Source organism: Macaca fascicularis, chromosome 15 (genome assembly GCF_037993035.2).
Source record: "Macaca fascicularis isolate 582-1 chromosome 15, T2T-MFA8v1.1".
In the NCBI taxonomy this organism is placed as follows: Eukaryota; Metazoa; Chordata; class Mammalia; order Primates; family Cercopithecidae; genus Macaca; species Macaca fascicularis.
Window position 1 is genome coordinate 10,091,762 of NC_088389.1, and position 60,948 is coordinate 10,152,709.

A 60,948-nucleotide genomic window follows, 5' to 3' on the forward strand; every position below is an offset into this window, starting at 1 on the left:
CTGCCATGCCCTATTTGAAAAGAAGTCACTTCCATTTCAGTAAGCCAAGATTGCGCCACTGCACTCCAACCTGGGCAACAGAGTGAGACTCTGTCTCAAGAAAAAAAAAAAATCAAACAACAACAACAACAAAAAAAAACAAAAAAACAGATCACTTCAAAGCCTCCCTGTTCAAACAGTTGATACTTCAACAACAGCATTTAAACCGTGTGGGTCACTTACTTACACATGGATTTTCTTTCACTTCTGTCACCCCTTAGACAGCAAGACCAACCCCTCCTCCTCTCCTCCCACCTCCTCCTCCTCAGCCTACTCAATGCAAGAATGAGGAGAAGAACCTCTATGATGAGGCACTTTATGAATAGTAAACACATTTTCCTTATGATGGCTTTATTTCCTCTAGCTTACTTTACTGTAAGAATACACTATACAATACATATAACACACAAAATGTGCGCTAACCGACTCTCTACGTGATCACTGAGGCTTCCACACAAGAATAGGCTATTAGTAAATTCCTTTTGGCGTAGTCAAAAGCTATTTTCCGAATTTCAACTGTATGGTCGGTTGGTACCCCTAAGCTCTGTATTGTTCACGGGTCAATTGTATTGCTTAAGAGGTGGTCATTGGAACACTCCTTAGGGGCTATTTTTTTTTTTTTTTTTTTGAGACGGCGTCTCGCTCTGTCGCCCAGGCTGGAGTACAGTGGCCGGATCTCAGCTCACTGCAAGCTCCGCCTCCCGGGTTTACGCCAATCTCCTGCCTCAGCCTCCTGAGAAACTGGGACTACAGGTGCCCGGTACCTTGCCCGGCTAGTTTTTTGCATTTTTTTTAGTAGAGACGGGGTTTTACCGTGTTAGCCAGGATGGTCTCGATCTGCTGACCTCGTGATCCGCCCTTCTAGGCCTCCCAAAGTGCTGGGATTACAGACTTGAGCCACCGCGCACGGCCCAAGGGGCTATTTTTTTGTTTAAAAAAGTTTTTGCCACAATGGGCCACTCATTTAAGGCCCTAGGATTCCTCACTTCTGAGCTCCTGCTGCCATAGACCAAGTGCTGGTCATTTCTGTTGCTCAACATACTTGTCACTTCCATCCATCACAGGACCCACTCTGACCTTCCAGGAGCTGCTCCTTCCACTGCCTGTGATCCTGAGGGTCAGCACGTCCAGTCAGGCCAAGTAGCAAGATCAGTCCTCTCCTCTGCTCCAGTTCATGGATGGGCACAGGATGCGAGTGGTGGGGGTAGTCCACACAGTTCCTGCTAATACCACTGGATCATCAGGTGGGGAGAGTCAGCTTGCATAGTGAAACCAAAGAGAGCTGCGAGATGGAGAGTGAGAGTGAGAAACCAAGAGAATGAGACACACACACATGGAGAGAGAGAGAGAGAGACAGAAAGAAAAAAAAAGAAAGAAAGAAAGAAAGGAAGGAAGGAAGGAAGGAAGGAAGGAAGGAAGGAAGAAAGAAAGAAAGAGAAAGAAAGAAAGGAAAAATAAAGAAAGAAGGAGAGTGAGAGAGACAGAGAGAGAGAGACAGAAAAAGTCAGAGAAGCAGGGACACAGAGAGACATGGAAAGATGGAGAAAGAGATGAGGGGAAGAGAGAGACAGAGACACACACAGAGTCTTAAAAAGAGACAGAGAGAGACAGAGCAACCAGGAGAGAGGCACAGAGAGGGAGAAACAGAGACAGACAAAGTAAGAGGCACAGAGAGATGGAAAGAGAGATGGGGAGAGAGATGGAAAGAGAAATGGGGAGAGGGACAGAAAGAGAGAAGCAAAAGCACAACATTCCTTGAATTGCTTCTCCCTGAAGTCACCATTCTATTTCTGTACTTCCAGTTGCCACCAAGAATCTTTCTAAGTCACCTGTCCTCCTTCCTTCGCCATCTTCCTCACGCACTCTTACTAAAGCCTCCTGAAATCTGCCTTCCCAATGACAACTCCTTGAAATGTCACCACTGACTTCCAAACAACCAGCAAATAAAAAAGGTTTTTAAAGCAATTACTTCCACCAGTTTCTCAGTTTAACTAATGTTATGGTGCTGTTTCTGAATACCTCTCTCAAAAATCTTTCTCTTTGTTTTTTATTTCTTTGCATGAATTCACATGAAAATAGAGCACAACATATTATAGTGAATATAGACTATAAATGATGTTTTGTGCATGCCTTATTATTAGTGATAAACACTGTATAAATAATTTATGTTTGCCATTTCTTTCTTACTATGGTTTGAAAGTGTCCCCCAAATTTCAAGTGTTGGAAACTGAATCCCCCATGCAGTAGTGCTGAGGGGAGGGATCTTTAAGGGGTGATCAGGTCATGAGGGTTTCGCCCTCATGTGTGGACTAATGTTGTTATTGGGGGAGTGGGTTCCTTATCACAAGAGTTGGTCTGTTACAAAAATGAGTTTGACCCCCCTTACTCCTTCATGTTCTCTTGTCCTTCCACCTTCCTGTGGGATGACACAGCACAAAGGTCCTTGCCAGATGCCCACCACCCCTTCACCTTGTACTTCCCACTTCCAGGACTGTGAGAAGTGAATCTCTGTTTTTGTAAATTACCCAGTCTCAGGCACTCTGCTAAGAGAAGCAGAAAACAGGCTAAGACAAAATGTTTTAGGATTCTCTTCCCTCACAGTTACAGTGAGAAGTTTATAGCTTTGTTTTGCTTTGTGGAAGATAAAATGCTAAATAATAGGCATCATTTTGAAGGTTTCTCCTTGCATCCAAATATTTGATTCATTTTAAAATTTCTATGACACTGAGTTGTTGACCCTTGCTTCTGATGCCTCAGAGATGTCTGGAAGAAAATCACGGAGGAAGCCTTGAGTGCCATGTAATCCGTCTTATCTAAGTGCCCTCTGGACTTCGAGAAGGCTCTTTCTGTGAAGCAGAGAGCTAACAATGTAGCCCAGCTCAAGACACTTTCCTGGAAAAGTTTTCAGAACACAGCCATTCCTGGGGAGCATCACAGCTTTTAGACTTCACAACAGGCACCAGAGAGCAATCAGAAGACCATCGAATATTTTGCCTGAATTCCTTCCAGCATTTTGTTCCAGGAACCTTGAAACTCCCTCCCCCTGCACTTGGGTCTTAGGTTTCTCTTTCCCAACCCAAAGAGACTAGTGTTTAAACAATCCCCAAGACGATGATGTCTCAGCGTTACACATAATTGAATTGTAAATCTTCTCAATTCAGAAAGAAAAAGTATGGAAATAATTCAGAAGCCCTTGAGTTTTTAGCAAGAAGAATCTACAGTGAGGGAGAGACTCTTTTTATCCTGCGAATTTCCGACGTGCTTCTTCCACACACGATCCTTGCTTGTGTCTCTCTCCAAGCCTGTCTGTGAATAACCCACTCATCCTTCCAAGTTCAACTAAAACGCCATGTGACAGAAACAGTTGGTTCAACATCCATTTCTTCCTCCTCTTCTGCCCAAAGCGCTGCACTAAATGCTTCAATTCCCAGCTGTCTTTGTACACCCATGTGGCCATGTTGGTGCATTCTGGCCCATGTGATATAAGTAGAATTGTTGAGCAGGACATCCAAAAGGACTTAAAAGAAGCCAAACTACTGAGTACGACGTTGTTTTATTTTTTCTTTTTCCTGCTGCTTTGAATGCAGCTGTGATTGCAGGAACAAAGCTGATCTCTTGGGCCATGAGGTGACCTAGAAGATACAACCACCTTCAGTCAAAGTGCCTGAAGGAATGATAGGAGAAACTGGGCTCTCTGATAAGATCACAGATCCAGTGCACAGGGGAGGACTGCCTGCCTTCAGATTCCTTTCATGTGAAAAGACAGACCTTTCTATGTGTGAGCCTCTGTTAGCTTGAATCTTCTGTTTTATGCAGCCAAACTTAAGCCTAACTGCCACATACTGTCTACTTCTATTTTAGGATGCTCTCTCTAATCTTTTAGGTAATTGTGTCCCCCTAGAAACCTATGGAGAGCTGAAGGGGTTTTAGGATCATGGAATTCACCCTCCTCCTTTGGTAAAAGAGGACAAAGGCCAGAGAGCCGTGCGATGGCTGAGGCATGCGATTATAAACCAAAAGGTACCTGAGACCGATCTCAATCCATTTAAAAGTTAATTCTGTCAAGGTTAAGGACATGCTTGGAAGAAAAAAACCCGGAATCACAGAAACAGTCTGTGGTCTGTGCCTTCCTCCCAAGATGATTTTGAGGGCTTCAGTAGTTAAAGGGGAAGGGTGGGCTGGAGGAAAAGGGTGGGCTGGAGGAAAAGGGTGGGCTGGAGGGAAGGGTGGGCTGGATGAAAAGGGTGGGCTAGGTCGGGCGCGGTGGCTCAAGCCTGTAATCCCAGCACTTTGGGAGGCCGAGACGGGCGGATCACGAGGTCAGGAGATCGAGACCATCCTGGCTAACACAGTGAAACCCCGTCTCTACTAAAAAATACAAAAAACTAGCCGGGCGAGGTGGCGGGCGCCTGTAGTCCTAGCTACTCGGGAGGCTGAGGCAGGAGAATGGCGTAAACCCGGGAGGCGGAGCTTGCAGTGAGCTGAGATCCGGCCACTGCGCTCCAGCCTGGGCGACAGAGCAAGACTCTGTCTCAAAAAAAAAAAAAAAAAAAAAAAGAAAAGAAAAGGGTGGGCTAGAGGGAAGGGTGGGCTAGAGGGAAGGGTGGGCTGGAGGGGAAGGGTGGGCTGGAGGAAAAGGGTGGGCTGGAGGGGAAAGAGGGAGCCTGTGGTCATCCTCAGGTTGCAAGAGAAAGAGAGCAGGTGGGGAATGGTCAGTTATGTCTTCATCTCACAGGCGGTAAATCAGTCCTTTACATAAGATAAGGTGAACATAGACCAGCTTCCTGTGGAGATACGTAACGCTTTATCTGTAGCTATCCGCTTAGGAACAAAAGGAAAGGCAGTTTCTTGCATGATTCAGCTTCCAGCTTAATGCTTTTTTCTTTTTGGCTGTGAATTGGGGTCCTGAGGCTTCATTTTGCCCTGCACACTATATTGTATGTGAAAATTGTTGTCCAGGACCTAAAGTTGTTTACTTACTCTAGCTACATCCCTTAGCTCAATTTCCATTTGGAGTGGCTTCTGGAAGGCTGGAATTGAAATCCACCAGTGCCCATTTCAAGGTGTTCCCAACACCGCCTGGAAAAAAGGAGCCCAGATACGCTTCCCTGTGGATGCAGGTCAGTCATCATAATGCACAGAAAGAGCATTGACCTCAGCCTGGAGCCATTGTCCTGAAAGGGGATTCTTCCCAGCTCAGGCCTGAGACTGATCCCTGAGAAGCGGCCGCTCCATCCCTGAACCCTTCCTGCTTGTGTCTCCTCACTTCCTAGTGATCACGGCATTCAGGTTCAGAATGCCACAAGCCCATCCCACTGGAAGTTTCCGAGGTGCCTCCTACCACACAGGACACCCGGCATGGCAGCAGCATCAAGGGACGAGCAGGGAAGAGGCTGCAGTGATTTTGGGGAACAGCCTGAAAATCACCTGGAGCCTGGTGGCAGGTGGTCCCACCTCCTCCCCAATATTGGTTCCCAGAGAAAATGGCAATATGAGCAGCTCATGTCATCATTATTAGCAGAGTCTTTTTATTCTTTCCTTAAATTTTGCCATCAAATTGAGCTCTATAATAGGCCCATTTTCTTTTCTTTTCTTTTCTTTTTCTTTTTTTTTTTTTTTAAGACAGAGTCTTGTTCTGTTGCCCAGGCTGGAGTGCAGTGAGACAATCTCAGCTCATGGCAAGCTCTGCCTCCTGGGTTCACGCCATTCTCCTGCCTCAGCCTCCTGAGTAGCTGGGACTACAGGCGTCCGCCACCATGCCTGGCTAATTTTTTGTATTTTTAGTAGAGACGGGGTTTCACCGTGTTAGCCAGGATGGTCTCGATCTCCTGACCCCGTGATCCTCCCCCCTCGGCCTCCCAAAGTGCTGGGATTACAGGCGTGAGCCACTCCACCACGCCTATAGGCCCATTTTCTGCTTTTAATGCCACCAATACATGAAATTCCAGAGCTGCTTCTGTAAAAAAAGTTTCATTTTCATTATTTTATTATTCATTACATTAATTCTATTCTTTTATTCTCTTTGTTTTTTTTAGAAGAACTTCAGCGAGAGAGGGGCTATCCCTGCTGCCTTGTGGCTGCAGAAGGAGAGAGAAGGAGCCTCTCCAAAAAAGGGTTTCATGAAAGCCCTGAGGCGAGATACTCACTTCAGAGGGTTCAGGACAAGGACACTCACTTTGTTCTGTGCGGTGTGGAGACACGGGTGAGCGTTCCTCAGTGGCACCAACTGGTTCCCTCTCGTCCTCAGCTGCCAGTGCCCTGGGGCATGTCATTTGGACAGAACACTTTTCCATGTCCTGCCATCCATTCCACGGAGGCCGGAGAAAAGGGTCTGGAGGCAGGAACATAAGGCTGATTCACCCTGACTTCGGAGAACCAAATCAAATGGAAACTCTTGAGCTATGACAGGAAATATCCTCTCCATTTACACAGGACATACACCGAGTACATGTCATTGTAATTGTACTTCCTCCTCTTCATTTACATAGGGTGCACACCAAGTAACCAATGGAAACCTCTAGAGGGGATTCCAACCCCACAGACTTCAGTAACGGGCTCCCTGTGCTCAGGCGCTCCCACCCTGTGGAGTGTGCTTTCCTTTTCCGTCAATCTCTGCTTTGCTGCTTCATTCTTTCCTTGCTCCATTTTTGCGTTGTGTCCAAGTCTTTGTTCAAGGCAGCAAGAACCTGGACACCTTCAACCAGTCACATTATCTTAATATCTTGTTTGAAAACTGAATTCTGTTTTTCATCTGTTCACCTAGTTTTCAGAAAATGACAGTGAAATACAACTTGGAACTTACCACAGCTTAATACGAGGGTCATTATGAGCTATACAACAGGTTTGATGTTTAAAAGTTTGCAACATTTTTGTTGCTCTTTCATTTACAAACTACAGTAAATATTTTATTTTTTATGTTTAATTATGAAATATATGACACGTAAGAGTCTATAAAATTTGGGTGGGCACGGTGGCTCATGCCTGTAATGGCAGCACTTTCGGAGGCTGAGGCAGGTGGATCATTTGAGGTCAAGTGTTCAAGACCAGCCTGGCCAACACGGTGAAACCCGTCTCTACTAAAAAAATACAAAAAGTTGGCTGAGCATCATGGCAGGCACCTGTGATCTCAGCTACTCGGGAGGCTGAGGTGGGAGAGTTGTTTGAACCCAGGAGAGAGGAGTTGCAGTGAGCTGAGATCATGCCATTACACTCTAGCCTGGGCTACATGAGCAAAACTCTGCCTCAAAAACCAACCAACAAACAAAACTGAATGCATAATACCAAAGATTAATAATTGCACTGATGTCATCATCCATTAGTATCAACTGTCTTGAAAGGCTACAATATGCCCTTCCTTGATCACCTGGGTCTCCCTTCTTCACCCAGACATAGGACTAATGTGTTAATGTTTGTCTTGCTTTTCATAAGGTTTATCATTTCTGTGTATATTATTAAGCAATGTCATATGTTATGGTTTGTGAACTGTATATGGAATAGCAGTGTATTTTTCAGTAATTTCCTTTGTTTACTCTAATTTTTCATTGTTGATGCTTCTAACTGTAGTTCATTTTCACAGCTGTATCATATTCCACAATATGACTATGCCAGCTTTTTTCCTTGATAGAGGTGTGTTTGGATGGCTTTCAGGTGTTTTCTATTTCTACAATCACAGCCTAAATATTCTTGCCCCGTACGTGTCTCTTGGAGAAGACAGTGCAAGGGCATTTCTGGGGCAGACATGCCTGACAAGGCAAGTGTGAGGCCACAGAGGGGCGTGTTTACTTTTTTATGAAATACAGTCTCTTAGCAGGAGCAACAGCAGTGGATCCTTTGCCAGCAGTTGATCTTTTCCACCTTTTGAATTTTTGTGGCTCTGTTGAATTTGTTTCTTGAATTATTGGATGTATCCACAGTACTTTGTTGACTTAAGTTTTGTAACTTTTTGCACACGGACTTATCTTCCTTGGAATTTTATGTGGGGAGATGTTTTGAGGACAGGGTTGCATTGTTTCAGCAAAGATGTTCACTCACATGGGGTAGAGGTGAAGTGAGCAGCCGCCTGGTGCCACGTCGATTTGACCCATGCTCTCCAGGTCTTCCAGCATGAACTCCTGGAGGACTGTTTCTCGTCGGTTCTCAGGGTCAGGGTTTTCCCTCCACCCAGCAGCAATGCAGGGACAGCTGCTCTCCTCGCTGCTCCTGCTCTGAGGTGGGCTTTCATTTTAAGTCTAAGATGTCAGATTTCTGACCTGATTTTGGAGAGACATACAGTTTTGTTTCTGATGCCTCATCCTCTGTGCAACTGTCTAAAGGGAAAAAAAAATTCCACTTTAGTTCCTGCCAATTCTTTATTGACTGCTGTGGATTCTATCCCTCATTGCCAGCTCAGTAACACACTTACAAAGATGCATTTTGGTAGGTTTTATCCAACATCTCAGTTGTTTTTGTTGGGAAAGCTATTTAGTGTCCCTTATGTTGAAAGTTTAAGTGCCTGGCCACACCATAGGAGAGAGAACTGCTCTTACCCCTTTTCCTCATCTTCGTGCTGGGTCCGGGCCTTCTTTTCCTCTATGATTAAGCTGCCACAATGGGCCGGGTACTGTGGCTCATGCCTGTAATCTTAGCACTTTAGGAGGGCAATGTGGGTGAATCACCCGAGGCCAGAAGTTCAAGACTAACCTTGCCACCATGGTGAAACTCCATCTCTACTAAAAGTACACAAAATTAGCCCGGCATGGTGGTGCATGTCTGTAATCTCAGCTATTCGGGAGGCTGAGGGAGGAGAATTGCTTGAACCAGGACCCGGCAAGTGGAGGTTGCAGTGAGCCAAGATCATGCAACTGCCCTCCAGCGTGGGCTACAGAGTGAGACTCTATCTAAAAAATATATATATCTATATATATATACACACACACACATACGTATATGTATATTTGTATATATATGTATATGTATATTTATATATATATATGTATATGTATATATATACACACACACATATATTTGAAGTATTATCCAATGAGAGCAGGTGTTCTGGAAGACCTCATCTAAATACAGAATCTGAATGCGGGCCCATGTCACACCTGCCATTTTTTTTATCTTTGCAGCTGGGCTTTTCTCCTCTTCTCTGCTGGACTCTGCTATTTCCCACAAGGTGTTCAGAGAGTCTGCCCTGAATCCTACAACCAGGAGATGAGAAGCACAGAGTGACACCAGCAGGAGAACATCAAGATGTGGTGACAGTTGTCCTCCTCCTGCAGAGTCCAGAGCAGTGCACTCCTACTGCTGGTGACCTAGCTAAGCCTGGGGGCCAACATGCCCGATGATAGTCTGGGAGTGCTGCAGTCAGGGTCCCCAAAATGGGCACCCAGCCTGTGCCCTTGCACTCTGCACGAGCGTGACCATTGTCACCTCAGAGCCCCTGGGTACAGATCAATGCATCCTACCAGAGCTGCATGTGAGGAAGGATCACGTGAGTCCCGGGAAAGAGCTGAGGCCCTGCAGGGGGAGGTGGCCAGGACCGAGATATGATGACTGTGTGGAGAATCGTCTGTGGGTGTGAGTGGCACTGTGCGGTCAGAGCCCGGGTTCTGCTGCTCTCCCTCCTCAAAGATCAGGGCCCGAGCAGGGGCTGGCGTATGTGTGGCACCTGGAACTGTAGGGCCACCACCCATGTGTGAAGCCGTCATGGGGACCTGAACACGGTGTCGTGTGCAGATCCCACCCATCCATTGGCCCCAATTCCTGGCCAGCTTCTGCCAAGGTGAGAGGGTGGAATTTGGAATGTGGGTGTAAGCTGAAGCCTGTCCCCCGGTGGCTGACATACAGTGGTGACACTCTCTGTGTGGGGGAAAGAAAGAGAGATCAGACTGTTACTGTGTCTATGGAGAAAGACGAAGACATAAGAAAGTCCATTTTGATCTGTACTGAGAAAAATTCTTCTCCCTTGAGATGCTGTTAATCTGTAACCCTAGACCCAACCCTGTGCTCACAGAAGCATGTGCTCTATTGACTCAAGGTTGAATGGATTTAGGGCTGTGCAGGATGTGCCTTAGTAAAAATGTGTTTGCACCTCCTGGGCTCCAGGCTGCCAGCTGCCTGCCCAGGGTCTGAATGTCCTACGGTGACCTGTTTCCTCACCTGGCCCAGAGGACAGATAGGGAAGGCTTGTTTTGAGGATTAGGCAGGGTAATCCCAGTAAGCCCTCATTAGCTTGCCTATCCTCCAGGTCTTTTTGATTTCTTTTTTCTCTTCTTTGTTAGGAAACTCTGGAGAATTGTCCTCCAGCATGTCTTCAGCTGGGGAGGTGGTAAGACTGGACCATGCCCTTGACTTCAGAGTCCCTTCTAGCTGCCCCCTCCTCCTAGGGTTTTTAAAAGCATATACTTAGCAACATACCCTGTACCTGAGAGAGCTGCAGAGAACCTCCTGCGTGTCCAAACCAGAACACTTTGTTCCCTGACCCCAGGCCCTCATCACACCCCAAAGCCCAAATAATTTCATGTGGCCAGCTTCACACAAGAGTCTGAACTCAGCCGGGCGCGGTGGCTCAAGCCTGTAATCCCAGCACTTTGGGAGGCCGAGACGGGCGGATCACGAGGTCAGGAGATCGAGACCATCCTGGCTAACCCTGTGAAACCCCGTCTCTACTAAAAAATACAAAAAACTAGCCGGGCGAGGTGGCGGGCGCCTGTAGTCCCAGCTACTCAGGAGGCTGAGGCAGGAGAATGGCGTAAACCCGGGAGGTGGGGCTTGCGGTGAGCTGAGATCCGGCCACTGTACTCCAGCCTGGGCGACACAGCGAGACTCCGTCTCAAAAAAAAAAAAAAAAAAAAAAAACAAAAACACAAGAGTCTGAACTCAATGCTGGTTTTCTGGGGTCTACACAGGCCTGTATGATGGGGCTACCTCCAGTCTACCCCTGTGCCTCCCCCAATCCTTTAGGGGCCTCAACTCCAGTGATCCCTAACTGGGAGCAAGGTTCCCCAGGCAGGGAATGCAGCCCTCCCCAGGATGCTGGCCTGGCCATGTCCCAATGGACATCAGTCCTGGAGCAAGAGGTTCAAGACAGGGAGTTTCACCCCCATTTCACCAGGTGTGGTGACCTTTCTGAGTTCCTAGTCTTCAAGATGGGATTTTTACGCTGCCACAGTGGGGGAAATGGAGACACAGGGCTGGTGAACGGTAAAGAAAGAAAACCTCTGTGACTAGGAAATGTGTCCCTTGCCCAGCACAGCCACTCCAGGATAACACCCTTTGGGATGTACCGCTGAGCTATTCCTGGCACGTGGCATGGCACTGTGGTGGAGGTCAGCAGCTTGTGGAGTTGGGGGTGGAGGTGTTGGCAGGAACAGGTAATTTTGGACCCACCATGGGAAGGAAGGGGACATTGCCCCTTTCCCCACACCTTGCACACAGCAGCAATTTTCTTCTCTGATGTGTGTGGGCACCAATGCCTATGTGGGTGTGGGTGCGTCCTCTCCTTTTATTGATGAAGAACCTTCCTGCAGCCATTGGGGTGGGTATGGGCACCACACATGCCTGGGAGCAGGGTGGTGCCTGTGGAGGCTTGGCTACTATATGTCTCACTGCCACCTCCCCAGGGGAAGCAGACCCTGTGCCCTAGTGCCCCTCATACCCAGTCCCTCACATTCTTCACTTGGCATCTCCCTGCCTGATTCTCCCAACTCAGCCCCTGCCAGGTTTCTGCAGGCCCTGTGGGCCCTGGGATGGGATCAAAGGAGGCAGCAACTGTGCTGTCTGCCTCTGCCTGAAGTCAGGGATCTCTGGCCGCTACTGACATCTGGTGGGCAGGGTAGGTGGGGAGGTCAGGGGTCAGCTTTTCCACTCCCCAGCCTGCACTGGCTAAGTCACCAGGTGTAACTGGTCTGGAGGCTGATCTGTGTCCTCCACAGTCCCTTGATGCATTATATTGAAGCCAATCCTTGTGTGAATGACTTCACCTGTTGTTACCGCCCAGATCAAACCAGAACCGGAAGACTGTTGCACTTGGGCCCGGAGTCTGGGACAGAGACTGCCATGACCGCTCTGTTCTCTTCCTTCTGTTGCGCTTGGGCGCAGAGCCTGGGGCTGAGGCTGCCATGGCCACCCTGTTGTCTTCCTTTTGGGGTCCCCAGGAGGCTCCCAGGACTGAATGATTCCCATAAAACACAGTGGCCAGGATGGGAGGGCTGGAGGTCAACACCCCCCCACCCCTGCCACCACAACCAAGAAAACCCCATGGAGGTTGGCCCCGAGATGTGGGTCCCTGTGGGATGCAGGCTCCCACAGATACTTCAGGGGATGAGCACGGGTCCTCCTGGCTGACAGGAGCCTGGTGGGCACTGGGTGTGTGGGACCTGTTTAGGTGGGTTGGACAGCACTGGGTCTAACCAGGGAGCCAGGGACTGGTGTGGCCAAAGAGGGCAGCAATATGTTGCCAGTACCAAAACTACAGTGCCGCCAGCCCAGCTGGTAGGGAGAAGGAGGCCTGGCTAGCAGGACCACCCACCCCTATCCTGGCCCCTAGCCCAGACTGCCTGCCTGTACTGGACATTGCCTGGTCCAGGAGGCCTGGGCATAAGGGTCAGGTGGTGTGTCCCTGGGTTCCAGGCCTTGGTGGTCCCTTGGGAGCTGAGCATCCTCTGGGCAGGAGGAGGGCCCGCGGTCCACTGTTTGCATCGGCCCCTGGGGGTGTGCCCCCACCTCAGCTTCTCAGCGCACAGGGGGACGTAGCCAGGGCTCCTCCCCTGCTCTGTGGCTCCAGCTCTGAGCAGCTCACTGGGTGACTCTGACAGCTTCCTCCCCAAAGCTTGGGTCCTCCTCTGTGGGAATGGGGTGTCCCAGGCCCCCTGCAGGCAGGAGCCCACCCCCAGCGCCTCTGGTGGGCCCTCCTGGGCTTTCTTACCTACTGGCTTGTGAGACCCGGTTGGCCAAACTTGGTGTCCTATTTTTATTTTGGCCTTTTTCTTAGTGTGTGTTTTCTGGAACTACTGCTGTGTAGATCTTCTATTTGACTTTTAGGTAGAGAATCTTGCCCACCCAGAGGTCCCCCACCAGAGAGCCTCCACTTCGGTCCCCCGGGCTGGTCTTGCCTGTGCTCCGCTTGGTGTGAATGTTGAGTGTGATGGATCCACACGGCTGCTTGACCCTGCATCTCCTTCCTTCTTGTTGCTGAGGCCGGTTCTGTTCTCTTTCTCCACCTGAACTGCACTTGAAGCCAAGACGAAGGATGAGAAGTGGTTGCTACGAAGGACCCTCCTGCAGCGAATCCCCTGTGAGTAGGCTGCGCTGGCCCAGCCTGTCCATTCCTTCTGTAAGCTCATTCCAGAGGTCGGCAAGGGGCAGCCTGTCCCTGCCTGTTCTTGTGGCCCGTGAATCAAGAACAGATTTTACATTTCCAAATGGTTGAACAAATAAAAACCTAACACTTCATGACACTGAGAAATTTCCATGTCCATAAGTAAAGTTTGATGGGGGTGCAGTCATGCCCATCTCTTCACAGGCCACCTGCAGAAGGCAGCTGTCGTGCAGCCATGGCAGAGTTGCATCCTGGAGGCAAAGATCAGTTGGCAAAGCTGAAAATACTGTCTCCTGGCTCTTTAGGGAAACAGTTTCCAGTCCCTGGTTTAAGGGCTGTGTGGCAGGACCCCAGGATCTTGGTCAGATTGTTCCTCTCTCAGGGCTTGCTGTGGCCTTTGCTAGTATGTCTGCAAAGTCTGCGTGCTATGGTGCCTCTCATGGGGCGTTGAGCTCTGTCGTGCTAGATTTCAGGGTGTCTGCCTCATGGTCATTTGTCTCACCAACAGAGACCCTGTATCCAGATTCAAACTAGCAGGAGCAGTTGGTCTTTGGCAGCAAGCATACCTTTGAGCTGAGCTGCCACCCACCCTGAGGTGGTCCCATGACACCCACTGTCTGGGTCAAGTTTGGGGCAGGGCTGGTGTCCTGAATTGCCCTGCGATGTGGATCGTAAGAGCCAGTGGGGAGAGGGGGTTGATATTACTCCCCATATAGTGGGGAGTTCCTCACCCCTTGCGATGTGGATCGTAATAGCCAATTACTCCCCCCTGCAATGTGTGTCCATTACTAGCAGTTTCTTTTGTTCAGGATATTAGGAAGAATTTCACAGGTTGTGTGTACACAGCCTGCGACAGGAGAACGAATACCATCCTCTACACCTCCGGATATTAGCAACCATATCACACAATGGGTGTACGCTATTTGGGAGATTTGGGGTAATGTCCTCCAGTGTTTCCCTGAATATTCGGAGACATATCAGAGGGCGGCTGTACACCCACTACTCTCTTGGCAGGAACATTGTACTTTACCTACTGGAAATTAGGAGCAATATCACAGACTGGGTGTCAAGCCACTGTCATACTGGAAGTAATATCATGCTCTCCCCCACAGGTTATGAGGAACAATATTACAGGGGGGTATGTACCTCCTCCGGTAGTGGGAGTAGTATCATCATCTCTTCCTTTAGATGACAGGAACAATATCACAAGGTGGGTGTACACCCCGTGAGTTTTTGGAAGCAATGTCATTCTGTCTTCTTCTAGGTTTTACGATTCACATCACAGGCGGGGTGTACACCCCTTGTTATATTGGATGGAATCTCATCCTCCTTCAACCTGTATCTTTAGAACAATATCCCTTGGGGGCTGTACATCACTTCAATATTGGTAGTAATACCATCTTCTCCTCTCCTGGATATAAAAAACAATATCACAGGAGGGGTGTACACCCCTTGCAATGTTGGTAGTAATATCACCTCTCCCCTGTGCTTATTAAGGACAAAATCCCAGGGTGGCTGTACGGTTCCTACTTTTTTGAGAGTAATATCCATTCACCCCCTGGATATCAGGAACCATATCACGGAAGAAGTGTCCACCCCCTTCGATATTGTCAGCCATGTCATCTTCTTCCCGCTTGGATATTAGGAACGATACCCCGGGGTTGGGGGCGGTGTACACCCACTGTGATATCGAAAGTAAAATCAGCCTCTTTCCCGCTGGATATTAGGAACTCTATCACAGGTGTGTGTGCACCTTCTGGGATATTGGGAGTACTATCAGCCTCTACCCCGCTGCATATGAGGAACAACATACAGGGGGCAGGGTGGTTACACCCCCTGCGATATTGACAGCAATATTCTTCTCTTTCCCCTGTACATTAGGAACTACATCACAGGGGTCTGTACCCCTTCAGTGATATTGGGATTCAGGTTATCCTCTCCCCAACTGAATGTCAAAAACGATATCACAGAAGGGTGTTCACCCCCTGCAATATGGCCAGTAACATCATCGTCTCTACCTTTGGATACTAGGGACAACATCACAGAGGGTGTGACACTGCCCCGCGGTATTGGGCATAATGTTATCCTCTCTTCCTCTGGATATTAGGAACGATATACCTGGTGGTGGGAGGTGCAGTACATTAAGAACAATATCAGGCCGGGCGTGGTGGCTCAAGCCTGTAATCCCAGCACTTTGGGAGGCAGAGACGGGCGGATCACGAGGTCAGGAGATCGAGACCATCCTGGCTAACACGGTGAAACCCCGTCTCTACTAAGAAATACAAAAAACTAGCCGGGTGAGGTGGCAGGCGCCTGTAGTCCCAGCTACTCGGGAGGCTGAGGCCGGAGAATGACGTGAACCCGGGAGGCGGAGTTTGCAGTGAGCTGAGATCCGGCCACTGCACTCCAGCCTGGGCTACAGAGCAAGACTCCGTCTCAAAAAAAACAAAAAAAAAAAAAGAACAATATCACTGGGTGGGTGTACTCCCCCTGCAATATTGGGTGTAGTATCATCCTCTCGTCCCTAGCATATTAAGAACAGTATCACAGGAGGGGTGTACAGCCACAGTCTCTGCGCTATTGGGAGCAATAGCATCTTCTCCCCCTCTCTATATAAGGGACAATATCCCAGTGTGGGTGTACATCCCCTGAGATATTGGGCATAGTGCCATCGTCTCCCAAAGTGGATATTAGGCATAGTGTTCTGGGGGGTGTATGCCTTCTTCGATATTGGGAGCAATATCATCCCCTCCCCTCAGGATTACAGGCAAAATATCAAAGGGGTTTTACAACTCGAGCGGTATGGGCAGTAATATCATCCTCTCCCCACCCAGATGTTAGGAACTATATCACAGGTGGCTGTACACTTCTTGCGTTATTGGGAGTCATATCATCCTCTCCCATCGTGGATATTAAGAACAATATTACAAAGTAGGTGTACACCCCCTACGATGTTGAGAGAAATATGATGCTCTCCCCTTCGGGATATTAGGAACAATATCGCAGGAGGTGTGTGCAACCCCTGCCATATTGGCAGTCATATCATCCTCTCCCCCTGAATATAAGAAACAATATCACAGGAAGATGTACACCCCCTGTGATATTGGGAGTCATATCATTTTCTTTCCCTCTGGATATTCGGAACAATATCACAGTGGGTGTGTACACCCCCTGCGATATTGCCACTGGCATCATCGTCTCCCTCCCAGGATATAGGAAACAATATCACAAGGTGGTGTACACCCCCTACAATATTGGGAGTAATGTCTTCCTCTCCCCTGCTGGCTATCAGGAACAATGTCACAGAAGGAGTGAACACCCCCTGCTCTATAGGGGGTGATATCCTCTCCATCGCTGAATATTACGAACAATATCACCCGGCAGTGTACACCTCCTGCAATATTGAGACAATTTCTCTCGCTGGATGTTAGGAATCATATCACAGGGGTGGTGTACACCCACTGCGAAATGGGAAGAAATATCATCCTCTCCACCTTTGGATGTTAGGGAGAATATCACGGGGGTGGTCTACACCCACTGCGATATTGGGAGTCATATCATCCTCTCCCACGCAGAATATAAGAAACAAGACCACTGAGGGGATAGACACCCACTGTGATAGTTTCAAAAATGTTATCCTATACCTCCTGGCTATTGGGAATAACATCATAGAGGGGTGTACACTTTCTCCGATGTTGGGAGTAACATCATCTTCATCCCGCCGGATATCAGGACTAAATCTATTAATTATTAATATTAATAAATATAAAAATTAATCATAATTATGGATATTAATAATCATAATAAAGATATTAAAAATTAATACTCGTTAAAAACTTTAATTATTAATATTAATAATTGATACTAATATCATTATTAATAAAATAATGATATCAGCAACTAATGTCGCTGAAATAATTACTAAGAGATGTTGGTAATAAAATAATGATTCTTATTAAGAATTAATAATACTGTTAAATGACATTAATATTAATAATTAATTTTAAGCGTGCATAATCATATATATAAAAGAGTTATCCAAAATTAATAATGGTATCTTATTAATTAATAGTGTCATTGATAATTATTAAAATCGATCATTGATGTTTAATAATTCACCATATTATTACTGCTAATACCGAAAGGGGTATACACCTACCTGTGATGTCGTTCCTAATATCAAGGGACGGAGATTATGATATTAGATTTAATAACGCAGTAGGTGTACACTAACGCTGTGATAATAATCCAAATAACTATGGGGAAAGAGTATGACATGACACCCAACATGACAATGAAAGGACAGCCACCTGGTGATATTCATCCTAATATTCACGGAAGAAGCGTATGATATTAATCGAAATAGCCCAGGGAGGGTACAACTCTTCTGTGATATGGTTCCTAGTATCCGGAGGGGGAGAGGATGATAATAATTCCAGTATCACAGGCTGTGTTCACCCGAAATGTGATATTGTTATTAATACCCTGTAAGGGAGAGGATGATATGACTCCCGATAGAGCAGGAGGCGTACACCCAGCCTGGGATAGTGTTCCTAATATTCATGGAGAGGAGAGGCTGACATTACTCCCAGTATGGCATTACTCCCAGGAGGCGTACACCCAGCCTGGGATAGTGTTCCTAATATTCATGGAGAGGAGAGGCTGACATTACTCCCAGTATGGCAGGGGGGTGAGCCACCCCCCTGCGAGGTGGGGACCAATAGCCACCCCCTCTCCCCCCCTTGGCTATTGGGAGCCACCTCGCGGGGGGGTGAGCCACCCCCCTGCGAGGTGGGGACCAATAGCCACCCCCTCTCCCCCCCTTGGCTATTGGGAGCCACCTCGCGGGGGGGTGAGCCACCCCCCCGCGAGGTGGGGACCAATAGCCACCCCCTCTCCCCCCCTTGGCTATTGGGAGCCACCTCGCGGGGGGGTGAGCCACCCCCCCGCGAGGTGGGGACCAATAGCCACCCCCTCTCCCCCCCTTGGCTATTGGGAGCCACCTCGCGGGGGGGTGAGCCACCCCCCCGCGAGGTGGGGACCAATAGCCACCCCCTCTCCCCCCCTTGGCTATTGGGAGCCACCTCGCGGGGGGGTGAGCCACCCCCCCGCGAGGTGGGGACCAATAGCCACCCCCTCTCCCCCCCTTGGCTATTGGGAGCCACCTCGCGGGGGGGTGAGCCACCCCCCCGCGAGGTGGGGACCAATAGCCACCCCCTCTCCCCCCCTTGGCTATTGGGAGCCACCTCGCGGGGGGGTGAGCCACCCCCCCGCGAGGTGGGGACCAATAGCCACCCCCTCTCCCCCCCTTGGCTATTGGGAGCCACCTCGCGGGGGGGTGAGCCACCCCCCCGCGAGGTGGGGACCAATAGCCACCCCCTCTCCCCCCCTTGGCTATTGGGAGCCACCTCGCAGGGGGGTGAGCCACCCCCCCGCGAGGTGGGGACCAATAGCCACCCCCTCTCCCCCCCTTGGCTATTGGGAGCCACCTCGCAGGGGGGTGAGCCACCCCCCCGCGAGGTGGGGACCAATAGCCACCCCCTCTCCCCCCCTTGGCTATTGGGAGCCACCTCGCAGGGGGGTGAGCCACCCCCCCGCGAGGTGGGGACCAATAGCCACCCCCTCTCCCCCCCTTGGCTATTGGGAGCCACCTCGCAGGGGGGTGAGCCACCCCCCCGCGAGGTGGGGACCAATAGCCACCCCCTCTCCCCCCCTTGGCTATTGGGAGCCACCTCGCAGGGGGGTGAGCCACCCCCCCGCGAGGTGGGGACCAATAGCCACCCCCTCTCCCCCCCTTGGCTATTGGGAGCCACCTCGCAGGGGGGTGAGCCACCCCCCCGCGAGGTGGGGACCAATAGCCACCCCCTCTCCCCCCCTTGGCTATTGGGAGCCACCTCGCAGGGGGGTGAGCCACCCCCCCGCGAGGTGGGGACCAATAGCCACCCCCTCTCCCCCCCTTGGCTATTGGGAGCCACCTCGCAGGGGGGTGAGCCATCCCCCCGCGAGGTGGGGACCAATAGCCACCCCCTCTCCCCCCCTTGGCTATTGGGAGCCACCTCGCAGGGGGGTGAGCCACCCCCCCGCGAGGTGGGGACCAATAGCCACCCCCTCTCCCCCCCTTGGCTATTGGGAGCCACCTCGCAGGGGGGTGAGCCACCCCCCCCGCGAGGTGGGGACCAATAGCCACCCCCTCTCCCCCCCTTGGCTATTGGGAGCCACCTCGCAGGGGGGTGAGCCACCCCCCCCGCGAGGTGGGGACCAATAGCCACCCCCTCTCCCCCCCTTGGCTATTGGGAGCCACCTCGCAGGGGGGTGAGCCACCCCCCCCGCGAGGTGGGGACCAATAGCCACCCCCTCTCCCCCCCTTGGCTATTGGGAGCCACCTCGCAGGGGGGTGAGCCACCCCCCCCGCGAGGTGGGGACCAATAGCCACCCCCTCTCCCCCCCTTGGCTATTGGGAGCCACCTCGCAGGGGGGTGAGCCACCCCCCCCGCGAGGTGGGGACCAATAGCCACCCCCTCTCCCCCCCTTGGCTATTGGGAGCCACCTCGCAGGGGGGTGAGCCACCCCCCCCGCGAGGTGGGGACCAATAGCCACCCCCTCTCCCCCCCTTGGCTATTGGGAGCCACCTCGCAGGGGGGTGAGCCACCCCCCCCGCGAGGTGGGGACCAATAGCCACCCCCTCTCCCCCCCTTGGCTATTGGGAGCCACCTCGCAGGGGGGTGAGCCACCCCCCCCGCGAGGTGGGGACCAATAGCCACCCCCTCTCCCCCCCTTGGCTATTGGGAGCCACCTCGCAGGGGGGTGAGCCACCCCCCCCGCGAGGTGGGGACCAATAGCCACCCCCTCTCCCCCCCTTGGCTATTGGGAGCCACCTCGCAGGGGGGTGAGCCACCCCCCCCGCGAGGTGGGGACCAATAGCCACCCCCTCTCCCCCCCTTGGCTATTGGGAGCCACCTCGCAGGGGGGTGAGCCACCCCCCCCGCGAGGTGGGGACCAATAGCCACCCCCTCTCCCCCCCTTGGCTATTGGGAGCCACCTCGCAGGGGGGTGAGCCACCCCCCCCGCGAGGTGGGGACCAATAGCCACCCCCTCTCCCCCCCTTGGCTATTGGGAGCCACCTCGCAGGGGGGTGAGCCACCCCCCCGCGAGGTGGGGACCAATAGCCACCCCCTCTCCCCCCCTTGGCTATTGGGAGCCACCTCGCAGGGGGGTGAGCCACCCCCCCGCGAGGTGGGGACCAATAGCCACCCCCTCTCCCCCCCTTGGCTATTGGGAGCCACCTCGCAGGGGGGTGAGCCACCCCCCCGCGAGGTGGGGACCAATAGCCACCCCCTCTCCCCCCCTTGGCTATTGGGAGCCACCTCGCAGGGGGGTGAGCCACCCCCCCGCGAGGTGGGGACCAATAGCCACCCCCTCTCCCCCCCTTGGCTATTGGGAGCCACCTCGCAGGGGGGTGAGCCACCCCCCCGCGAGGTGGGGACCAATAGCCACCCCCTCTCCCCCCCTTGGCTATTGGGAGCCACCTCGCAGGGGGGTGAGCCACCCCCCCGCGAGGTGGGGACCAATAGCCACCCCCTCTCCCCCCCTTGGCTATTGGGAGCCACCTCGCAGGGGGGTGAGCCACCCCCCCGCGAGGTGGGGACCAATAGCCACCCCCTCTCCCCCCCTTGGCTATTGGGAGCCACCTCGCAGGGGGGTGAGCCACCCCCCCGCGAGGTGGGGACCAATAGCCACCCCCTCTCCCCCCCTTGGCTATTGGGAGTCACCTCGCAGGGGGGTGAGCCACCCCCCCGCGAGGTGGGGACCAATAGCCACCCCCTCTCCCCCCCTTGGCTATTGGGAGCCACCTCGCAGGGGGGTGAGCCACCCCCCCGCGAGGTGGGGACCAATAGCCACCCCCTCTCCCCCCCTTGGCTATTGGGAGCCACCTCGCAGGGGGGTGAGCCACCCCCCCGCGAGGTGGGGACCAATAGCCACCCCCTCTCCCCCCCTTGGCTATTGGGAGCCACCTCGCAGGGGGGTGAGCCACCCCCCCGCGAGGTGGGGACCAATAGCCACCCCCTCTCCCCCCCTTGGCTATTGGGAGCCACCTCGCAGGGGGGTGAGCCACCCCCCCGCGAGGTGGGGACCAATAGCCACCCCCTCTCCCCCCCTTGGCTATTGGGAGCCACCTCGCAGGGGGGTGAGCCACCCCCCCGCGAGGTGGGGACCAATAGCCACCCCCTCTCCCCCCCTTGGCTATTGGGAGCCACCTCGCAGGGGGGTGAGCCACCCCCCCGCGAGGTGGGGACCAATAGCCACCCCCTCTCCCCCCCTTGGCTATTGGGAGCCACCTCGCAGGGGGGTGAGCCACCCCCCCGCGAGGTGGGGACCAATAGCCACCCCCTCTCCCCCCCTTGGCTATTGGGAGCCACCTCGCAGGGGGGTGAGCCACCCCCCCGCGAGGTGGGGACCAATAGCCACCCCCTCTCCCCCCCTTGGCTATTGGGAGCCACCTCGCAGGGGGGTGAGCCACCCCCCCGCGAGGTGGGGACCAATAGCCACCCCCTCTCCCCCCCTTGGCTATTGGGAGCCACCTCGCAGGGGGGTGAGCCACCCCCCCGCGAGGTGGGGACCAATAGCCACCCCCTCTCCCCCCCTTGGCTATTGGGAGCCACCTCGCAGGGGGGTGAGCCACCCCCCCGCGAGGTGGGGACCAATAGCCACCCCCTCTCCCCCCCTTGGCTATTGGGAGCCACCTCGCAGGGGGGTGAGCCACCCCCCCGCGAGGTGGGGACCAATAGCCACCCCCTCTCCCCCGCTTGGCTATTGGGAGCCACCTCGCAGGGGGGTGAGCCACCCCCCGCGAGGTGGGGACCAATAGCCACCCCCTCTCCCCCCCTTGGCTATTGGGAGTCATTGTGGTCTCAGAGCCTGTTTTGCATAATGTGAGTAGCATCGTCTCCTCCTGTGGAAATAGTAAACTCTTTCGCAGATGGGTTTGCACCTTCATTGTATTGCTCAGGTAACAATGATATAATTAATTATTAAACATCAAGAGTCGATTGTAATAATTATCAATAATACTGTCAATTAATATTTTCCCATAATATTGATAATTAGTTTAAGTAGATTATGATGTATGGCAAAAATTAATTTTTAATAATTATGTCATTTATTAATATTAATTTTTAATATTAATTATTGCTTTTCTGCCAGCATCAGTTAGTATTGTTTTAAGTAACATTAATTGTTGATATCATTATTTTATTATTAATAGTGTTATTATTATTAATACTAATCATTAACTTTTTTAAGCAGTGTTAATATTTAGTATCTTTATTGTCATTGTTAATGTCGATTATTAATATAATTATTATTATATATATTAATATTAATAATTAATAGACTCATTCCTGATATCCCGTGTGGAGGAAATGATATTCCTCCCAATATAGCAGAAAATATACGTTCCTCTGTGATGTTATTCCTAATAACCAGGCGGTAGAGGACAACATAATGGAAACTACCGCAGTGTGTGTACATCCTTTCGGTCATCTTGTTCCTTCCATCCAAAGTGCGAGAGGATGATATTACTCCCAATATCGCAAGGGGCGTGGACCTCCACTGTGATATTTTCCCTCACATCCAGCCGGGAAGAGGAAGATATTATCCCCAAGATCACAGGGTTGTACATCCCCTTGTGATACTGTTCCTTATATCCTGGGATGGGGAAGATAATACTAGTGGCAACATCGCTGGGGTTTTACACACCCACTGTGCTATTGTTCCAAATAACACGATATGACGCCCAGTATCACAGGGGTGGTACATCCTCCTGTGATATTGTTTCTTATATTCAAGGAGAGAGAATGCTATTACTCCCATTATTTCAGGGGTTGTACACACGTCCTGTGATATTGTTCCTAATATCCCGAAGAGGAGAGCATATTACTCTCAATATCTCAGCGGGTGTACACCTCGTTTCTAATATTTTTCATAATATCCAAGATGGGAGAGGATGATAAGACTCCCAATATGCCAAGATGTGTACAGCCGCCTGTGATACAGTTCCTAACATCCAGGTGGGGATAGGATGATATTACTGCCCATATCGATATTTAGCCTACGATCCTGAGGGGAGTGAATGATATTACTCCCAATATCGAAGAAGGTGTACACCCCCCTGAGACACTACACCCAATATCCACGTTAGTACTCCCAATATCCCAGAAGGTGCACACACACCTGTGATAGAGTTCCTAATATCCAGCGGGAAAGAGGCTGATTTTACTTTCGATATCACAGTGGGTGTACACCGCCCCCAACCCTGGGGTATCGTTCCTAATATCCAGGCGGGAAGAAGATGACATGGATGACAATATCGAAGGGGGTGGACAACTCTTCTGTGATATGGTTCCTGATATCCAGGGGGTGAATGGATGTTATTACTCCCAATAACGTAGGAACTGTAGAGCCACCCTGGGATTTTGTCCTTAATAACCACAGGGGAGAGGTGAGATTACTACCAACATTGCAAGGGGTGTACACCCTCCTGTGATATTGTTTCTTAAATCCAGGAAAGGAGAAGATGGTATTACTACCAATATTGAAGAGATATACAACCCCCATGGGATATTGTTCTAAAGATACAGGTTGAAAGAGGATGAGACTCCATCCAATATAACAAGGGGTGTACATCCCACCTGTGATGTGAATCGTAAAACCTAGAAGAAGAGAGAATGACATTGCTTCCAAAAACTCACGGGGTGTACACCCACCCTGTGACATCGTTTCTGTCATCTAAAGGTAGAGATGGTGATACTACTCCCACCACCAGAGAAGGTACACACCCCCCTGTGATATTGTTTCTCATAACTTGGGGGAGAGCATGATATTACTTCCAGTATGACAGTGGCTTGACACCCAGTCTGTGATATTGGTTCTGCACATCAACTCTGTGCCCCTCGTTTCCCATGCGTCCTCCCCACACTTTTGGAACCTCGGGGAAGGCTTTGTCTTTGGGTACAGATGAAGAGACGAAGGGTCTGAGAGGTGAAGCAAGTTTGTTACTGGAAAGTGGTTCCGATCCAGACCCCAAGAGAGGTTTCTTGGATCTCACAGAAGAAAGAATTCGGGGCGAGTCCATAAAGTGAAAGCAAGTTTATTAGGAAAGAAAAGGAATAAAAGCATGGCTACTCTGGCCGGGCGCAGCGGCTCACTCCTGCAATCCTATAACTTTGGGATGCCGAGGCAGGTGGATCACCTGACGTGGTAAGTTCGAGACCAGCCTGGTCCAACATGGCAAAACCGTGTCGCCACTAAAATACAAAAGATTAACTGGGCGTGGTGGCAGGTGTCTGTAATCCCAGCTACTAGGAAGGCTGAGGCAGGAGAATCGCTTGAACCCAGGAGGTGGAGGTTGTAGTGAGCCAAGATCACGCCACTGCATTCCATTTCGGCCAACAGAGCGAGACTCCATCTCAAAAAAAAAAAAAGAAAAGAAAAGAAAGAATGGCTGCTCCATAGGCAGAAAGGCACCAAAGGTCGCTGGTTGCCCATTTTCATGGTTATTTCTTGATCATACGCTAAACAAGGGTTGGACTATTCATGAGTGTTCTAGGAAAGGGATGGGCAATTCCCAGAAATGAGAGTTTCTGCCCTCCCTTCTTCTGAGACCATGTAGGGAAACCTCCAGATGTTGCCATGGCATCTGTAAACTGTCGCGGTGCTGGTGGGAGTGTCTTGTAGTAACTAATTCGTTATAATTAGCACATAATGAGCCGTGAGGACAATCAGAGGTCACTCTCGTGGCCATCTTGGGTTTGGTAGGCTTTGGCTGACTTTACTGCAACCCGCTTTATCAGTAAGGTCTTTAGGACCTGTATCTTGTACCGACCTCCTATCTCATCCTGTGACTAAGAATGCCCAGCCTCCTGGGAATGCGGCCCAGCAGGTCTCAGCCTCCCTTTACCCAGCCCCCATTCAAGATGGAGTCGCTCTGGTTCTCGTGCCTCTGACAAGTTGGCCTGGGTTGAGTGTTCCCTAGTGTGTGGTGGTTGGAGCTCTTCCTAGGAGTAAGAGGTATTGTCAGTAGGAAACAGGCCTCTGTTAGCCCGGGGGCTGGCACTCTGCCCCATTATATCGGCCTCATTTTAGTGGTGACAAAACTGGGGCTCAAAGACATCAACTCCCTCATCCCGAACCCCCAGACTGTCAGTGGTGGGCTGGGGTTTGAATGTGGGGCTTGAAGACCCATCATCTCCTCTGGTCCCCCAGACTCTGCTGCCCAAGAGGAACAGGATCCCAGGATCCAGGCCCCTCATGGCACCAGCCAGGGTGGGCGTAGATGGGGAGGCAGAGGTCCAAAGCCCCCCGGACTCTGAAGCAGGTCAGGGACCAAGAGCAACCCGGACCTACGGGCCCCACCCCGAGAATGGCTGCAGGCCCGGCCCAGCGGACAGGAGGTCTGTGTCCTCAGTCAACGTGACGGCGCTTCCGGCTGCTCCAGCCAGGCCGTGCTGTCTTCACATTTCCAATCATGCGGCCTCCTCTCCAATTCCCAAGCCCAACCCACAGAGACAGCGATCTGGGGTCCACGTGAGGTTTGTCAGCAGCTCTGACCGCTGCTTCCCGCCAGCCGCGCGGCCAGTTCTGAAAGCTCTCTGCTGCCCCCTGGTGGGGAGGCTTAGGGAAGGGCTCTGGCTGCAAGCATGGGGTCCCAGAACCTCCTGGCTCTGTCACCTCTGCTGAGTGGAAAACCAACCCAGGACTGAACCAGTGACACCTGTGGCGCTCCCTGAACCTCCTGGCTCTGTCACCTCTGCTGGGTGGAAAACCAACCCAGGATTGAACCAGCAGATGGGTGCCTGATTCCTTATTATCAGAGCTCCGCCCAATGACAAGTCTCTCTCCGGGCCTCAGCTTCCCCTTCCATTAAACGAGGGGCTTGGGGGATACCAAGGAGGGGTAACTGCTTAGTGAGGATGGGAGGTTTCTTCTGGGGAGATGAATACATTTTGAAACTAGATGGCGTGGGTGGTTGCACAGGACTGTGAATGTACAAATGCCATCACATTATTTGCGTTGAAATAGTTAATTGCATGCGATGTGAAAATCACCTCATTTAAAGTGTTTAAAAGAGGGGTCTGGGAGAGTGCAGTGTATGTGAGAATCACGTGGGACACCCACAGTCTCTGAACGTCAGTTTCCTTGCGTAAACTGGCAAAGAGACTGTGTGAACTGTATTCCCTGGGGCCAAGAGATTCCAAGAAGGAAAACCTGGGATTCCTGGGACTGGAATGACGGCCGGAGGCCGGAAGGGGAGGGGGTTGGTGGGGACAGCTGGGGGGCAGCCCAGATAAGGCTTTCAATACTGGGTAGCAGCGTCTACACAGGCAGAGATCCCTGCATATCCCTTCCCGCAGGGCTGACCAGTGGCCAGAGGTGGGACTGGCCAGGCTCGGCCCAACCAAGTCTGGGAGCAAAGGACACTGAGGGATCCCCGGGGCCACCCTCACTGGCCTTCGGCTCTCCTGACACCACGAGAGAGCTCCAGGAGCTGACCTTGGGTCCTAATGGGGGACATCTTCCTGGCTGCAGGCTGGCAGGGTGGTGTGGTGGTCAGTGTACTGGGCTCTGCGTGTCCGCCTCTACCTGCTGTGTGACGGTGGGCCAGACTCCTAACCTCTCTGTGCCTCTATTTCTTCAATGGCGAACAGGGACACTAGCAGCCCCCACATCCGGGCACAGTGGCCTGAAGGTTAAAGGCAAGGGCGGCACGAGATCTACAGCAAGAACTCTGAGCAGGGAGAGCAGGGAGCTGCCCAGAGTTCAATCACCATCTCCCCTTTGGCCGCCAAGAAAACCGAGGCTCATGGTGACCTGGCCCAGGTCTGTTGGACTCACGGTCCTTCTCATCCCCAAGATCAGAGGGCTGCCACCAGGGAAGGAGCTGTCCCCTAGACACAGCCCAGGAAGCACACAGGGAAGGATGCCATGGGGACTTCGGTATGTTTTTGCAAAAAAAAAAAAACCATTTATTGCTATTTGAACCCTGCTTTTATGCTTCCATTACCCAGAAAACGAGCTACGGGAGACACCAGGAGAGGCAGGAGATCATCCTCCTTGCACAAAATCCACTCCCTCGGATACTGTCCTCAGCGAGGGTGGCTGGAGGCCAACCAGGGGGCCCACCCGCAGAGTGGCAGAGGAGGTAGGTTGACCCTGTGGACACTGAGCTCTGTGGCGAAGGTCCTGGCCTTCTGGTAGAAGAGCCACTTCTCGCAGTCCAGGAGGAAGTTGTGGGAGATGGTGATCGGCCGCGTGTAGATCTTCAGCTGTACCTTCTTGTTGCCCAGGTCCACGGCGGCTGCCAGTGCCAGCTGGTAGTACCCGGCTACATCAAATGGATCCTGAAGGGGACAGGTCATGGTCAGCAAAAGGGGGACTCGGAGCCCGTCTTCCCAGAGGCCGTTCCTGTCTCCAGGTCATTCCACATGTCCATCCGATGCTGGCTCACCCCATGAGCCCCGAAGCCTGTGACACTGCTGTGGTCTCAGCTGCAGGAGGTGGGGACGACCCTGACACCCCTGGAAACCTTCCTGACTGTCCCTACGCCCCACTCACCCCAAGCCTCCTGCCCCAGTGCCACCCTCTCTGCAGGCAGTGGCTGCTTTCCCCATGGGCTGAGGTCAGGGCAGATCCTGCCTGCTCTGAGAGTTCCATGCAGGACCCGTGGCTCCAAGCCACAGCAGGGCCACTGCGTTGAGTGACCCAGGCTCCCTTCTGGCCCCTGTCCATGCTGACCATTTCCAGGCCCTCCACGGGCCAGGCCAGGTACAAAACCATGTCACAGGTGTCCTCTCTGGCAATGTTCCCTGAAATATTGACGGAGTGTGACTCCCCAGACATCCACTCCCATTTTCAATGCGTCTTTGGCTCAAACTCACCATCCCTGGGTTGGGATGCCGCCTCCCAGACCTCCTCCTTCACCCTCCCATCCCCCACCCGGCTTCTCCCCAGGCACCTCCTCCACATGGCGGTCACCCAAGTGACCTCTCTAAGACCATGCCTGGCCTGTCCCTCTTTACCATCTCAAGATGGCTCCCAGGGCCAATGACAAAGTCCAAGATGCAGCAGTCCATTCCCTCACTGCCCCGCCCCACACACGGAGCAGGGGCGTGAGAAGGCCCCGAGTCACCGCCACCGCTCATCCAATGCCCCCTGGCCCAGCCGAACACTGGACTCTGTGCTGGGTGCATGGTTGAGCCTAACGTCCTTGCTTCCAGTCTGAGGGACGTGGGAGTGAACACTGACCACACAGGGTGGCCCGGGCTGTGGCAGAGGGAAGCCCAGGAGGCCCCAGACTCAGCCGGGTGTGGAAGGCAAAGGCTTCCTGAAGGGGTGGGGGCTTCCCAACTAAACAGGAAGGAGCCAGCCAATGCATATGTCTCTGTGTGTGCCTGTGCATGTGAATGTGCGTGTTTGTGTTCCTGTGCGTGCATGTCCCTGTGTGTGTGCCTGTGTGCATGCCTGTGTGTCCATGTCTGTGTGTGCGCGCCTGTGTGTGCGTGTGCCCGTGCCTGTGCGCATTTGCGTGTGCATTTCCATGTGCCTGTAGTGAGTGACAGCCTGAGCCAGTAAACACCTAATCCACCCTATTCCAGGGCTCACTCTCATGTGTAGACTAAAGGGGACCCCATTTTAGAGGCAATTGGCAAAGATGCCCATTTACCCCTGCTTCTCTGCCAGCCTTCCAGGTCCCATCCAGCCCGGCTTCTTCTCCCACTCCTCTGGGCCCTGGGTCCAGAGCCTCCTATACATGGAGGAGGGTGTAGCCTTGGAAAGACACCGCCCTTGGGGAATTCCAAGGGGGCCTCCCTGTGGGAAGCTGGCCTGTGCTGACAGCATAGTCACGATGAGGCCCAGAGGGCTGTGCATGGGAAGGAGGACTGTGCACGGGAAGCAGGGCTGTGCACGGGAAGGAGGACTGTGCACGGGAAGGAGGGCTGTGCACGGGAAGGACTGTGCACGGGAAGGAGGGCTGTGCACGGGAAGGAGGACTGTGCACGGGAAGGAGGGCTGTGCACGGGAAGGAGGACTGTGCATGGGAAGGAGGGCTGTGCACGGGAAGGAGGGCTGTGCACGGGAAGGAGGACTGTGCATGGGAAGGAGGACTGTGCACGGGAAGGAGGACTGTGCATGGGAAGGAGGACTGTGCACGGGAAGGAGGACTGTGCACGGGAAGGAGGACTGTGCACGGGAAGCAGGGCTGTGCACGGGAAGGAGGGCTGTGCACGGGAAGGAGGACTGTGCACGGGAAGGAGGGCTGTGCACGGGAAGGAGGACTGTGCACGGGAAGGAGGGCTGTGCACGGGAAGGAGGGCTGTGCACGGGAAGGAAGGCTGTGCACGGGAAGGAGGACTGTGCACGGGAAGGAGGACTGTGCATGGGAAGGAGGACTGTGCATGGGAAGGAGGGCTGTGCATGGGAAGGAGGACTGTGCATGGGAAGGAGGACTGTGCATGGGAAGGAGGACTGTGCATGGGAAGCAGGGCTGTGCATGGGAAGCAGGGCTGTGCACGGGAAGGAGGGCTGTGCATGGGAAGGAGGGCTGTGCATGGGAAGGAGGGCTGTACATGGGAAGCAGGGCTGTGCATGGGAAGGAGGACTGTGCACGGGAAGGAGCGCTGTGCATGGGAAGGAGGGCTGTGCATGGGAAGGAGGGCTGTGCATGGGAAGGAGGACTGTGCTACTTGGCGCTTTCCTTTCTCCTGGACAGGCAGAGTGGGCGGCAGGCCTGACCAAGAGAGATAAAGGCCTTTTCTGGGAGGCCCGTCCCCCTGGGTCCCAGGCGTGCCCCTGAGCGGTGAACAGCGTCCCCCTGGGCCTGACACTTGGCACCTCCCTATCTGGCTGGGACTTGGGAGGCCACAGAAATCACGTCTGACCACCAGGTGTCGCCAGTACTGGGCGGGGGCCTCCGGGGCAGCCCCAGGCCTGCGGTGGGGTATACGGGGCAGGGTCTTAGGGCTGCCCCAGCTCCTCATGTTGTTCTAAGGCCCCCAAGATCTCGGCCCCTGGACTGGAGTGCCCTGGCCCCTCAGCCCGTAAGGAGCACTGACACGAGGCTGGTGTGATGCTAAGGAGGGGCGGTGCCCGCTGGGCAGATGGGTGGAGACACCACAGGTCTCAGTCTGCCAATCCCAGCTCTCCACCCCTGCAGGGCTGGGGGCAGAGGGAGCACAGCACCTCCCCTCGAGACACACCCGACCTAACAAGGCCTCAGCCTGGCTGGCTGGGGCCCCGCCCCACTGCACCTGCCCTGAGCTGGGGTTTCCCTGTCTGTGAACTCAATGGTAAGATACTGGTCCCACCCCACCCTTCCTGGGTGATGTGAAGATTCAAGGTGTCTCGGGACTCCAGGAAGGAATTGCTCAGTGCAGGCTGGCACCCTGGGCAGGCTTCCTAGAGGAGGCGCCAAGATTTGGGTTGGATCTTGCAACGTGGATTCAATGTGAGGATGATGGCGTCCTCTGAAATGTCACTCTCCCGACCCTGTTTTCTTTGTTAAATGCACCTTGACACTTGACTGTCAAGAGTCAGCTTTGGTGTCACCTCCTCCAGGAGGGCCCCCTGACTACAATCCCCCTTCTTTACCCAGAGGCCACCATTGCCCACTCATGTGTCAGCCTCCCTGGCTGAGACTGAGTTCTTGAGGGTGGGGCCTGGCCATCTGGGGAGCTGGGTTTTACCTGCTAACCTTGCCGGCTCCTCCAGCTGGGTGTAGAGCTCCAGGGAGGCCACTGGGCCATTCCTAAGAAAGGCTGGAACCCAGGCCTCTGGGGTCCGGATGGAGATCCCACTCCAAGGGGGCCAGGAACACCCCGAGCCCTGCCCCTCCCCACCCACCTTCAGGTCGTAGAAGATGATGTCACTGAGCACCAGGTACACCTTCACGTAGTAGAGGGTCTCCTGGTCGAACTCCAGCGGCGAGTTGCAGAGCTAAACGGCCTTGAGGTAGAAGTGCTCCCCCAGCTTGCCATGGCCCAGCCGGTGGTGCAGGGCGGCCAGCCGGTGGTAGGCCACACGCTCGTTCGGCCGGTCCCCTGGGGTGCAGGCCAAAGGGGCAGGTGTGAGGATGTGGCTCTCTGGGGCAGGGAGGGAACATGCCCCTCAGGAGCAGGTATACAGACCCCCAGGCAGCACACGTGGCTTGTCTCCAGGCACCTGTGGTCACCTGGGCAGCTCTGGCCATTCCCTTCCAGGTTCCCAGACTCACTTTTCCATCTGCAAAGCAGAACTAATAAGGCCTGCCCCTGTCTACTGAGAGGCTTTGGCAAAGTCGGACTTGGATGGCCCAGTTCTGTGCCTACACATAGCCACCTGCCTTTGCTCACTGGTTTTAACCAGGGGAGCCCAAAAGCCATGCAGTGCAGGTGCTCCCGGGCTCCCCGGCTCCAGGCAACCCACAGACGTGACATCCGACTCCTCCTGGGTGTGTCATGATCAGATCCCCCTACCTTGGGGAGTCAGCTGCACACCTACTGTGTACTGGGCCACCGGGCACAAGGCGCTGGGGCATGTGGCCTGCCTAGGGTTCCCTGTCTCTGCAGGGGGATAGACGACCCTGGCACAGCACCAGGGGATGCACGGCCTTAAGGGGCAGACTGCTGGAAGGGGAACTGGGATTTTATCAGCCAGAGAGCCGTGTGGTTGATGACGGTGGGAAGGGCACAAGAGAAAGGGAATGTGCCACTCAGCCTGACACATACAGGGACCAACGAGATGCCTGGGATGTCTGGAAGGCAGAGGGCACACTGGGCGGCCCTTGTGGTCAGCAGCGAGAACAGGCAGAGGAAGCAGAGCTCAGTCAGGCAGGGAGCTCTGCACTGCATGAGAGACCTCGGGCTGTGCCCCACAGCCGGACGGGGAAGCCAGTTGGGCAGAGCTGCCTGCCTGGACAGGAGACCAGGAAAATCCAGTAGCTGTTTCAGCTCCTGGCCTGCAGACCTGGAGGCTGGGCTCTGGCAAAGTGTGGGTCCTGGCAGGGCGGGGGCTCAGGGGACGCACCCACAGTGATGCTGAGTGCTAGGGCCATGTAGGCAAACTCCAAGTCCTCCTGGGGCTCCTCCAGTGTGGCCAGCAGTGACACCAGCTTGTTGCACAGCTGTAGCTGCAGCTCCACCCTGCGGTTGCCTGTAGTCACTGCCAGGGGCAGGGCCCGGTCCTCAACACAGGCAGGTGGGGTCAGGTTTCCCGCAGCACCCACCATGCCCAGCGCCCTCCTCAGAGCTCAAACATGTGCTTGGAGCTTCCCACACCCCAGCTACCCCTGCACCTCGACACAGCTCTGTGCTCTGGGATAACACACAGTTCAGACATCCAAGTTGGGGGCTGAAGAGTCACCTGAGGCCCATCCAGCTACACCCGATAGCCTCAGACCAGCCTCTCCCACCTGGGCACCGGAGGTCTGACTGGGGGGAGCCAGCACTCCTCTCTGCTCTAAAAACACCACATTGATCTGTGCCCAGGGCTGATCCACACCGTGAGCTCAGAGGAAAGGAGAAGCCGTCCCACTTCGGGGTGCATGCAGACCTGGGTCTCCCACTGATATGCTGTGTGTCCTTTGGCATGTCCCTGTGCCTCTCTGAGCCTCAGTTTCCTCATCTGGAAGATGGGGACAGGACTTCCCACTCATGGTTGCTTGAGGTCATCAGGTACAAGGGTAGAGCCATTGTCACGTCCAGGCCCCGAGCGTTTGTCCCAGGCAGGGGCATGGTCAATATCATTCCCGGTGAGACCACTTGGAAATTAATCATGTGCATGGGTGGCCCTGCCTCCATTTGGGAGGCCTCTACCCTGCCACACCTGTGCCTCAGCCCTCCAGGTGCCCCACTGAGGCCCACCCACATCAGCCCACAGGCCAGCTCACCCGGTAGAAGGACATGCCTTCCTCCCGCTCCCAGGCCCCATTGAAGAAGATGTCTCCAGCTGCCTCAAACAGCTCCAGCCCCAGGTTGGGGTCGCCTGTGTACAGGGCCACATTCTGTGCCACCTGAAAGGAGACAGAAGTTCCCTCAAGACCCACACCTAGCGAGGTGGCTACGCGCACCTTTGCCAGGCTCCTTCCTCTCACACAGTACAGGTACACTTGAGCATTTTTCAGACCCTGTGCATTAGCGCTGCTCCCACCACTGGCATGAGGACAATGAACTGATGCTCCTGAGTGCCAGGAGTTGACTGAGCAGCTGCAGCCCAGGAGCCCGACACCTGTGAATCCTACCAACAGGGCTAGCCCTAGCCCACTCCCCCTGCACTCAAACCAGTCTCCGTGGCCCCCAGATTGCTGGGAGCCCAGCCCCTGGCTCCTTTCTGCGTTGCCACATCCCTGCCACATCAGCAGTGTTTGTGGGTGGGCCTGGTCCCCTCTTGGCCATGAGCTCTTCATCCCTCTCCTCAGCTCAAGGAGGTATATAGCAGGTGCTCAATAATGAAAGCTTCATCAGGCTCGTGGGCTTCACAATTTGTTCCAGATCACACTGTGTTTGGGAAAGCCTCTGAAAACAGCCACTATGATAGATTCATTGTATAAGGAGATGTGCCACATGTCGCTTGGAGCAAGTTCTTCTGTGTGTTAATTGAGTGGTCACATTATTTGAGCATGTGCTGTATACCAGCAGGTGCTGTGCACTGTGAGGGGCCGCGCCTCTGCCCTCAGGGAGAAGATGCTCGCCACCAGGGGAGGATGTGAGGGAACCAGTTGGAGTGAGGGAAAAGGCACACAACAGGTGCTCAGCAGTGGCTTAGGAATGAGTGGATGGATGGATGAATGGATGAGGAGATGTAGACACATGGATGGATGGAAGGGTGTGTGGATAGATGAATGCTTGGATGGACGGATGGATGGATGGATGGATGGATGGATGGATGGATGGGTGTGTGGATAGATGAATACTTGGATGGATGGATGGATGGATGGATGGATGGATGGATGGATGGATGGATGGATGGATGGGTGGAATGATGTGGGTATGTCTGTATGTATGTATGCGTGGGTAGATAATGTATGGATGGGTGGAGGGTAGATGATGTATGTACATGTGGATGGATAGATGGTGGATAGACGAACGTATGGATAAACAAATGGACAGATAGATGTATGGAGGAATGGATTAATAGGTAGATTGGTGGGTAGATGGATGAATGATGGATGGATGAATGGACGAACAGGTGAATGGATGGATGGGTGAAAGGATGGATGATGGATGGATGGATGGATGAATGGATGGGTGGATGGATGATGGATGGGTGGATGAATGGATGGGTGGATGAATGGATGGATGATGGATGGATGGAAGGATGAACAGGTGAATGGATGGAGGATGGAAGTATGGATGGATGATGGATGGATGGATAAATGGATGGATGATGGATGATAGATGATGGATGGATGGATGATTGATGGATGGAAGGATGAACAGGTGAATGGACGGATGATGGAAGGATCAATGGACGGATGGATGGATGAACAGATGAATGGATGGATAGACCGGTGAATGGGTGGATGATAAAAGGATGGATGAATGATGGATGGATGAATGGATAGATGGATGAATGATGGATGGATGGAAGGATGAACAGGAGGTGAGCGGATGGATGATGGAAGGAGGGATGGATGATGGATGAATGGATATATGGATGAATGGACAGATGGATGGATGGAAGGATGAACAGGAGGCAAGTGGATGGATGATGAAGTATGGATGATAGATGCATTCATAATGGATGAATGGATGGATGGATGGATGGATGGATGGAAGGATGGATGGATGATGGAAGGATGCATAGATGATGGAAGGATGAATGGATGGATGGATGTACAGATGAAAAAGTGAATGGATGGATACACGGGTGAATGGATGGATGATAAAAGGATGGATGAACGATGGATGGAAGAATGGACACGAATGGATGATGGATGCATGGATGGATAAATGGATGGATGGATAAATGGATGGATGGATAAATGGAAAGATGGATTGATGGAAGGATGAACAGATGAATGCATGGATGATGGAAGAATAGATGGATGGATGGATGGATGAAAAGTGAATGGATGGATACATGGGTGAATGGATGGATGATAAAAAGATGAATGATGAATGAATAGATGGACAGGTGAATGGATGGATCATGGATGGATGGAAGATGGTTGGATGGATAGAAGGATGAACAGCTGAATGGATGGATAATGGAAAGATGGATGGAAAGATGGATGAAAGGATGGATGGATAGAAGGATGGAAGGATGGATGGATGGATGAATGGATGGATGAACAGGTGAATGGATGGATGAAGAAGTGAATAGATTAATGAATGATGGATGGATGGATTGATAGATAGAAGGATGAACAGTTGGATTGATGATGGAAAGATAGATGGAAGGATGGATGGATGAACAGGTGAATGGATGGATAAAAAGATGGATGGATGATGGATGATGGATGGATGGATGATGGATGATGGATAGATGGATGATGGATGGGTGGAAAGACGAACAGATGAATGGATGGATGATGGAAGGATGGATGGATGGATGGATGGATGGACCCACAGGTGTATGGGAAGATGATGGAAGAATGGATGGATGGATGGATGATGGATGGATGGAAGGATGAACAGGTGGATGGATGATGGATGGATGGATGGACAGATAGATGGATGATGGAGGGATGGATGGATGAAGGGATGGATGGATAGATGATGGATGGATGGACGGAAGGATGGATGATGGATGGATGGATGATGGATGGGTGAATGGAAGGACCCACAGGTGTATGGGAAGATGATGGAAGAATGCATGGATGGATGGTGGATGGATGGATGGATGGAAGGATGAACAGGTAAATAGATAGATGACGGAAGGATGAATGGATGGGTGGATGGACAGGTGAATGGATGGATAGACGGGTGAATAGATGGATGATAAAAGGATGGATGAATGATGGATGGATGAAAGGACAGATGGATGGATGATGGATGGATGGATGGAAGGATGAACAGGTAAATAGATGATGGAAGGATGAATGGATGGGTGGATGGACAGAGAGTGAACAGCACAGGGGTCCTCCTGCATCCCTTGCCACTCACCTGGATGTACAGGTCCACCAGCTCACTCTGTCGCAGGATGTAATAGATCTTCCCTGCTTGCAGCCAGGCATGTGCCTCCTTCTCTTTCTTCTTGAGGTCAATGAAAATTCCCAGACTTCGTTTGGTGTAGTCCAGAGAGGATTTGTAGGCCCTGGAATCACTGGAATCAGACACAGGTGTCAGAACAAGGGCTCTCATCCTCCTGGAACCAGTCTGCCTCCTCTCGTGGGTCTGGTGACAGATGAATCTGGAATGTGGGGACTGGGAACGGCCCTCTTGTATGTGCAGTGTTCTGCCCTTCCCAGGCTGCTGGGAGGGCCAGGGTGAACACACACGGCATGGAAAAGATGAAGGACATCCTTCTGAGGGAATCGAGCATCATGCTGCCCTGTGGCAGGAGGAAAGTGCTAGTCCATCTCCCCTGCCTCCCAGATATGGCCTGTGTCTTCTCCAGACGCACCAAGAGCCGTTAGTGTTCAGAGGCTATCTAGGCCGATGGTTCTCAAGGTGTGCAGGCATCACAGTCACCCGGAGGCCTGTCCTTATAGCTTGCTGGCCCTGCCCCCAGAGCTTCTGGCTCCACAGGCCTGGGGCAGGCCCTAGAACTCCCACTTGCCACAGGCTCCTAGGTGACATGGATGCTGCTCTGCTGGTCCAGGGACTACACTTTGAGAAGCATGGCTCTAGCACACTGGCCCATTTTCCTTCTGTGAACCTGAGGCCAAAACTGGAGCCAGTCTCCCGGGTCCCCATGGAATCTGGCCCCTTCCCTGCTCTCTCAGTAGGTCTAACACTTGAGGGGCTGTGACTGCAGCAATGTCACCAGGCCCTGTGGGTGGGGTGGCCAGGGCCATGGTTACCCCACCAGGTCAGCATGCTTGGGGGAAGCCGAGTGGGCCACATATGGGACGTGAGACCTTGAAACCCTGCCCCGGGGAAGCAGGTGACACAATTGGCTCTGTCTTCTGTGGGAGAGAAGCCACAGGTGGCTGCTGTGGTCACATTTAAGGGGACAGATGAAGGCCAGGAGTCAAGACTCAGGGCAGGCAGAGGTCAGATGACAAAGGCCACCATAGTAGGAAGAACAGCCCAGAGTGCACGTACTGCCTCTGCTGGGGTTGAGATGACCTTTGACCCAACAAGGGAGACTCAAGCTGGGACTCACAAGCCAGCAGCAGCCCTGGGACGACCCCAGACCCACCAGCTCAAAGCATCTGATGCCAAGGAACCAAATGATCCAAAGGAAAGGGGCTGAGGAGGCCCTGGGCCAGCTTCCCTGTGCCCCCCTCCCTGCCACCCCAACCCCCTTGCTCCCCTCCACACCCCCACCACTGCAAAGCCAGTCCTCACCACTAGGTGCCCAGGGACAGGTAGAGCTGACTGGTGGTCTCCAGGAGCTGCTCTCTCCAGCACCTGGTCGGCCACCTCGCGGGCAAGGGAGAGCTGGAACTCGTGGTAGATGACACACTGGGTCTCGCTGGGCATGACGACGCTGTAGAAGTAGCACAGCCGCTGGACGGCCCGCAGCTGGCCTGGGCAGAAGACAAAATGGAAGACGTCAGCCTCCCAGCATCGAAGCGAGGCTGGCTGGGTTCAGAGGCCCCTGCTCTGTGCTTGTCTCTTTCACACCTCTGTGAACCTGGGCCCCATAGGCAGGGAGCCTGGGCTCAGACAGGCCATGCACCTGTGCAAGGGCAGGCGTCGAGCACACCGTGACATGGGCACAGCTTGGTGCACATGCTCATGGTACAGGCTGGCCTTCTTTACAACTCCCAGGGCCGAGGTCCTGGCCAGGCTCGGCCCCTGCACCAGGCCATCTATTTCTGCTTCACAAAGCCCCTCTGGCCAGGACCAGGGCCACCTTCAGCCTGAGATGATGAGACCAGGGACACAAGTAGCCTCTGTCGCAGATGGAACCCTGAGAGAGCAAAGCCAAGCATCACGTCTGCCACACACGGCATCATGTTGGGGGAATGGGGTTCAAAACCGGCCCCTGGCATTTCCACACATGCTTCTCTCATGCAACAAGGCTCCAAACCCACAGGCTCACTGGCCTCTCCCAAAGCCAGGGCGCTGGGAACGGTGGAAAGCTTCTGATTTTCTAGTGTCAGAAACATTCTGAAGATTAACAAAGGAAACCAGGTACGCCGAATGGACATCTGTCACACACGCCCCCCAACAACAGTTGAATACACAGTCCTCTTGAGCGCCCATGGGACATTCCCCATGACAGACCATGTGCCAGGCCACAAAATGAGCCTCAGTGAAGGGAGAAGGACTGAGACCAAAGCAGAGGTGTTCTTCAGCTGTACTGGCACGAAACTGGAAATCGACAGTGAAGGAAACGTGGGAAATTCAAAAATATGTGAAAACTACACACTCCTAAACAACCAGTGAGTCAAAGAAGAGACCATCAGGGAAACTGAAAATTAATTTGAAAAGAATACAAACAAATGCACAGCCCGGGCCAGCACGGTGGCTCACACCTCTCATCCCAGCACTGTGGGAGGCCGAGGCGGGAGGATCGCTTGAGTCCAGGAGTTTGAGATCAGCCTGGGAAACATGGTGAAATCCTGTCTCTATAAAAAAAAAAATACAAAAATTAGCCGGGTGTGGCGGTGCACATCTGTAATTCCAGCTACTCAGGAGGCTGAGGCATGAGAATGACTTGAACCTGGGTAGAAGTTGCAGTGAGCCAAGATTGCACCACTGCACCCCAGCCTGGGCAATAGAGCAAAACTTTAAAAAAAAAAAAAAAAAAAAAAAAAAAAAAGCACAGTGTATCAAAAACACCAAGATGTAGCTAAGGCAGTGCTGAAAGGGAAATTTATAACTGTAAATGTCTACATTCAAAGAAAGAAGAAAAATCTCAAATCAAAAGCCTAACTTTCCACCTTGAGAAACTAGAAAATGAACTAAACCCAAAGTGAATAAAAGGAAGAACATAATAAACGTGAGAGTGGAAATGGGAAGTAAAAATACAGAGAATGGAAAAACAAAAGAGATAATCAACAGAACCAAAAGTGGGTTTTTTGAAAATAATAACAAAATTGACAAATCTTTCACCAGACTGACCAAGAAAACAAAGATGGGGCACAAATGACGAAAATCAGAGACTGAGCACCATGGCTCACGCCTGTCATCCCAGCACTTTGTGAGGCCGAGGGGGAAGGATCACTGAGGCCAGCATTCAAGACCCCCCTGGGAGAACATGATGAGACCCCATCTCTAATAAAAATAAACAAACAATTACAAACCCAAGTTTCTAAAATCAGAAATGAAAGAGGAAACATGATTGCCGACCTGACAGAAATAAAAGGATTCCATGAAAACACTACGAACAATTGTAAACCAACAAACCAGACCATCTAGACACAACAGCCAAACTCTTAGAAGGACACAAACTACCGAAAGTGACTCAAAAATGACCCCAAGGAAGCATGTGGGGTATCAGCCCCGCCCTCGGTCTCCCCGACCGTTCAGCTCAGGGTGGGGAGACAGGGAAGCATGATCCCCGTTCCCTGGCCTGCATTTCCAAGTCTGAATCCCCCAGCACCCAGGGGAGGGCCTCGTAGGAGGAGGTACCACAGGCTATTGTGCCAGGAGCCACCGGAGGCTGCAGTGGGGGCTGCGGCGCTGGGTTCCTGGAGGGTCTCCTTCCATTCAGAGAATGTCCCTGGGGAAGAAGCCTGGGTCTGAACCCCCCAACCCTCCTTGGGCAGATGTGTGGGACCGGGGCCCCTTCACACGGTCCTTTCCAAAATCTCATCACTCCTAGGGCCAGGAGTGGGTGCCAGGCCTGTGCTGGGAAATGAGCAGATTCAGATTTGGGCACAGCCCCTGCAGCTCTGGTCCAGGCCACAAGAGGCACCTCTGAGTGGTCTCACTATGCCATGACAAAGCACTGCAAGGCAGACGGGACTCAGCAGTATCCCTTGTCTCAGCCATTTCCCTGCACTCAACTTCCTCATCTATTCTCTGTGGCCTAGATTTTGGACAGCCCTGCCCACCTACTGTCCGTTCACTGCTCGGTCTGCAGTGACTGTTCGATAGCACTCCGTGGCTCCCCAGTGCTCTTGGGGAAAAGGCCAAGCCACAGCCTGAGGCCCCAGGCCCTGCTTAGCTCTCCAGAAGAGCTTCTCACCATCCAGCACCCAACCCACCCCCTCCCAAATCTGCACCTCCCTGCATAAGCCCTGTTCACTCACCCCAGCTCACACTCCCGCTCACTCACCCCCCACTCACACCACACTCATCCCCACTCACACTCCCACTCACTCACCCCCACTCACACCACACTCATCCCCACTCACACTCCCACTCACACACCACCACTCACACCCCACCCATCCTCGCTGACTCACCCCCACTCTCTCACCCCTGGGCCTTCACACAGGCTACACCATCAGCCCCTCATCCACACCTATTACTTGACTAAATCCTCTCAACCCTCTGGGCCCAGACTAAAGAGGCTTCCCTAACCCGGGGCCAAGTGCTGCTCCGCCATCACGCCACTCACCCTTTTGTGGCTTCTCTGGCCTGAAGCTCACATTCCCACGCTCAGCACCTCCCTCCCGAGGACCCCACAAGCCCCTTTTGTGGGTGGGGCCTGGCACACTCAGCACGAGCTGCTTTTGCGTGAACTGTTCTGTGGCTTTGGCCAATCACCCGCCCCTGTGTCCTCTGTGAAGTGGGATGACCGGTGCACAGGGCTGCCGAGATACCAAGCAAACACAGGCACAAGAACTGGCGTTCAGGGCCTGGCTCATGGAGGGGCCCCAAGTCCCAGCTCAGCACAACATGCCTTGATCCCAGGGTTATGTCTAGGGATTCCCAGCACGCAGGACTTTCCGTGCTCAAGGCAGGATGGTCCCTGGGCAAACCAGGAAGAGCTGCCTGCCTCAGTAGGGCACAGAGGGCCTGGCCCTGCATGGGAACGGCCTGTCTCCAGGGCGTTTGCCAACATCTGCTGCTGGCCATGACTCAGCGCTTTCGATGGTGGAAAAACCACCACTTGTTTCCGAATCACAAACCCCAGGTGTGCCCTGACCCAAGTGGCCCCAGAAGGCTCACAGGAGGAACTGGGGCACTCACTCTCCACGTGGTCCATCTCCACGGCCACCAGAAGGACCCACTCGTAGTAGCCCTTGCACTGCTGGGCCGGGCCCTGGCGGGTGAAGAGGTAGCCCAGGAGTATGTGGGTGAAGTCCCGGCCACACTCCCCACAGGGAAGCCTCAAGAACAGACGTACAGCCTCCAGGAGGTAGTGCTGGGCCAGCCTGCTGGCACCCGTGTGCAGGCACAAGGTCCCAAAGTTGGCCAGCGCCACTGCCTGGTTCCTCCGCTGGCCCAGGTCCCAAGCCACCCGCGTAGGGCATGGTAGTAGCCCTCGGCTGCCTGCCTCGTCTGGCCCGTCCTCTTCAGAGCCATGGCCACCAATGTTGGCAATCACACCCTCCTGGTCCTCGCTGACCACCACTGCATCCTGGACAGACTGCAAGATGTTCAGGGCCACCAGGCTCTGCCTATGAAGCACATGCAGCCAGGCCAGGGCCACCAGGAAGTCCACGATGGCACGTACTCCGGCAACAGCACTGGCTTCCACCGCCTGCGTCATGAAGGTGATGGCTGGGCCATGGTAGCCATGGTGGCTGTAAGGGCGTTCTGGAGCACCAGGTTCACGTTCCTCAGTGAACCAGCCAGCGAGTCCTGTGTCCTCAATGAGGCCACCTTGACACAGTTCAGCACCAGGTGGGGCAGGCACTCGCGGCTGTAGATGTCAGCCAGGAGTATGCAGCAGTCTGAGAGCCACGCAGCTTCTGGGGCTCACGAGTCCCTGTGCAAAAACAACAGCTGCTCTAGGAAGGGCAGGGCCTCCTCAGGCTGCTTGAGGTGCACGTGGTGCCTGGCCAGCAGGAAGCAGGCCCGGGCCTAGGCCTGCTGGCTCTGGCCACCCACCGCCCACTGCAGCACCAGCTGCAGGACCTCCCCGTCCGCCTCGGTGCTACAGATGTGGCCAGGCGTCCCCAGGAGCAGGGCCATGACTCTGGGAACCACCTGTGTACACTTCTCCTGGTTCTGCTTCCAGTAAATGCAGGCCAGGTTGGCGTACACAGCCACCACCAGGAACGGGTCCCCGAAGCTGCCCTCCAGGGCCCCCAGTGTTTCCTCCAAGTACACCCGGGCCTGGGACAGCTTGAGCCTCCTGCTGCACAGCCGCCCCAGAAGGAAGCAGAGCCTGGCCAGGGCCATGAGGAGGCCACCTTTCTTGGCCGCCCCTCGGGCCTGTGCCAGGCGCCCAGTCAGCTCCTCCTCGTCGCTAAAGCTGCTGAACATGCTGCTCAGCCATGGCAGCGCCAGGTTGTACAGGCCACAGAAGCTGGCCTTGAATCCAGAGGTGTTCAGGAACAGCAGCAGTGAGCTCATGACCTCTGGATCCTCCCAGTTGTCCTCAGCTTCCAAGCAGAAGGAGGGCTCCTTGGGGTCATGCAAGCTCACATTGCTGGATGCTACACAGAGACCCCAGGACGCTGGCTCCTGGGGGCAGCCTGGGCAGGTCTTGCATTGTTCCAGAACATTCTTCACCTTCGGCAGGGTCTCCTGTGGCTCCAGGCCCAGGCAAGGTGGAGGTATTTCTGAAAATCACAAAAACACCTAGACAGATTAGAGTCCAACAGTGAGTCCTTGGTCCACTTGGGGCAGGATCCCCGCATCCCCGTCCTCTGTGTCCCTGGCGCAGCTTGCCATGAGCCCTTGAGAATTATGCGCAATGCAAACCCAGGGTCTGGAACACGTACGATCTCCGGGGACACAGAGAACACGCAGGCCCGTGGCCCTGCTACAAAATCACCTACAAAATCACTCTCCTACAAAATTGACTCTCCTACAAAATCACCCTCCTGTCCTGCTTTGTCGCCCACCTGATAGCATGGTTTTAGGAGACTATGTCAGCTCAGTGATCCCTCAGAGATGCCTTTCCCTTTAGATAGAATCAAAGCCTTCTAACTGGACCCATGTATATGCAGCACTACAACTACAAATGTAACTTTTGTCAGCATATTGGGCCCCCCGGTGGGGTACAGGAATCCATGAAATCCTCAACAGCCAATCAGAGCTATTGATCAGCTCAAAAGCTGCTATGCAAAATTGGTAAAGCCACTGACGGCACAGGACAGGGGTGTTGTACCCATGTACCCAGCTCCGTGCAGGGAAACGGACCATCCCTTCAGGAAGGATGGGAAAGCTTCCAGGCCCCTGTGGCCACCTTCACCTTGGATGGTCTGAAAACCTGAAGCCCACGGTTCCTAAAGGGTTAACAAAGGCCAGACTGCTCAAGCAGCCCACTGGTGTCTGCTGGTTTTGGTGGATTCCTAGCCAAAGCCCCCTCCCAGAGGTGAGCAAACAAGCGCATTTCCTCTTGGAAAACCTGGGATGAAAGGAGGCATTACTGGGAAGGGAAAAACTAGATTTAAACAGACTCTCTGTTTCAAGCTCACATGTAAAACTATTTTCAATACAAACTGTCTCCTTATTCATCTGTAAAGCCTTGGAATTAAAAAAATAAATAAATATGATTTAGAGGCAAATGTGACTTGACTACACTAGATTAGCTAAGAAATCTCCCCCACCCGGCAGAGGCACACAGCCCCTCCCAGCCACTACCCTGGCCTCCGGGGCAGCTGGAGAGCCACGTGCCTTTGCTCCAGAGACTGTGGCAGAGGGTGGAACCACCCCCTCCCCAAGGCAAACCTACAACAGTCTTCCCTTCCCCAGTGGCTTCCCGGGCCTCCTCTGGGACCTTGTGCCTGCATCCCAAATGTACTGGGATGGATCCCATTCCCAGGGAACTTCCAAGGGCCCTTGGTGCATCCACATCACCAGGCTGTCCACATGAGGACCCTGTGTGAGGGGAAGCGACAGAGCCACAGAGGGGAGACGGGAGGGCCTCCCTGAATCAGCCCCTCAGGAAGGAGCAGACCCTTCAGGGACCTCAGTTGAGGCCCCTGCAACCTAAGACTCTGAATTCTGCTCCCCGCTGAGGGCTGTGTGGCCTCCCATCTCTGAGGCAGAGCACAGGGTGAACTGCAGCTTCTCCAGGTCATGAAAAAGGAACCCACAGCTACATGTGGGCCCCAGCAGTGGAAAGGATGCCCCACCTCGGTCGGGGACCAGGCGGGGGTCAGCATGTTCATTGGAAGAAGTGTGGGACCCCACAGCCTCCAGTGCCAGAGTAGACGGGAGGTTCAGGCCCACCTCAAGCGATGTCCCTCAAATCCCCGGCCCACACCACAGAGGTGTGACAGCCGCATCCAATGCCCACTGTACTCACCTCTGTCCCCTCCCCCGGCGTTACTCCAAGGCCCAGCTCATAACCAGAGGAAGCCTGAACCACGGGCAAAACCTACCTTGTTCCTGCGGCTGCTCGGTCTCAGTTTCCTCTACTGAGTCTACCAAGGGAGAAAAGAGAAGCAATGAACACCCCCAGCCACCACCTCTGGGCCCATGTCAGGTTGAGCTGGTGTCGGTGTTGCAGGGTGAGAGCATTGCAGGGTGCAAGGGTTGAAAGTCATATCATCCTCTTCCCTCCTGGATCATGGGAACAACGTCACTGTGCGGTGTACACTTTCTGCGATATTGGGAGTAACATCGTCTTCTGTGCCTTGGAATATTAAGGACAATATCATGGGGGGGGCGTGTACATCTTCTGCAATATTGGGAATAATATTATCCTCTCTCTCCCTGCATACTAGGAAAGATATCACAGAGTACGTGTTCACCTCCTGCGATATGGGGATTAATACCATCTTCTCCCCTTCATCAGGAAGAGTATCACACGGCGGTGTACGGTGTCTGCAATACTAGGAGTAATATCAACCTCTCAGCCTTGGAATATTAAGAAGAATATCACAGGGTGGATGTACACCCCCTGCCATATTGGGAGTAATATCAGCCTCTCCTCTCCATGAATATTAGGAACAATATCCCAGGCTGGGTGTACGCCTCCTGCTCTATGGGGAGTCATATCATCCTCTCCCTTCCAGGATATTAATAACAATATCACAGGGTGGGTGAAGACAGCCTGCGATACTGGAATTATTATCATCCTCTCCCCCTCCAGATACTAGGAACCATATCACAGAAGAGCTGTACCCTCCCTGGGATATTGGGAGTAATATCATATGCTTCTTCTGTGAATATTAGGAGCAATATCACCGGGTGGCTGTCCATTCATTGTTATGTTGGGAGTCATGTCATATTCTACCCCTCTCAATACTAGGATCAGTGTCACAGGGTGAGTGTACACCTACTGTGGTATTAAAACTAAAATCATGCTCTCTGTCCCTAGATATTAGGAATAACATCACAGGTAGGTGTTCACCCCCTGCAGTATTAGAAGCAATAATATGATTAATTAGTAAACATCAATCATCGATTTTAATAATTATCAGGCTAGTCTCGAACTCTTGACCTCAGGTGATCTGCCCGCCTCAGCCTCCCAAAGTGCTGGAATTACAGGCGTGAGCCACGGTGCCCAGCCAACACTTCTTCACATCCCTTTTTGGACCTCAAATTTAGCATGCCAAAAACACACTTTTGATTCCCCCTGCTATAACCCACTCCTCCCATAGTCTTCCCGATCCCAATAACAGCATCTCTAGTCTTCCAGTTACTCAGGCCAAAATCCTTGACATCATCCTTAAAACTTCTTTTTCTCTCTCTTGTCATCCAACCCATTTAAACTCTCCTTTCAAAATATATGCCAGACCTAACCACTTCCCACCTTCCTCATCATTTCCAACCAGGTCCAGCCCTCATCATAGCGCTCTGGGTTACTGCAAAAGCCTCCCAATCGCCAGGAACAGTGGCTCATGCCTATAATCCCAGCACTTTGGTAGGCCAAGGCAGGTGGATCATCAGAGGTCAGGAGCTCAAGACTAGCCTGACCAACATGGTGAAACCCCTCTACTAAAAATATAAAAAATTAGCCGAGCATGGTGGTGGGCACCTGTAATCCCAGCTATTCGGGAGGCTGAAGCAGGAGAATCACTTGAACTCAGAAGGCAGAGGTTAGAGTGAGCCGAGATTGTGCCATTGCACTCCAGCTTGGATGACAAGAGCGAAACTCCATCTTAGAAGGTTAAAAAAAAAAAAAAAAAGCCTCCTAACCCACCTCTCTCCTTCCGCCTTTCACCCTGCTCTGCATTCTACCTTCCACTCTCAAACATTTCAGAAAAAAAAAAAATTATATCCACAGAGAAAGTACAAATGGGGTGAAATGTTTGGGGAATCTGAGGGAAGAGTATATGGGAATTCTCTGTACTATTTTTGCAACTTTTCCATAAGTCAGAATTATTTGGAATTCAAGAGTTAAACAAAGAAAAAAAAACACACTATCTCCCTTTGCGAATCCATCCTGTCTTTCCCCTGGCAACTTAAGGACGCTCTCAACTAACACACCTATTTTTTCATGAACACTAAAAGAACCCTTGCCGAGTTTTGACTTTCTGTGCTTGGCAGTAGAAGTGTGTGTGTGTGTGTGTATATATATGTGTATGGTGTGTATGTATATATAGAGAGGGAGAAATATATATGTGTGTACATATATAAATATATATTGTATATTTAAAATGGTAATGTGTATATATATAAATATGTGTGTGTATAGATATATATAATACATACGCCATAGCCTGTCCTTAACCAGTTCTAAACTTAGTCGGAAAAACACATACCTAAGCAGAGAATTTCAAAATAATATGATGAATATTTTGATAGAGGGATGTGTTGCTATGGAACACGCTGCTAAGACACAAAACCTCCTAGATGGGGCAATGAATGAACGAAGTTTTGCACCTATAGGCACCCCCTCTGATATCCCCTCAAATGTTTATAGTTATATGCATTTGCTTCCCCCAGGACCCCTATTTCATAAGGGTTAGTCCTAGAGCCTAGCAAGTTCCTACTACAGCTGGCACACATATGCCATTCAAGAAACAGTGGTGGAGTGAATGACGAGTTAAGAACCATTTGTCAGCCAGTGCTCAGTAATACAACATGCACTGGTATGCAAATTATATTTTTGTTGAAAACAACTGCAGGATCACAAATTATCTTTCCAGAGAAAACAAACCTCAAAAGCTTCTTTACCCTAGTAAAGCACGTTATAAGAAGCTCCCCTTATATAAAAGAAAACCTCATTCGTTATCAATGGCATGTAAACCTAATAGGCCTTCACCTCTGATGACATCTCTTCCATCCCCAGGGCTAGATGAAGGAGGTTCCAGAAATCCTGGTAGTTGTGAAGGTGGCTCCCAGCTCTGACAGTCTTGAACCCTGCGGGCACGGAGGTCACACAGCAGAAGAACAACAGAGGCAAGCATCATCAGGCTTCGAGTATGTTTGAACCACAGATGACAAATAGGCTGCAGCCAACTGAAAACACCAGAGATTCATGGTGGCCACCTGAGGGGTTGTGCTCTTAAAAAAAATAATAAATAAATAAAAATTAAAAAATTAAAAAAGGAAGGGGTCAAGAATCCATCAGGTCTGACTGAGACGTGTATCAGTGACTAACACCCCGTATGGCAAAAGTACTCCGGTGCGCTTTGGGTACTCACAGCTTCAGCAGTATTCAAAGGCGTGTGCTTCCCTAAGACTAAGCTACGGGAATACCCCCAGCAAAACTGCCAGGAGAAACGTCTCCCATGGATTTGGCTAGAAAGACAGTTGTCTTTAACAAATTAACACTGAATAAATCCTGACTTATTAGAGCCTGCGAGAAGGACATTCTCAGTGATAATGGTTATCACTACAATCTCCAAACATCTGCGATCCTGCAGGAAGGAACTGTGACAGCGCAGGCCACATGTCCAGAATGCTTCCCAGACTGCCTGTTACAGAATAAAAGAAATAACACCCCCCCCAAGAATGTCTTCACACACATTTAGCCAGTTGTTCCTTTGTGTGCATCTCTGTGCTAAAATGGCCATTCTTCCCCACAGCCTGAAGTCATATGCTAACATAAATGAGACTCACATGAAGCCAGAACCATGCAGATGCCAAGGAAACCAACACAAATGAAATGGGCTGGAGAGTGTGGCCAGGAGGATGGTAGTTCCCAGGAAGCAATTACTTCATCTCTGCCCATGAAGCGGGCAGTTGTCACTGTCCCCCAGGCCCACACCAGACACTCGAAGTAGGTTCTAACCAAACTACCTCCAACAATCAACGTAAATACACCACACAATTGGCTTCTGAAAGGACACCTTGCAACCAACAAGAAACTGTAAGCACAACTTTGACAAACTGTGCAACTAAAAACCTTGGAAAAGGATAAACACTGCCACATTTTGACTCAAATACTGTTACGTGGTAGCACTGCAATAATTCACTGAAACAGAAGAATGAATGAGGAATACGTTAATATAGGAATCACAGGAAGCATGACTAATCATTTAAAGAAATAGGTCAAGAAACTGTTAGGTTCAAATGCTACCGTGAGACACTGTCAGGGCCTTAGGCAAATTCACTTCTCTTGGTCCTGTTTCTAGGTTCATCAAAAATCAGCTTTGGACTAGGGAATCTGTTGCTTCCCAAAGCCTTCCTTCTGTGATTCCAGCCCAGACTTTAGGACTGCTCTCCCACTTGGTATATGAAAGCACTTTCTATGTAGAATAGCAAGAGTACATTTCTGTGTTGAATATGGTTTGGGACCTACTCTATGAGGCAGAATATCATCATGGAACTTTAAGCATGATGCCAAGGCGCACTCTAGATAAGGATAACACATAAGATGAGGCCATACACCTGTGCGTGCCTGGCAGGGAGATGGAGAAGTCTCATTTAATGAAGCCGGGGTGCCTGTTGCACCTGAACATCCTCAGTCCACCTCAAGTTCACAACGTCCTTCTGACATCAAACCACAGGTGTCACATACTTTTCCATACTTTCCACCCAAGATTAAAATATGCAGAGCACCGTGATAAAGACGCCTCCATTCCCAGCATGTTGGCTCTCATTCTGTAGAATTACATACTTTCGGTGCAAAATGGTGACCAGGTTGCAGCGGCAAGCAAGACTGGGCTCCGTGGGAACAGCAGGCCCTGCAGGAGTCACCATGCCTGTCGCCACAGTCTGATGCAGCTGCAGAGAAGCTGTGGCTGAGGCCATTCACTTTGTGAGAGAACCGCACAGGAGGGAAAAGGTAGGGAAGGTCGGGAAGAGGACAATGTCTTGCTTCTGAGCCCAAGCCAAGCCATCGCATCCCCTGTGACTTGCATGTATACACCCAGATGACCTGAAGTAACTGAAGAATCACAAAAGAAGTGCAAATGCCCTGTCCCACCTTAACTGATGACATTCTACCACAAAAGAAGTGAAAATGACCGGTTCTTGCCTTAAGCGATTATATTATCTTGTGAAATTCCTTTTCCTGGCTCATCCTGGCTCAAAAAGCTCCCCCACTGAGCACCTTGTGACCCCCCACTCCTGCCCACCAGAGAACAACCCCCCTTTGACTGTAATTTTCGTTTACCTACCCAAATCCTATCACACGGCCCCACCCTTATCTCCCTTCCCTGACTCTCTTTCTCGGACTCAGCCCGCCTGCACCCAGGTGATTAAAAAACTTTATTGTTCACACAAAGCCTGTTTGGTGGTCTCCTCACACGGACGTGCATGACAGGCAGGTGCAGAGCCAGGGAAGGACCTGTGATGAGAACAGAAAGGAATGCATCTCCCTGTATACACACTCGGATTTTATGACAACGTGCGCAGGGGGCTGAACTGGATGCCTGAGAACATTCCTAAAAGTTCTTTTGCAGATTTTCTAAATATTGGTGTAAAATCTGAACTCAGACAAAATTTTTTTAAATCACTTCAATCAACATCTTTGTCTAGTGCTCAGCATCATGTCTACATCATCATCTAGAAAACCAACTTCTGTTCTAAGGCTCACATCCTCCTACAAAGTCCCAGGGATTTTACAAGGGAATGCACCTCTCATTCGCATCAAGAACACACACAACTACCATCCAAGAAATGCTTAATTTGCTTATATAATTTTTTAAACACCCAGATTTGAAATACAATAGAGAAGATAACTTTTTGATAGCTCTGCTTTCCAACTGCGAACTGCGGGTGGAGAAAATAACCTGCCATGATTTCTAACCAGTCAACAACCTGTCTTCCCTGGCTGCAGTAGGAGCAATCTTTCTGAGCTCAGGATGAAAAAGAACCCAGTTGGTTAGGGGACAGATAATCATCAGTTCTCAGCGGGCTTCCCCGGTCCCGAATCCCCATGTGATACGTGGAAGTAAAAAGCTATCCATGACCAGGCATCTGAACACTTATCCCACCTCGCCAACTGAGAAGGGCAGAGAGGAACTCTATCTCGGTGGCCTGCAGCACTCCTGGGCCTTGGCCTTTATTTTTCTATCTGTACAAGGGATCTAAAGGCCCGTGATTCTAGGCCACGACAGCTCTTCATACACACATACGCGAACATCACTGTGAAAAGCTGTGACACTTGGCTGATTTTCTGAAGAAATTATCTTGTATCATTTCTACTCAAGTACTCCACCTCCTTCCAGACAAGTATCTGAGGATCATGGGCTATGCCACAGCCATGTGTGTAACCTCTCCTGCTTATGATCCCTGTTCACATAGCATTTTCCAAAAGCATTTGGTGTGAAGGGACAGAAGAAAGAAGAATAAGGTTCTTTCAGCCCATTCATTCATTCATTCAACAAATATTGACTATCTATGTGCCAGGCACTGGTGATATAACAGGGAACACATATTTTTGTAGGTAGAGACAGACTATCAAAAAGAATGTTAAAGAGTGATCAATACTGTAGAGGAAAATACACCAGGAAATAGGAAAGAAGAATACCCCTAGCCACCCTACACTGGGGTGATGTTAGCGTTACAAAATGGAAACAGCGGCCAGGCGCGGTGGCTAACACCTGTATTCTCAGCTCTTTGGAAGACTGAGACAGGCAGATCACCTGAGTTCAGGAGTTCAAGATTAGCCTGACCAACACGGAGAAACCCTGTCTCTACTAAAAACATAAAAATTAGCTGGTCGTGGTGGCACACGCCTGTAATCCCAGTTACTCAGGAAGCTAAGGCACAAGAATCACTTGAACCTGGGAGGCAGAGGTTGGAGTGAGCCGAGATCACGCCACTGCACTCCAGCCTGGGTGACAGAGGAAGGATCTGTCTCAAAAAAATAAATAAATAAATAAAAAGAAAATGTAAACAGAGAATAAGATACCAAAAGAAAGAACATGAACGATTAACTGTAACGAAAGCCTTTGTAAGCTGATACTTTCCTTCCTGGATCCTTGTCCCTTACAAATGGAAAAAAAGGGCAGGAAGCGGGTAGCATCAAAATGATGTTTTAAGATGGCTTCGGGTTTCAGATGTCTGACAGCCATACTCATGTACTTCAAGGAAAAAGTTCTAGCTCTAGAAGCCATCTGGGCAATGGTTTAATGTCTTTTTTTTTTCCAGAGAGTTTTTAAATACAGGAAAACGTGTGTGTTTATTTGGCTGCTCTGTGCCCGCACACGTGCAAACTGTGCTAACAGGTTTTTCCATGTTTTGCTGAATTTGCCAGCTTGCCATAAACAGGCTTCCATGTCTTAATTGTCTATAAAGAGCACAGACACACAAAAATGCAAATCAAGACTAGGACAGACACGTCCTTTGTTCTTTGAATAAATACTGCCAATGCCCAAAATACTTTCTCCATCACACTATCTATATGGAATTCAAGTTCCTTCCAATACCATGAGTAACGTCAGTGATAGACTATGTTTAGCCATAATGACCCATTAGCATTCTTTTTCCTCTAAAATGTTGAAATAATAACATTGAGTGTGCACTCACGAGGTGCCAGGCTCTGAGTTTGATCTCATTTGGTTCTCGTTGAAATCCTGTAAGATCAGTACCATATTCTCTCATTTTTCATAGATGAGGAAACTAAGGCAGAGAAAGGCTAAGTAAGTTGTCCATGGTCACAGGTATTTAGGAACTCTTCTCCAAACTTTCAAAAGTTAACTACTGCCACTATTACACATGGTTTTTGTTTGTTTTTGTTTTTTTTGAGATAAGGTCTTGCTCTGACCAGGCTGGAGTGCAGTGGCGTGATGATGGTTCACTGCAGCCTCCACTTCCCAGGCTCAAGTGATTCTCGCACCTCAGCCTCTCCAGTAGCTGGGATTACAGGCATGAGCGACCACACCTGGCTAATTTTTTAATTTTTATTTTTTGTAGGGATGGGCTTTCACCATGTGGCCCAGACTGGTTCCAAACTCTGGGCTCAAGAGATCCTCCCAGGTCGGCCTCCCAAAGTGCTGGGATTACAGGTGTAAGCCACTGTGCACAGCCCTACAAATGTGACTTGTACAAAGTCAGAGCAGTGAGCAGGAAGAGAACAGAGACTTCAGCGAGTCTCCTGGCTGTGGCAACGCCATATCCCTCCTCCATACCGTAATGTGTCTACACTCACCAAGCTCCTAGACGTTGAAGGCAGGCCAGCTCAGAGACGAAACAGCAGTCAAGAAAGAGAAGATGCAGACATGCGTCTTGATTTCGGCTCGAGCGTGCCTCTCTGCCCTGCAGCTGCACAGGCAGAAACCAGGGGCCGTGAGTCTCAGGCAGTGTGTTTGGTTCCTGGCTGGTAATTTTTTGGGAGACCATCCCATACAATTAGTGTTACACTTCTCAAAAAGGAAGTGTGAGTTTTATAGAAAAATCGATTCCATTTGGGAGAAAGGCCTAATAAAACCACAAAAGGATAGCACATTCATACAACAACAAATTCAATTCATCTGTCACAAACTGAAATCCCAAAGCCCTCTGGGCACACAGCTGTTTTTCTGAGCTGAAATTCAACTCCAGTTGAGAAACAGGTCAACTTTTCTAAAAAGATTCTTTTTCACATGCCTTAAATAAAAATTCCTTTCCCTCACTTGTCATTTTCCAGATTTAATGACTCTGTTGGCCTTTCTCTCATTTAGGCCATGAACACTGACTGCATGTCTGCTACGGCCCGGACTCCAAGGGAGGCACCCTAGGGAACACAGATGACCGCAGCACAGCGACAACCTCAAGGAGCACACACGGGGAAGGCAAGATGATAGAATCGAAGACTTCACACAGAAAAGAACTTGGCATCCATACCCCGTCCCATTTCTAGAAAACAACGATGCTGACTTAGGAACATTTACCGAACAGCCTGCAGTGTAGAGGCAGCACGAGGGGGCTCCATGCGGGGAAGAGCCCCTTCAGAAGGGGGCGGGCAAGCAACGTGGAGGCAGGAGACGCCCCCATGCACAAGGGCCAGCCTGGGGGCCTGCAGAAATGGCCATGCATCTGGGAAGAGGGAGAGAGGACAAGATACTTAAATGCTCCAAAACGAATAGAAGCCTCCCAAGAACCTCCCCCGAAATGGGGCAGGGATTTACAAAAGACCAAACCGAGCATGCGCAGTTACCTGAACATAGCGCCACCAGAGCAAGCTATCAAGGAAGAAACAGGGTCACTAGAAGCCTGAGCCTCTACTCCCAGCTCTGCGACTCATTCACCCGATGACCTTGGTGAAGGCTCTTAGCTTCTGTGAGCCACAAGAGAATCACGGGAAAACAGAAGATATGAAAGTGCTCTACCTTTTTCACAGAACTGCTGAGGGAATAAAATCAGATAACGGATTTTAAAATTCTCTGTGAATTACAAAGCAAAATGCAACCGTATGAAATCATTCTTAGCATTAATAACAGCACTGTAAAATTAAGAGTTAAGAGTTAAGACCACAGCATTTTCCATCCCCCGACTCCCGAGAGAAATAGTGAGTCCAGCCAATGTATTTGGGCAACCCCAGTATCTAGGCTTTGAGAGTCTCAAACAGCTCATGAACTCTGACAGTATCACTCCAGCCCAGTGCTCATTAAGTTCTCCAAGACAGCCAACTGACCTAAAAAACTACAGCTTTTTCAGCTGGGCTTGAAGCCCTCCAAGCTCACAGCACAGCTCAACAATGAAGAAGAGGTTTTCTGCCACTAGACTCAAAAGCTGGCTTTCGTAGTTTCCCATAGAAAGAACATTCAAGGCCAGGCATGGCGGCGCATGCCTGTAATCCCAGCAATTTGGGAAGCCGAGGCAGGAAGATCACCTGAGGTCAGAAGTTCAAGAACAGCCTGGCCAATATGACAAAGCCCCATCTGTACTAAAACTACAAAAATTAGCCGGGCATGCTGGCGGGCACCTGTAATTCCAGCTACACAGGAGGCTGAGGCAGGAAAATCCCTTGAACTCAGGAGGTCGAGGTTGCAGTGAGCTGAGATCACGCCACTGGACTCCAGCCTGGGTGACAAGAGCGAAAGTCCATCTCAAAGAAAAAAAAAAAAAAGAAAGAGCATTCTTTTTTGCTGATGTTAAATTTCCTGTGCTTAACACAGAGAAATCATACAACACTGAAATCCCGAAAAATATATCATAAAAAGCATTTAGTGACTAAAGACATTCAATATAACCTGTAACAGTGAGTTCCCCTCCTCTTTCCAGCCAGCTCCACTAACACTGTGACCCTTAACAATGCTTTCACGAACACAGAGGAAAATTAATAGGACCGCTTACCCCTCTCAGCTGACAGCTAAACCACTGTTTCTCCCTGGGCTCACTAAAGATGACCTTTACCCAAAACCAGGCTGCAACGACCCTGTAGATGTTGACTAACAATTTCAAAATTCCCATATTCTTTGTCCACTCCTAAGGAAGATGAACTGAAGCCAGGTGTCTCCAAGTCAGAACTAACAGAGGCCTTAAACATCAGATGGCCCATTCCCTTCTTTGACAACCGGGGGATCTAAAGCTGAGCTTATGGAAGAAAACAGCCTGTTTAGTAACAAAGCGAAAACCGAAGCCTGGTCACCCAACATCTGGTCCGGAACTCCTGCGACAATCCAGCACCCATACAGGATGAGTCTCCCTAACCAGAAACTCCAAAATCCACAACTTTTGAGTGCCGACGTGACGCTCAACGAAATGTTCATTGGAACAGCTCAGACTGGATTTTTGAATTCAGGAGGCTCAACCAGCAAGTATAATACAAATATTCAAAAATCCAAAAATGTAAAGAAATCTGAGACACTTCTGGTTCCAAGCAGTTTGGATGAGGGATATTCAACGTGCATTTTTTTTTTTTTTCCTCTAATGAAGGAAATTAAAAACGAGGCCCAAGCAAAGTCATTCAATCCATACTAAAGTCATTCAATAGTTTAATTAGTACCCATTTAAAGTTAAGTTCTACCCGCAGATATTTAAAAGGATGAATACATACATGCCTATAATTCCAGAACTTTGGAAGGCCGAGGTGGGAGGATCACCTGATGTCAGGAGTCCAAGACCAGCCCGGTCAGCATGGTGAAACTCCATTTCTACTATAAATGCAAAAATTAGCCAGGCGTGGTGGCGCACACCTGTTATCCCAGCTACTCGGGAGGCTGAGGCACGAGAATCGCTTGAACCTGGGGGAAGCAAGTTGCAGTGAGCCGAGATCACACCACTGTACTCCAGCCTGGACCACAGAGCAAGACTCTCTGTCTCAAAAAAAAAAAAAAAAAAAAAAGAAAGAAAATTTAAATTGTGTTTTCACATGGAGCCCATGTTCCCAGAACACAAACCCTGCTCTGTGCTCCAAGGGCACGCAGGGTGCCCCTTTATCTTAATGCTCACCATATTCCATGGCAGCCATTGGCACGTGCCCTCCATCACACTAGACTTCCTGCGCATGAGGCAGGGATCATATATTATTACCTTTCTGTCCCCAATGTCTGGCCTAGAAGACACTCAGTAAATGATTCCTGAATTAAGTCACTTACTAAAATATGTTAAACTTGTATTAACAAAATTGATTTAATAAGTTTGCCAATGCAGCGTTCATACCACACAGCTTAAATCTCAACCTGCGGATTTGTCTTGTGTTCTGCTAGATTATCACCTATTAACATTCAGGAAGCACCTAGTATGTGCTAGGCATTACTAATTGCTGGGGACCTAGCAGTGACAAAACAACATTCCTTGTTCAAAGACAAGTTCTAGTATAAAGAGGAATAGAAGGAACAGGCTAGATTGATGAGAGAGCTAAGAAAAGGACAGGCTGCCATGGGAAGCACCTGGTCTTGTCTGGATGGTACACAGTTAACGAAGTCTGAGTGCTTCGTATAGCGTAAGATCATCTCCTCCAAAGAAGCGAACGAAGCTTTGATTCCCCAGTACCAGAAGTCACCATAAAGGTGTGCACAGCCACATGCTTAGTGTAGGAAGTGAAACCAAACGAACAAACAAAGCTCCAACTTCCAGACGCAATGGTCCAATTATGAAATCCTCTGGCTACGTTCAATTGAAATTCAAGGTATTCAAGAGGCCAATATTTAAGGGATAAATTAACCCAACCACTTAAAACTAAAGTAGTCAAGGGGTAAAGGTATAGTACCTTTTACAAATTTATTAGCTCTTAATATTTACATTTAAATATGACGACGATGGTATAATAACTTTATTAACCAGTTATTATGTGTTAGGCACGAAACTAAGCACTTTACACACACATTTGCACGATCCTGTGAGATGATAATGACCTCTTGTCATCCCATTTCATAGATGAAAGTTAGTTTTATATAAGCTTAAAAACTTGCCCCAAATGACACAACTACTTAGCAAAACCCAGGCAGCCTGGCTCCATAGGCCTTGTTTAAAGAAGTAATATTTATAAACTGTCCAGCACAGCGGTGGTACAAACAAGAGTTCAATAAATGCCTAAAGGGTACTTCATACCCAAAATCGTTTCCCGCCAATTAAACTAGACTTACTCTGGTTCTGCATAACCAACTGTCAAATTATTGTTCCATGAAGAAAAGGTGGAATGGGTAGAGATCAGGAAAGAGTGAATAACTGCTAAATATACTTGATGGCAGGTAGTAACAGGAGGTGGCATTTAGGCTGTTTCCACATTTGTTTGGGTAACGCTTTTTTTTCACAGTTCTAAAGCACAAGAGCCATTCTAAGCTGGTGAAAGCATAAGGCATGTCTATGATCCAGGACTCCAATTCACTGTGGATCAGTGGATCTCAACCTTTACGGTATATCAGAACCACCTGGGGGTTTTTAACAGCACTAGAGCTGCCCAGGCTCCATTCCTACAGATTCTATTTCAACTGGTCTGGAGTAAGCAAGCATGCTTTTTTCACAGCCCCCAGGAGCAGCTAGGTTTGCAAACCACTGTCCAAGATGCTCTCACACTTCCACTCAGTTCAACACACACTCACTGAGATTCTAAGCACTATGAATCGGGCTAAGTTAACAAGTCAGGCTCCACTCCCTAATAATATTGGCAAAGAAACCAACATCAGAGATATATTCCAGTCCAAACCAAACAAATTGCCAGGTGAAAAAAATGCCCTGGCATAGTTTGCCATACAGAACAGCTTCCTGTATCTTCCCGGTCAGTAGCCTAGAGACTGACTCTGAGCCATGAGAATTCAGAGTCAGAGAAAAATGCCAGTCTGAGGCATCTGCCGTACTTCTATCACACCCCCAAAAGCGCCCAGCTACATTTCACATCCACTGTCCTAACAGGGGTTGAAACAGGGAAGAGCAGTGCAATACAGAAAACAGAGCCTGCTGGGCATCAAAAGGCTGCAGAATTCCAGTCCTAGCCCTGCTATCAATCGGTCTGGTCACTTCTCTCTGGTCCTGGTGTGGCCAACAGTTACGTGAGAGGGTGAGGCATAAAAACAGATGTCAGGCAAGCTCCAGCATCCAAAATACATCGAAATTAAAAAGCATTAAGGTGATATCAAGGAATGTATGCCATCAACCAGAAAAGTAACGGAAATATTCCTTTTCCCATTCTTAAGAAATCAAAAGTGGAAGCAGAAAATTGAGCAATCAGCCTACTAAGTTGACTGCGGCAACAGAATACACTCACGGATTCTGTTCACAAAAGGAGGGGTGACAGACCAAAAGGAGAACTGCAGAGCGTCCCTCTCTCCTCTGTCCACCCATGACACCAGCACGTGAGTGCGTCCACCAGCAGCGCCCAGTCTCCTGTCCCACTGGCGCCAGAGTCCACTCACCGCAAGCCTACTAAGTGCCACATGTGCTAGGATGCTCCCTCATCTCATCACCATAGATATCCCTGCTGGACGTGAGTATGTGACAGACGAAAATCACGGAGGCCTAGGGAAGTTGAGATCCGCATTCCCACTGCGGTGAGGGTGTGCTTGAGAGGGACCCCACGGCTGGGCCCTCCATGCCGCTCTCCTCAGTAATCACTCCCAGACCAGAGCAGCGAGGGGGAATTTTCTTTCTCTCACTATTTTCAGCCTCTTGGCTGACCCAGCATTCCCCAGAAAGCTATCGAGTTCTGGCAGCTCTGAGGCCACAAAGCCACAAAGGCACGGGACACAAAGCCCATCTGTCTCTAACGGGTCTTTTACTTTGTCATGCTGATCATTTCTAAGAGCAGATGGGTTAAAAAAGACTTGGCAAGTTACCACGAAATGACCCCTCCACTCCTTCCTGGGGGAAGGCTGACTAGTTAGCAGTCAGGCCGGCTTTCTTCCCCCACTCCCTGCATTCCTGTCCCCAAGGAGCCACAGACAATCCCACCAAATAGAGGCAGGAGACAGCCTCCTCCTTCCTACAGCTGGAGGGGGAAGGGTCCTCTCAGGCCTTTCTAACTGCATGAAAACCAAACTGTGAGCTGTACTGACCCGGGCCTCACCCATGTTGCAGGCATGTACAACAAAGGTGCCCAGTGCTATCATCAGGCAGAACTACGAATGTGCTTTCCATCGTTTTCATACAGTGATTCCAGAACCGTTATCCACACAGCTCCACTTCTCACACATACGACGTACTTCACGGATTACACAGCATGTTCACCATGCCCCTCATCCGCTTCTCCCAGCAGCCTTGTGTGATCCCTTGGGTATGCTTCCTCATACTGAGGTTTGAAACCAAAATTTTCCCAAGAACATCCAGCTAGTGTTAGAACCAGGATATGAGGGCTTCTGATTCTAGAACCGGTATTTGTGCCACTATTCCACATGGGCCCCTCCAGGGATTTCTGGCTGATCTGAAAATGCAGACAGCAAATCCGTCTCTCTACAGTCCTGGGGTTCCCTATAGACAAGAAGTCAAACTTCTAACAGAAAGCTTATACTTATTTGGAAGGCTACCTGGGATATTTCTTTTAAGTTAGTTTGTTCATGTTTTGGAAAGATTGTTCCAATGGCAATGTGGGGCATGAAGTGTAGAAAGGATTCCATGATGAGACAGAGAAACAATTCGGTGGCTCTTACAGCCGTTCAAATGAGGCATGAGGTGCAACCATAATGGACAGAGGGAAAATGCATTGGAAAGAAATGCAAAATGAAGTCCACTCAGACCCAGGATGGAAAAAAGGGGATTAAGCATGATGGTGGTTTCTAGTTTGAAAGACTGATGAACAAGGATGTCATTAACTACTGCAGAGTGGTATCTGGGGCCTGGGTGCACCAGTTTGTTTAACCATTCACCTGCTGAGCAGTCTCTGGGCTGTTTCCAGTTCCTAGCCTTTATAAATAATGCTGCGATGAACAGATACATATAGGCTTTTGTGTGAACATAAGTCCTCATTTCTCTGGGATAACAGCCCATGAATGTGAATGCTGCCTCCTATGGCAATTGCACATTTAGCTTTTTAAGAAATTGTCAAGCTGTTTTCCAGAATGGCCCTACCATCTTCCATTCCCACCAGCCAAGTGTGAGTGATCCCGTTTCCCTGCATCCTCACCAGCATTGGTCTTGTTACTACTTTTTATTTTAGACATTCTGATAGGTGTATAGTGACGTGGCTTTAGTGTGCATTTTTCTGATGGCTCATGATGTTGCACATCTTTTCGTGTGCTTATATGTTATCTGAAATGTCTCTTCAGGTCTCCTATTCATTTTCAAACTAGATGATTTGGTTTCACTGCTGAATTTGGATAGTTCTTTATATATTATAGATATGAGTCCTTTATCAGACATGTGGTTTGCAAATAGTTTCTCCCAGTCTCTAGCTCCTCTTTTCATCTTTATTTTGTATTTCACGTTTTAATCCATGATCTATTTTGAGTTAATTTTTGTACGAGGTATGAGGTTTAGATCAGAGTTCAGGTTTTTTTTCGTATGAATAATCAGGTAGTCAGTAACTTTTTTTAAGAGACAAGGTCTCACTCTGTCACCCAGGCTGGAATGCAATGACAAGATCAGAGCTCACTGCAGCCTCGACTCCTGGGCTCAAGTTATCCTCCTGCCTCAGCCTCCTGGAGTAGCTGGCACCACAGGCAGGTGCCACGGTGACCAGTTCATTTTTTTAGTTTTTGTAGAGACAGGGTCTTGAGCCATGTTACCCAGGCTGGTCTGGAACTCCTAGGCTCA

At 51.0% G+C, this 60,948-nt stretch overlaps 3 protein-coding genes across 4 annotated transcripts; all 3 read right to left on the bottom strand.

The window, feature by feature from the left end:
• Nucleotides 1-27,334: 27,334 nt before the first annotated feature.
• On the bottom strand, nucleotides 27,335-36,629 carry LOC141406920 (SH3 domain and tetratricopeptide repeat-containing protein 1-like). The gene is made up of 5 exons (XM_074018094.1): nucleotides 36,475-36,629; nucleotides 33,258-33,380; nucleotides 32,396-32,552; nucleotides 31,235-31,431; nucleotides 27,335-27,735 (listed from the first exon to the last, which is right to left on the bottom strand). Exons 2-4 carry the CDS (start codon nucleotides 33,270-33,272, stop codon nucleotides 31,328-31,330), a joined length of 276 nt encoding a protein of 91 aa, XP_073874195.1. The 5' UTR covers nucleotides 33,273-33,380; nucleotides 36,475-36,629; the 3' UTR covers nucleotides 27,335-27,735; nucleotides 31,235-31,327.
• LOC141406912 (SH3 domain and tetratricopeptide repeat-containing protein 1-like) lies at nucleotides 36,477-42,378 on the bottom strand. Its single transcript, XM_074018093.1, has 3 exons — nucleotides 41,569-42,378; nucleotides 37,825-38,006; nucleotides 36,477-36,634 (listed from the first exon to the last, which is right to left on the bottom strand). The coding sequence occupies exons 1-3, from the start codon at nucleotides 42,089-42,091 to the stop codon at nucleotides 36,632-36,634; spliced, it is 708 nt and encodes a 235-aa protein (XP_073874194.1). The 5' UTR covers nucleotides 42,092-42,378; the 3' UTR covers nucleotides 36,477-36,631.
• Nucleotides 42,379-42,405: 27 nt separating this feature from the next.
• On the bottom strand, nucleotides 42,406-55,335 carry LOC123571573 (SH3 domain and tetratricopeptide repeat-containing protein 1-like). 2 transcript variants are annotated; one of them, XM_074018092.1, is made up of 5 exons: nucleotides 53,978-54,066; nucleotides 53,712-53,856; nucleotides 47,711-47,952; nucleotides 44,880-44,921; nucleotides 42,406-43,109 (listed from the first exon to the last, which is right to left on the bottom strand). In XM_074018092.1, the coding sequence occupies exons 3-5, from the start codon at nucleotides 47,856-47,858 to the stop codon at nucleotides 42,406-42,408; spliced, it is 894 nt and encodes a 297-aa protein (XP_073874193.1). In that variant the 5' UTR covers nucleotides 47,859-47,952; nucleotides 53,712-53,856; nucleotides 53,978-54,066. The 2 variants fall into 2 exon arrangements, 1 of the variants encoding a protein (XP_073874193.1); XR_012425024.1 differs by lacking the exons at nucleotides 42,406-43,109; nucleotides 44,880-44,921; nucleotides 47,711-47,952 and adding an exon at nucleotides 54,746-55,335 and having other exon boundaries at nucleotides 52,438-53,856; nucleotides 53,978-54,165.
• Nucleotides 55,336-60,948: the final 5,613 nt, after the last annotated feature.

What these genes read in the sequence shown, in the direction of transcription:
- LOC141406912 (XM_074018093.1), bottom strand. Translation starts at nt 42,091, where the DNA reads ATGACGCAGGCGGTGGAAGCCAGTGCTGTTGCCGGAGTACGTGCCATC. An exon ending in GGAGATGGACCACGTGGAGA is followed by an intron (nt 38,007 to 41,568) that starts GTGAGTGCCCCA and finishes TCTTCTGCCCAG; the next exon opens with GCCAGCTGCGGGCCGTCCAG.
- LOC141406920 (XM_074018094.1), bottom strand. An exon ending in AGCACTCAGCATCACTGTGG is followed by an intron (nt 31,432 to 32,395) that starts GTGCGTCCCCTG and finishes CCTGCACCCCAG; the next exon opens with GGGACCGGCCGAACGAGCGT.
- LOC123571573 (XM_074018092.1), bottom strand. Translation starts at nt 47,858, where the DNA reads ATGATGCTTGCCTCTGTTGTTCTTCTGCTGTGTGACCTCCGTGCCCGC. An exon ending in TGGAAGAGATGTCATCAGAG is followed by an intron (nt 44,922 to 47,710) that starts GTGAAGGCCTAT and finishes CTCCCTTGGTAG; the next exon opens with ACTCAGTAGAGGAAACTGAG. An exon ending in CGAGCAGCCGCAGGAACAAG is followed by an intron (nt 43,110 to 44,879) that starts GTAGGTTTTGCC and finishes TGTGATTTTCAG; the next exon opens with AAATACCTCCACCTTGCCTG.